A 72,089-nucleotide genomic window follows, 5' to 3' on the forward strand; every position below is an offset into this window, starting at 1 on the left:
ATATACAGCACAATATTACATCCCTTTGATTGCACAGTTGAAGAAAAAGGACTTTCATTAAATACATTAAGAGTTTTGGTCATTGAGAACACTGAAAGACCTTAAGATATTTCAGTTTCTCTTGTCTTTTAGTTTACTGCTTACAGAGTTTAAAGATGTGTAACTATTACTTTAAAGATTATGTTATTAAATGATATTAAAATATTTTTAAAATTATATTAGTTAAAATGTCTTTTTATAGAAAATATTTTGGCCAACAGGAGTGCTTTCCATTTTTCTAGCTCTGCCAATGGCTTTTGTTATGACTGATTTTTTTTATTATTATTTTTTCAGTGTCTATTTTTCTTCCTGTATAACAGTATTTTTTTTTAACCACAGAACATAGGTAAGAGGGAGGAGGGAGAGCTGTGGAGTTGATTGTGCTGGTGGAAGAAGGGAACACAAAGGAGTAGCCAAGAAATACATCAAAATGGGATGCGACTACAGAAAAAGTGGCTATGGTTGGTGCTGGGGGAGACACACGAGGGTTCACACAGATTGATTATGTGATGGACCATGGACATTTGTGAGAAAAGTAAGAACATGAAGGAATGCCAGATGAAAGACAGAAAGGAGGCATGGAACAGGCAAGAGCAGAAAACTGCAAGAAAATAAGAAAAAGGGTTGGCAGAAAGCCAATATAACCTTGAGGAAGGGGAGGAATTTCAATGCAATGATTTGGGCATGGAGGAACATTTCTTGGAGTAGCTGAGGTTAAAGACATTTTGGGAAGGGAGAACTTTCTTTAAAAAAAAAATACAGCAGAAAATCAAAGGGCTTTCACAAAGAATACAGTAGAGAAAACAGTATTTTTTACTTTGCTTAGCTGACTGTCCTTGAACTTTTTAAGAATTAACTAACCAGAGCAAATCTCTATTAATACAGAGAAATTTCAATCCCTATGGCATTTTTCTTGGAGAAGGTGAATTTGACATCTTTAAAACCATTTTTATGACTTTTTGAAGATACAGAATACTGCATGGTAGGTTTGCAATAGGAAATATACCATGACACGGAAAGATCTCTGTACTGTCTCTCAAAGGGTGCCCTGAATCTGCTTCACGCCTAGCCTTGTTTCCCCTGAAGACAACAAATCTGCAGAGTCTCAGGGACAGCAACTAACCGCTTTCCACAGGCAGCACTATCCACCTGCACCTGAGCATGGTGTTACAGTAACAGTGGGCAGATCTCCACACCTCCAGGCAGGTTCAGAAGAGCTTTCTGTTATGGGCTTCCTTTTCTTGAGGTCACTTAGGACAAAGTCAAGACAATCTGATCTGGGATCATAGTAAGTCCTTGCCTACTGGAAGACTTCAAATATCAAATTAAAGATTTGATAAGACATCAAGATTTCAAACTCAATTTAAGGAAACATTAAAAAAAAAAAAGGATACTGCCAGAAATACATGCATATACATTTACTGCAGAATAACATCCATACATTTTCTTTTTCATTTTGTTACTTTTTATATATTTACACACAAATATATATAAATATATACACACAAATTACACACAAATATATATAATAGTCTGCAAATATATATGTATCTGTATGTGTGTGTGTTTATATAAACAGGCATAAAATACGATGTGTATGGTGCATTGTAGGGACAGATGAAGAGACATGCATTTTTAAAAAATCATGCCTATCTTGTATTTGGTAATGGGTATAGAGTTTTTGTAGATGTTGGCTAAAGACACGTATCTGAATATAGAATTTAGCTGTAATTTCCATAACAGCTTATAGTCCCATATTTTGTATTAATACAATTCTTCTAAATATTACTATACATTCTAAACATTTTGTGTGTGTGTGTGTGTGTGTTTTGTTTTGTTTTTACTCTGTATATAAATGCTGCAAAAAATAGCATCTGAAATGTTTACATTTATTTGGGAATGTTTTTCACACTACAGTAACCATAGGGTCCCAATTATATATTCTCACTGCATTTCTAGACTATTGGGATTTTCTAATTCTGTACATGTAATTTCTATATCGTACTGAACACTAAGCAGAATTGGACTCAAAAAATCACAATTTTGGCTCCATCACAGTGGGCTCCTTGGGATTTTTTCCTTGATAGTTCAATTCTTGTTCATTCCATGAACATCCTGGTCATGAAAAAAAAAAAAAAATGTTTTAAGCATGATAATTGGAGCTGTTTCCATTAAAGGTTTTTGCTTAGGGAATGGGAAAAGAAAAGAAACTGGGGGAACGGCTTGGTGGGCCACAAGCCTACATCCTGAAGTTATGGGTATAAAGAATAACTTATTTTACTGAATTGTAAATATTCTTTTCTAAGACCTTATCTGCAGTCATTTCCACTAAGTAACTTTTATCTTTTTTTTTTAAATAGTCACTCTCTATTAAAAGACTTGAAAATCTTTTGATAACGTACCCCAAGGAACAAATATCTCTAAAGTGGGTTTTTAAATATACCCATGCATGTGAGACTGTAGCAAGGAATTTTTGTCCTATTTTTATATGACAGCAAGCTACAAATTTTAAAGTGAAAATCTGAAGTGAAGCAGGATTGTGTGTAGGCATTAGGCCAAAACTGAACTGTGAAATTTAAATTTGTGTAGGTTGCAAGATTACTTGCTTCTCTTGATGGTGTAATTTTAGGACTTTATGTTTACCCCTCACTGTTATCATAATCTTTACTTCAAAACACAGCTAATTTATTAAGATAGTAGTTGCTCTAACATTCTTATCATTACAAAGAATTTATTGTGTTAATAGAATACCACATAACAATATTGATCTGTTGAGAGTTCAGATTTACCTTTGTCTTTTCATGTGTTTTTTAATATCATTTACTTTCTTTCTGTTCAGGGAGACTTATTCAGGTCAACTGTCAGTCACATGCAGGTCATCACCAGAAAACAGATAAAAATTTAAACACAATGACTGTGCTAGAAACCTGAAAAGCTAGAAAACTTTAATAATATTGATCTGGAAGTAATTATGTCTTGCCGTGTGAGATTGATGAATAAAGGCTGGTGGTCCAGTATTATTTCTGACATTAATGCTAAAGCCCTCTGAAAGCAATTACTAAAAATAAGCAGGGACTGAGTGATAAGAATGTAAACACAGGTTTACAAGCTTATTATTTATACTTTCTCTATGATGGTGTTACCATAACATTTACCAATAACCTTTTATATAGGTTACCAATAACTAATAACCAATAACCAATTACCTTACCAATAACCTTTGTTATTCCTATGTACAATCCTATTCACTTAACTGCATATGTAGATAAGGCTCTATCTATGTCTAAAACTGCCATCAGTTCAAAAGTTACCATCTCTTTTGAAGGTGTTACTTAAATAAATAAAATGAGCATAAGAACATTATTGTAGAGTATTGTATATTTTAAAAACTTAGAATTCACTAAGACATTAAAATAGCAAAATAAAGACTGAATTGCATTCAGTACAATATTATACAAACTAGTTACATCATTCACTGCGTGTGAAATAGAAGAAGCTACTGTTAAAAGAAAATCTTTCTAGTCAAGACAACACATGCAGAATTCATTAAGGACTCACACGGGTTTCCAGTAGGTAATGTCCATGCCTATCTAAACTTATTTTTTCACTGACAGCAAAAATACATAAATTGACTTTGAGACAATCTTTTGACCATCCCTCACATCTGATTTGAGGCTTGACCTCCCTATCATCATTATATGAGTCGGAATACCTGGATTTGCATTCAAATTCTTTTTTTTTTTTTTTTTTTAAACAAGAAGTTCTATTTACCTCTAAAGCTTTTTATTAAAGAAGCTATTTGGGTTCTTATATATGGTCTCATTAGGCACCACACTGTTTCTTTTCTTATTTTATTGCTGATAAGCTTAATTGAAAAACAGTGGGACAGTGCTGTGTGCAAAGTAAAGACACCATTGCTTCTACATCTCTATGGCATGAACAAAGGGGAACTATTTAGAAACTTGTATTCATTCCTACTCAACAGAAAGTGAGTATTCATGGGAAAGTGCAGCCATTTTTCAGCGAGTGAGTGAAGGGAAACCCCACAGGCAAAGAATACATTCCTTGGCTGGCTGAGTACAGAGATCTTAGAGTGGCAGGTGTTACAAAAAGGTGTTATGACTGACAAACAGAACAAACCAGAACTATTACAGAGAAAATAATTGCAAAATATTCATGAGTAGTTATTTCCTTTTACAGTGCCTAGTTGCTGTGTAGACACTTAAGGCTATTCACCGTTTATTGAACATCTTCAAAATGCAGAAACCTTCACTGAACAGCAGGATTTTTCTGATTGCCTACGAGGGCTTACCCTTTTCTTTCCTGCAATCAATCTCCTTAGCTCTTTGTTTCAAAAAACAAAAGGCTCAGTTGGAACTGGAGCTACTCTAAAGACCATGAGCAATTATAGATGTAGAAGAGGACTTCATCTCATGTGCATAATACTTCTAATTTTTTTCACAGTTTATCTTCATTTCTGCTGTTTATCAGTTCCCCATTTCACAAACTGACTGATCATGATCACATTTCACAAAGAGACTGAGGCTTCAAAGGTATTACGTTTTCACAGTTTTCATAAAAATCTGCAGCTGGGAGTCCTGAAGGGTACAAAATGAACAAGTCCTCTATTAGTCTGCAGTATGATTTCAAAATTACAGTATAGACATAGCAGTCACCTTTGCTGTTTGAGTGCCCTGCCAACTAATCAGTACATGTATTGTCTCAGTGCATGTTGCCTCTTGTTCAGGTGGCAGTGGGAGGACATAAGGAGAAATTTAGATTTCTGTAAGATGAATCAAAGAATATGCTGGCTGAAAAAAAAAAAAAATAAAATAAAATTGTAACAATAATAAATACAAGGAATGTTAGAGAAAGAGAGAGGTTTAACGAGTAAAGGACCAGACCCATCATGATGAGCACACCTGAGGGACCTGAGAAGACTGGTCTGTACAATCTAAGCTTTTTTATTGAAGCTGTTTGCAAAATATTTTCTTCATAAATCTCAAGAAAAATGTTGTTAATAAATTCCACAAGAGAGAAGAGAGTGGAGAACTTGAAAATTTGAATCTTTGGCACTGTGCAATGAAATGACTGCAAATGCTTCCAAATATATGTATTTATTTGGAAGTTATCATAGAAAACCTATGGGAGAATTTGCATCTTTCCAAAGAACTTTCACTCATTGACTGAGGTTATGTATATTTGCTGTCTCCTTTAGGTGTCAGACTGATAAACTAACTAACAAGATACACAGATCTAGCAGAGCAATGCCTAAATGCTCATAGAAGTGCTCAGTTTGTGAAGAGATTAAGAGCTACAGCAAAAGAGGAGAAAGAGACAATATCTTTCAGGAAAGTCTTCAGCAAGCAAATAGCAAAAGCTGTTGCTGAAAGAGGAACCAGAGGAACAAGAGAACCAGAGGAACCAGAGGAGCAAGAGGAATCAGAGTTCCATTTGTTTCATGACACCACGTACCCAGAACCTGCACTCTGAACTTTCCAGTCTGCCTGTAAAATCACCAATAAAGGGCATCAACCAGATAAATGAAAAAAAGTAAAATCAATGCAGTATGTTAAGATGATGAATACCACTGTGAAGGCTTACAATGAAAAACAATTCAATAAAGACATTCCATCAAGAACTTCTATTTTAAAAAGGTCTTCTGTGGTACAAAATAAATATATATATATATATGAAATAAAATAAAAATAAAATAAAAGTTCTTCAGACATTTTAAAACTCAAATATGTTCTGACTGATGGGAATATCAGTTTCCTCCACTTTACAGTCCCCTAAGTATGTTAGTCAGTTTATCTTTAATTACACTGATTAAGTTCACTGTGCAGATCCATTCCTACTCACCTCAGCACCCACTCCTCTTTACAAATACTCCACACTGCCAATGTAGGTATAAACAGGAGGGAAGAGCATGATGTCTGCCTCCACCTTAATTATCTATAGAGGTGGCAAGAGGAGGAGAGAGCAGGGCTGTTTTCCAGAAAGGTACTGCTTTTCAATTACTGCAATGTGGCCTACAGCCTGCTGTGAGATGGCTTTTGTCAGAGACTGAATTCTTCAGTCACACACAGGTACAGTGCAACTAATTAGATGGGGTCCAGTCCTACTAGCCCTGCTGGCAGGCTCTACTTAGGAGGCTTTTCACTGTAACACCCCAAATCACCAGTTGATACATGTACAGGTTGTTTTAACTCATATACAGCATCATGGTGCTGCTTAGGCATAAAGGCATACATGAGCAAGTAATTCTTCCTGGAAGTGGGAGTGTGGAGGTAACCAGAAGCAAATTATTCAGCTCAACTCCAAAAGCAGTTTCATCTGCTTTATAAGGATTCTATATTAAGATATAACACTACTTATTAGCGCAGAGAGAAAAAAAAAAAAAAATGATTTTAATTACTGTTGCCTTAGTAAAACACAGATAGTTGTGTTATTCTACAGATGTGTTTAAATGACTTCACTGAACTCATCAAGACAATGCTCTAGCATTCCACAATAAATAAATAAATAAATAAATAAATAAATAAATAAATAAATAAATAAATAAATTGTTTGACTGGTCCACACTATATAACTTTATTTTACACCCCTAATGTTTCATATTGAGAGTCTGTTAGGAAAAAAATGGAAGCCTTATATCTCAAAAAGTAAGGGAAAGAGATGAGGACATACCAATATAAAGCAAAATGGGATTATTAAGCTCTTCTTTACCTATGATTATTGATTTGCTGTGGCTTTCATACTGCCATTCATGATGGATAAAATTCATTTTTGCTGTTTTGTATTTATACTGCATGTTGTCTTTACTATCATTAATCATAAACATAATTGTCATAAGAACAGAAATGTCTTTTCATTCTAAAATAAAATTATACAGATTTCCTGCTGTTAATGGCGTAGCATTCTAATTACTTCAGAATGAAGTTATTCATAAACTTCAGGCTTGTAACACATGTTTACAGTAGATGGATATTACAGAATTTATAATTTATTTGCCAAAATATTTAACTACTCTGCTTCTTAGTATTTATTTTGGCCTCTCCCACTAAGAAATGATGAAGTACTCAAGTCCCTGTTTACTCAGAAACATTTGAGTAGAAATCCTCCTTCAATGACAATGGGCATTTAGATTTTCTGCCTGTAAATAGACTACAGCTCTGCTGTCTGTAGGGAGTCCCCCAAAGTTGAAAACAGCATAAATTTAGTTAGCAGCAACTTAATTTTAACTGATTTTGAGTCAGACAGTTCTCACAGATGTTAATGTGTATGAAGAATAGAAATGCAAACAAGTCCATTGCAAACAGGTCCATGAGAAAAAAAGAGGAAAATATTTAGGTTGGATATTAGGAAAATTTCTTTACCAAAAGGGTTGTTAGGCATTGGAATGGGCTGCCCAGGAAAGTGTTTGAGTCACCATCCCTGGAGGTCTTTAAGAGACATTTAGATATAGAGCTTAGTGATATGGTTTAGTGAAGGACTTATTAGTGTTACGTCAGAGGTTGGACTAGGTCTTAGGTCTTTTCCAACCTAGATGACTCTGTGATATGTTGAATTGAGTAATAATTTTCAAAATTTTCAAGGATAAATTGTAAAAGAAAAGTGTTGCATCCACAGTCTGTTTTCAGAGGAAAATACTTGAATTTGGAGAGAAAAAACAGTTATTAAAATGATATTTTTATTGTTATAGGCACTATTGTTATAGACACTTTACCACATCCATAAATCTTGAACTCGTATTTTTTTCAAAAATTGTGTCCAAGAAAGGGATATATGTGACATGAACTGAGTTCAGAAAAAAAGGAAATGGCCATTGGTTAAAAAGACACAAAGTAAAAATAAATAAATAAATAACATCAGTAACTCTCAAAAACAAATATGAAAAGACCGTAAGACTGAGGAAAAGAAAGGGAAATAACCATTTTATTTTATTTTATTTTATTTGCATTTCATTCTGTCCTTGTTCTCAGAACAATTAAAATAGAAGAACAGGACAGTTTTAGTCCTTTACTCTTTGTCTCTTGGAATCTAAGCCCCATATTAAAACTATCATCTGAGAAAGCAGATTACTATAACCAATTTCAAAGCTTTCAGGAATATCTTTGTAAGTAAGTTTTTAATAACTGTAAAGATGATAAATATTTTGAAGACATGGTAAGTCTTAGTTTATACAAAAGTAGCTTAATTGTCTATTCACAGTGAGCTTATACAGTGGGTATAAAAAATACACTGCTTAGTTTTATCATTCAGCTTAAGAAGAAAACAAATGGATTGATAAATGAATTAATAACTGAAGTTCTTTGTAAGTGTACAAGGATGAAAAACAGGAGGAATTCTGTCAAATAGTACAGAAAGGCATGTTTCCAGATAATTCTTAGATAAAAAAGGGGGAAGAAAATTGAAATGAAATGAAATGAAATGAAATGAAATGAAATGAAATAAAATAAAATAAAATAAAATAAAATAAAATAAAATAAAATAAAATAGGAAAAAAATACAAGATAAATATAATCTTGGTACACTGGATAGAAAATAGCAGCCTAATGTCTTCTGGCATTTTCTAAGATTTTACTGGGAAAAAATAATAAAATAAAATAAAAAAGTAAAAGATTTTAATTTTTTATTAGAAGATCTGTTATGAATTATTCTTTTCACTCTTTTCATTATTAAAACCTTCTCAAACAAGAAGACTCTTATTAGAGCACTATGGCTTTACATCGCAATTTATCTCCTTTCATGGACCTGGTAACCATAGGTACTGCATATTATTGCATAAGTATCAGCAGGGTTTTGAGCAGTCAGAATATGAGAATTAATGTCTGTGAAATTTTATGTGTTTAATGGTCTAAAATTAGTATTTTGTGTCTACAGATCTCCATGAGCAAAAGATTCAGCTGTTCTCTGTTTCAAAACTCTGTGTCCTACCTGCTATAATCTTGTCTTTGATTCTTGGTGCCCTAATGGGGGACAGGAAAGAAGGAATGGGAACAGAATGAAGGCTTCTCAAATGGTCTATTTTCTGTTTGTTACTTATTCAGAGCATAAGTGTAATGAATGCAAAGGACATAAGAAGGTAAAGGATATGTGAAAGGTAAGTAGATGTAGAAGTCACAGGAATGTACAGAAGACTTACAAGATACCTGGAATGTAAGGATTTTTATTTTATGAAGATGTCTAGTAAATGTCTAGCTTCCTTCAACATTAAAGAAGCAGGGGCAGGGTAGGGGGTAAGGTGGGAATAATAAATTCAACACCCACATGGATATATTCTAACAAAACAAAAGAGATCAGAGAAAAGACACTGATGGGTCAAGAAGGGATCACGCGAAGTCTTGTGGAAGTTCAGCCTTGCCTGATAAGAAGGGACAAACAAGGCTTCATGGGAAAGAACAAACTTATTTTGTGATATCTGAGGGGGACTTTTAGGATTATGGAAAGCTTAATATAAGGCATTTTAAAAAGTCTTATGGAATGTCCAAAATGTAGTATTAGATGCATCCATTAGGGGATGGATCATAAACAGGTAAAGGGAGGAATCCAGGTGGAACTGAATCTTTGGTGCTCACATTTAGCCCTAATGCTGTATGGCACTACAAGCTGGTAGTGCAGTGAACATAAAAGGGAGAAGAAATCCCTGTTTCTTGAAGTCCCTTAACATCATAGTAGAATGCTTGAGAGGCTAAGTTTTCTTTTTTTAAAACCTGATGGATTCCTTTAAAGAATGACAGGTGATGAAGGTGGACTCCTTTCAAGAATAATGAACAATATTCCAGACAATTATTTTCCATCAAATATATACATAAATACATACATAAAGTCAGATCACAATATTTAATGGATATTTTTATATTTTTTTAATATTTTCCTTCAATTTAAAGGAAATTAAAACTGTTATTCCTAATCTTAGGAAGGAAGGTCACAAAGTTGAGTGATTTTCTTTCACACTCCATAGTAGAACAAGTGGAACTCAGAGGCCCATTTTGGTGTCCACTGTGGAATGAAAGAGTATTCATATAGGGGCATAAGACCTAAAGTTTTTTCACTACTTCCCAACTTCTAGCCATCCTCGAGTTCTTCCTCAAATGCACCTTTTAAAAGACATACTTTCTTGATGAAAACAAGACCTCTGCACTTCTTTAACATGTAACTTTTTTAATTTTCCCAACTATTTGTAGAACTACAAATTATATTTTTCCAGTTTAATATTTATCCCACTTTATTATTTAACCAAAGTCCCCTAAGGAAGATGTACTTCTATAAATAGTCTACTAATGATCTTTTACCATTCATGACTTTTCTTTCACTAATAGTCATTTTATTTCTAGTATCTGTGAATTTTTCCTCTGTGCAGCTTCAAACTAATAACATATACCCAACTTCTAAGTTGACAGTTGACAAAAAAGTGCCTAACTGTCCATGATACTTCATTTTTGGTATCCTGGTCATGCTCTGCTTGTACCTTCATTCTCCTTCAGTAATTATTTTTTCCCCAGTGAAACTCTTTGTTCTTGCCTTCTTTTACATATGATGATTCTGTATGTGTTTACAACAGAATGATTGAGACTGTGACATGGTTTCATTAATATCCTTGCCTACTTGATTCAATGAAAATGTTACAATATTAAGTGTTTTAAAAATAGTTCCTATACTATATCATGCATCTCTCCATACACAGATGCCCAGTCTAACCTATTCATCTAGTCAGCAAAGACAGATAGATCCTTCCAGGGAATGGTTGAGCCCATTCTGACAAAGCCATCTAAGGCAGAAAGGATAAATCACCTTCTAAAAGTGTCAGTCATTCTCTAAGTCAATGCCATACACCTGTGTCTCTTAAAGGCATGACACCCAAACAGCCTAAGAGCTGTTTCCTCATTTTCTTACCTTCTTACTTCGTTTATCAGTGAGAAAGAACACCATTTTGACTGAAAAGTAACATGAATAACTGAAAGTTGCTGAGTATGTATGCATTGCTCTGGATGAGGAAGAATGGGTAAATATCAGCAAAAGGCTGTGAAGGTAGATACGGGATCTTCACTTTATAATTTGTTTTTAGATCTTCCCCTGTATATTCTGCAGAACTAGACTAACTTTAATCAAAAGATTGAGGTGAATTTATTGTTGCAGGACATTTGTGCTTGTTTTTCATTTTTGCATCTAACCATAAATTCCACCGCTACTTGTAATGAATGACCAGCACTCTCACAATGCTGCAAAGGAAGCTGAAAACAGTTCCAACCTCTCCTGGAAACCTGTGTGCAGTTTGATTTGGGAGGGTTGACTTAGATCTATTACATTAATGCCCATTTCCATTTGATTCCTGTTACTGGCAGCTTGATAAAATATGGATGAATCTTAAATAGGGAAAAAGAAGAAAAAAAAAAAAAAAAAAAAAAGGACTTATAACAGTTGAACCTTACCAAAACATGGAAATCCACAGCTATATCCTATTATACCGAAGAAGAACCTTCTCTTTCCCAAAATTATTGCTATGGGAAAACTTTACATGTTTAAAAGTACTGATTTATTGCAAAGTACAGAATTTGGAGAACAAAACCTGTCTTTGAGTGAGCTTTATCTACAACACTCTCTGGAATATTATTGTAGTAAATACCAGCTTCTCTTTAAGCTTTTGATTATAAAATAGGAGACATCTATAAACACAACAACATTGAGAGAGATATCATATCACTGAAACATTTGCTTTAAGTGGTTTTATATTAAAGATTTGAGTAGCTGTGCACTACGTGTCAGCTTTAGGAAGGCTTAGATAAATGGGACAGCTGGGAAGATACAAAATAGAACAGGAAAAAATCATATTCAGACCAAGCCTATAGCTTATGTTTGAACTTCAAGTTCGTTTATGTGTTCGTTTATTTGTGTAGAAGTCTATTCATGAACTTTTTATTTCCTCAGCTACCTTTTTCAATAATTCTTTTGTTCATACTTCAGATTTTAAAACCAGATTAGTAACATAAAGGGGTATCTATGGATTTTTTTTTTTTCCTTGATTGCATATTCGGAGCTCAGAATTACATAGCAGACTTCATTGAAAATATGACATAATCACAAGTTGCTCAGGAATTTATTTTAGTTAAGCACTTTATTTGAACATCCAAATGTGTTTGTAAAGAACCCAGTTTTGAGATCTTTATTTCTTTTACAGGAATACTACAAAACAATAGCTGAACCCAGTTCACTTTGATTACATGGCAGGGTCAACAGCATTTTGCCCTGTAAAAAGCTGTTAATTATGAAAATTCCTTTCCAATTGGCTTATCTTTCCAGAGGTTTTAATCATGTAGGCCAGTACTAAGGATAGGGGTCCTATTTGGATGCATTCAAAGCTGTGGTCTGATCATCTTTCATTTCCTAAGAGACTCTCTGCAATAATATCTCTAGGGCTAGAAGAGAAAATATGGCTGCAGGAGGGGTGGAGGCTGGAGATGTATATAAATATATACATCATGTATATAAATATATACATGAAGGTGTATATAAATATACAGTAGAAGCAGGTTATTTTTAATCTTTATGTACAGTTTTAATGAGAAAACAGACTCAGTCCTTCAGAGTCACCACATAAAAACAAAATGTAACTTCAATTTTTATAACTGATTTTTATCTTCCACTTAAGATATTTTTTTGTTTGTGTAACAGAATCCTAGACCTCAATTTCTGCATTTCAATGTCTGCAAACTAACTTAAGGAAGAGTGAACAGGAGGAAGACCTATCATCATATAAAGACAAAGTTAATTACCATGCATACAGAACATGGATGTCTCACAGATGGTGTGAATGGCCTAACATCCAAGCTACAAATGCATTTCTCATTGTCTGTCTCTACATTTTATTGAATATTTAAAGAGCCTGTGTTGAGCTGACTGGAAAACTGGTCGAGATCAATAACCTCCTCCCTGCAGTCAGAACATAACCTATTGCACTAGCAGGAGGTGGAGAAAACATAGGAGTGCCTTCAGTCTGCTATTGGGAAAAAGGAGGCCAACATCTCCTTCGGAGAGCTTTATGAAACTTCCATTTCTGAGTCTTCCCCACACAAAATTACACAGTGAAGGAATTCTTGAGTTCAAGAACAATTTTACAATTATCAAAGCTGCAATTCTGGCTAAGAAACTTATTTCTAAAAATATTCTCAAGCACGCTATTGTGCTCTACACAGTTAACTGTGTGTTGACCCTAGACAATTTTTTGTCTACATAATTTTCATTCAGTAGATTTATGATACTGTGTGTCATTCTTGATAGTATTTTAAGTAGTTGATAATGACCCTTTACATATTCCACTGATTTTTTTTACTTGTTCTTCTCTGATTCTTATTCAGTAAAAATCAGATGAATAGACACTTCCCAAAGTCAGTGTTTTGGTATGGATTTTTTAATCTATTTAGAAGGTACCTAAGAAGCACTTTGAAAATAAAGTTTTGGCAGCCTCATGATCCTATGATTCTATGATCAAGCTATCTGAATAATGGAGTATAGTTTTAATTCTTCTCCTTAAATGCAAAATAATATGGGAAAAGACTAAGTGCTTCTTAATGTCTCTTCTACTCCATGGATGTTTTATCCAATCACCCACTGTGCTTCTATACTCAAAGTTCATCAACAAAACCTTTCAGTTTCATGAGTTTGTGTATTTTGCTGTCTCTGTATAAAATATTCCCTCCCTGTGATATGGGCCAAGATCATTCTCTTTGCTGCACTGGAGCTTTGATGTTTTATCTCAGCTGAGGATCACTACTCAAATTTGTAACCTGAATCGAATATCGAATATGACCTGGTATGTGTGTCCACAAACATTTTTGGTCTTTTCTACTCTTGGTATAAATCCAAGCCCTTAAAAAAAAAAAAAAAAAAAAAAAAAAAAAAAAAAAAAAGGAATGCCATCCAGTTAGAATATAAGATACCCCAAATTAGTACCTCTGCTTTGCTTTTGCTTTTGTCAGAACAAAAATAATTATAAATTTTGGGAAAAATTTGGTCTATAAGCAACATTATACCTGTGCATAAGCAAAGATACATGAGCAAGCATAAGGAAAGTAATTTCTGAAATATTCATATTCTTCCTGTGAATAAAAAGGCTTAAGGGAACATTAATGCTACTTACATGAATATGGAGCTTAGATATTAAAATTCATGAGGACCCGTCAACTGAACTGGTGCAAACTTTGTTTGCCAGAAATACATGATGACATTGCAAGCTGGCAAAGATAAAAGCAGCTCAAGTAAGCTCTTCCTGGTACTATTTCATCCCTCAGAATGTCAAACAAGCTGTCTTTCACCAATCTGGAGCAACACACAAAGCATAATTCTACACTGTTTGGTGAAGGTGTTCTCCTGAGTGCAGAGGATGTGTCTCTTTCTCTACTTCCCAGACACCAGACGGACTAGGATTTGGAATGACAGTAAACTGCCAACCAAATTCTGTGTTTACTCAAACATAAGTTGTCTTCTCTTCCAGATGACTTGCAGTGAAATTTAACAGGCGTCATCCATATGTTCACATTCATATTCCATACAATACTTGCACAGAATATCAGCAAGCCCCTTTCAGAAAGATCTAAAAGGCTTCCCTAACAAAACAGGTATTATTAATGAGATATAGAAATTAACCAGAAGAGTCACCAACCCGATAACAGGACTTTGCCAGACAGAAATACAATGTAAAGACATAATCAAACACTGCTATCACAGTGAGTAATTGAAATTGTGGACCATGGAGAGACTGTACTTTACTAAGGAAGTTGATTCAAAAAATAACTTAAGGTCTACAACTTTGTTACTAACAATTTTCTTACAAAAAACAATAAATCTGTTCTCTTCTGCAGCAAATCCTGTGTATAACATGATATATTAAATGCAAACATCTGGTATATCTGAATCCACAGATGGTAAAGATAGTGGACTAGAAAACCTGAAATATTTTTAATATAACTTTTATTAAGTTAAAGTATTACCTCTCACATCTAGAGATTTTGCTCTTTTTTGTTATCCAGCAAACCACACTGAAATTACTTTCCCAAAGGCCTCAAGTAATTTCAGAAAATTCTTGGTAATGTTTTGCACTGAATACTAAATGGATGCTTGACTGTACCATTATTTGAAAGACTTATTTTGAGGCACAAATAAGAATCCTAACTTTTCTCTTTGGGCAGCTGAGCCCCCACACTACCACTCTCTAACTCCCCCTCCTCAAAGTAAGAGGGGGAGAAAATATGATACAAAAGGGCTCAAGGATCGAGATAAAGAAAGGGAGATCATGCAACAGTTATCATCATGGGCAAAACATACCCAGCATAGGGAGATTAATGTAATTTATTACCTATTACTAACAAGCTAGAGCAGTGAAAAAATAAAAACAAACTAAAACCACCTCCCCCCATCCATCCTCTTCTAACTCCAACCCCTGAGTGGCACAGGGAATGGGGAATGGGGGCTGCAGTCAGTCCCTGATGCTTCATCTCCACCACTCCTTCACGGTCACTCCGTGCTCCTGCTCCACATGGGGTCCCTCCCATGGAATGCCATCCTTCCCAAACTGATCCTGGGGAGGCTACCCACAGGCAGAGCCCTTCAAGAACTGATCCAACAAGGCTCTGTACCACGGGGTCCATCCTCTCCCCAGGAGCAAACTGCTCTAGCACGGGTCCCCCATGGGTGGCAGCTCCCCCCAGACCCCCTGCTCCTGTGTGGGCTCCTCTCCAGGGGCTGCAGCTCCAGCCTGGGTCCTGCTCCTGCAGGGGCTCTCCATCGGCTGCAGCCTCCTCCAGGCCACATCCACCTGCTCCACCAGGGGCTTCTCCATGGACTGCAGTGTGGAGATCTGCTCCATGTGGGACCCATGGGCTGCAGGGGGACAGCCTGCTCCACCAGGGGCCTCTCCACAGGACACAGAGGAACTTCTGTTGCGTGCCTGGAGCACCTCCTGCCCTCCTGCTGCAGACCTGGGTCTGCAGGGCTGTTTCTCACACCTTGCTCTCCCAGCTGCTGTGGCAGTTTGTTTGTTTGTTTGTTTGTTTGTTTCCCCTTACTTCAATCTGCTCTCCCACAGGCTCAAACAACATTGCTTATTGGCTGGGCTCTGGGCAGCGGTAGGTCCCTTTAGTGCCAGCTGAAACCGTCTCCTATCTAATATGGGGAAGCCTCTGAATTCTTCTCATAGAGGTCACCCCTGCAGCCCCCTACTACCAAGCCCTTTTCATGTAAGCCCAACACAAAGCATTCAGCTAACTACTTCAGACAGCCCATCTGGTAGCATCAACAGCCTAGACTATCACTGATCCTTGTGGTCAGTGATCACGGGATGGTTATGGCCAGTGGAATAGAGATCTGGAGCACTTCATCATAATGAGAGTCACTAAAATCATTCATTAAACTCGATGCCCTCTCAATTAAAGAGACTATTCTGAACATAAAAAAAGGGTATTTTTAAGTTCCAGAATAATGATTAAAAAAAAGAGACAATCCAAGGAAGGGGCAGGACTGAAGGTATGGCCTCCCCTTCTGTGTCATTTCTCTGGGACAGAATGTAGTTATAACAGACAATTTTCAGTGTTTCTAGCTCCCCTTTGACAAAAAATAACCATCTACATCTCAGAAGAGATAGTTGTCGTTGCCCATCTTTCATGTGCAAAGTTTAAAACTCCTTTTTGAAACTAATAATATGTAATCTATGTGGAAATTTCCTAAGTGGAAAAAACTTTAGTGGACAAAACCTCTTACCCCAAAAATGTCAGTTGTTAGTGTCACTTATAGAATAAGATAGGGACAGATGTTCTCAGTTTATCCTCGTTCTGAGTTTAAATTTAAACATCTGCAACCGTTTGTGAAAGTATGCTTCCTAACTTATAACAATGATAGTGTAGACAGCCAAAATCCTCTTCTCAAACCAAATCACATGGCATTAAATGGAAAATAAATATGCCAGTGCTAGCATTCCATAATTATCTTTCAGGTTCTGCTGTGAATGAGGTAAGCCAATGTGAAACAATAAGTAGCAGAACAAAATTATTTGGCTTGTACCTGAGAGGTTGTAAATAAATGAATAAACATGGTCAGTATTTCAAAACTCATTATAGTTTGTGTTCTGTGACATTTGGTGATGTAGGGAGGACTGAGATGGATATAGCTGCCATACAAACAGTCATAGTGCTGAAATGTTCACAGGGTGCAGTGCAGAAAACTTGAAAGGATCAGAAAAACTTGAAACTTGATCAGCAAAGACAGAAGCGGGAGACAAACTGGGGAGACAAAAGCTATGGCATCCCATTGCTCACGTTACCTTGTCACATCCAGATCATTTGTATAGACAAAGACACGCACATGATATAACTGTTGTTAAAATATATATTTTACCTACATCCCATTCCTATGGTCAGAGCTTTAATTTTCTATATTTTCCTGTATTTTCTATCTGCAAATGCCAAATAATACAGCACTTAACAAAGTACATCTCTGTTCCCCTACTTATAGCTTATGCCATGTAACTTCTCAACAACTTCAAACACTTTCTTTTAATGTAGAAGCTGATTTTTAGGCTGCTGGGATAGCCCAGGCTGTGAGCTGCTACAGTCCAAAAGTAACTACTATAGCAGCATTGGCGTATGCAGGGTAATAAATAGAAAGGAATCTCGGAGCTAAATCAGAAGCTTCTTGATCAGGAGCATGAATATATCAATCAAGTTCCCAAACTGTTTGTTTGTTTTCTGGATTGTTTTACATGAGAGGAAGCATATTAGGAATAGTTAGTTCTTCAGTAGTTAATGTGTCTTAAATTGCAGTATGTAAATAACTGCTTTTTCCCAGAAATAGCAAATTTGGATAGCAGTTCAAATTTCATTTTAGTGTTCAGGACAGGAAGATGATAAATTAAGAATAAGAGGGAGAAAAGGCAGGAAAGAAAAGAGGAAGAAGGTGATCTGACTAATCACAAGTTACTGTGTCATATTTTGATATATTATCTATGAAATTATATAAATATGTATGTCTAAAAATGCAGACATATACATATATATATGTCAACTGACCTTTCTTTCATAAACAAGTAGTCCTGTCCTTCAATATCTTAGATATCTATTTGATTCAGAGAAAAATGACATCCATTTTATGTTTAAAAAAATATGAATGATAATTTCTAAATATGAGTATTTACGTGCCTTTCTTTTTCGTACATTAGTGCTTGAGAGCAGCATGCACAACCATGGTAGCTGCACTTCTGTCCATCTGTGGGCTTTTAAGCATTTGAACATTAAGTTTCAGAATTTAATTAGAAATTTCCATAAATATGGAAAAATAGTCTCAAATACCAGGTTTCACAGTTAGCATTTTAGAGATGAATAGAGAAATAGCAAAGGTGTTCTTTTTCAGGCCAATTTCTTTCAAAGAAGTGTTTGTGTCCCAGAAGATTTTCTTATAAAATCAACTGATAAGGCATCTTAAAAACATGCTATCTCTGAAGCCTGCTGCACATTTACCTGGATTATTATCCTCACTTGACTGTTGCACTCTTAACAGTGTCTTCAGGAAAGAAAAAATATTATCTGAATGCTTAGAGTAATACATGTCTGTCTCTTTCTTGTGACATAGAAAGTCAACTGACCTTTCTTTCATAAACAAGTAGTCCTTCAATGTCATGTTACCAAAACTCATCATCCTGCACTGGAGAAAGGTCTTGATTATAATTTTATACCTGTGCAACCAAACTGGTCAGCTATTAACTGTCAAGCATTTCTATTAAATCTATACAATTTGGAAGTAGGTTTCAGTGTATGTGTGCATACAGATATACACAAACTATTATTCAGGTTTCTGCAGGAAATGCATTACCATCCTTTTGCACAGCAGAAGAAAAAGTCACATTTTTCTACATGGGAAATGGCTATTAGTCTTAAATGCAGTAAACATTAATACTACTAAATTCGTTTTCATTAAAAAGGTGGTGTTTCTCACAGGTTGGACCCAGTCTGGTTTGTGCTATACCAAGCATAATATAAATATGTAATTCAAAATTGTCTCAGCACCAAGATTTTATCATTTACTATGTATTATCTGTCTTACTAGTCATTTCTAGCTTTACAACTAAATCTATTAATGCAACTCACTTCCAGGAAAATAAAAATAATTATAATAATAATTTTAAATAAGAAAATATACATTCCTTTGGCAAAATTCATCTTGCCATGGGCACTGATAAGAACTGATAAAAATTGTAGAGAATACATGTAATCTACATATAAATGCTAGTAAGATTCAACATTTGCCAGTTTTCCAACCATCTGTTGCTATTTTCTGTGTAAGAAATAACTGTTGAATGAAGGTTTGGTAAGCATGTTAATTGTTTAAATAATTGTTTAAATAATTATAGGATCATATAGAATCCTAGAATCATTTAGGTTGGGAAAGGCCTTTAAGATCATCAAGTCCAACCATTAATTTAGCACTACCAAGTCTACCAGTAAACTATGTCCCTTTTTTCCTTTTTTCTTATTACACCCCTATAATTCCCGTTGTTATTGTTTGCTATTAGAATGTCATTCTTTTTTCTCTTGTCATGAAAATTCTCTCAGTTAATGTAGAGCTATCATATCCCTACAGAAATCTGATTTTATAAAAACACTTATTTGTCAAATGCTGGTTTAAAAAATGTATCGAGACATTGAAATAGATACCTTTTAAAAATCAAAACAAAAGAGACATTGCCATCCATAATTGTTTGAATTTTGGTATTAATATTCTTCCTGATAATGTAAAATTTAATGTCATGGATTTGGAATATGAAAGTTAACGGTTTTGCTTATCAGTACCTTCACATGACTCATAATTTCTGTGTGATACCATTCAGCAAAGAATTTTCTCAAACTCCAGTCATAGATTTATTCTTAAAAAAAAATTAAACTAAACTGCTTTACTTTTGTGAAAGACTAATTCAGTACTGAGAGGATTTATGCATGTAATTACAATTAATGTTGTTTGGGGGTCATCCCTTTCAAACTCCTGCAAAGGAGTAGAAGAAATGCATTATTAGTTTTAATCAGTCTTCAGTATAACAAAATATTTGTTCAATTAAATATTCTCCAACAAATTATCACTCCTTGGCATTATTTGTGCTGAGCATGAATCCAGCAATCACACTGTTTCCATGTAGACATGTAACATTATAAAACATTATTTTCTTATTTTTCTTTTCATATTTTATTTTTATTGTACATAAACAGAATGAATGCTTCCCAGACAAAACCATGGTAAACAGAAAAGGCATTGTTTATTTGTCTTAACAACTGACAGCAATCCAGAAACCCTTGACAATGTTTCCTTCAGGAATTTCCACCATCACCTGACTGGGCAATGCTAGGGTCAAGAAGAGGCACAGAACAAAGGAATATATGATTTTGGTATATGAAAGATATGGGTATTCTGTACTGCCTTCCAGCTCTCTTGCAATGACATAGCAATCACAGTTATGGAAATGTTAATGTTCTAAGTAGATCTTAATATGGAGATCTTAAGATCTCTATCTCGGGTTCTTTGTGAACCCAAGAAATACCAAGAGGTTAGGAAAGTGAAAAAGACAACTCATTTCAGACACTATAAAACAGATAGTAGGTACAAACAGTGAGTATTCAGAAGGTAATGCCAGAATCTATTTACAATAAGGGGAAAGAGATTCCATGGTCTTGTGAGGAGAATGAAAGAAAATTGTGTAGTCAGAGTGATTATCAGCATGATAAGTTTGAACACCAAAAGAGCATCAGTAATGGGACTGTCAGATGTGTGGTGGTATTTGTATCAATCCACTTTTCTGAGTATTCTCTTCTAACACACCTCTTCATTAGTAATTAGTCATAAATTATCACAAAACTTGCAGATAAGGAATCACATATTCTTACATAATAAAACAGATAGTAAAACTTTCTGTGTACAACCTTAAGAAAAATGTAAGACAGGATAATAAAGTGAATATGAAGAGATAGAATGCTGAGAGGTGACATATCTAGCCATAACTGACATGCTGTTTTCCAGAACATTATTGAAGAACAATAATAACACTGACTACAGAAAATTAGGCCAGCTATGAGCTCAGTTTGGAAAATAAATGTTTTCAAAAAGCAGTCACATTTTCCAAATGGCTTTCCTGTGGACACCTAAATCAAAGATCCAGCCTTTTGTGATGTCTTCAGTAAGGTAGATATTGCAGTCATCAAAATCAGCATAGGATCACCAATTTTCAAAAAACAAAATAAACAAAAAAAAAAAACAGCTAGTTTGTTTTAGTGCCTAAAAGGTCAAAATTCCTGGTAAGAAACTGTAAGTGAGAAAATCTGTATGGAGGGTATCTTTACTTAATTTTGCTGTATATTACAAATTCTAATATGTATAATATGTATATTACATATTCTAATGCAAGATCAAGTCACTCTTACTGTACCTTAAGAATCTTTTTACCAGTGGCATAAGACTTAGTTCTGTGTTCACAGGGTAGTAAAACATAGTGGTATTACCAATTGAGTGCATATAAACAGTATAAGAATAATCTAATGGGATAAAATTAGGAAAGAAAAAAAAAAAAGTCGGATATATAGTGAGATACCACACACAGGTTTCTACACTGCCTTTCTGTTATGTAGAGAGAATAACCATCCAGCTATTGCCTTATAATCTATAGTAGAGCTTAAGCCCACACAAGAAAACAAAATAGTAAAAGGGAAATTAACCATCTGCTTACTATTACACAGAAAAGAAATGGCTTTCAAATAACATAAAGTTATGAATCAGCCTCTAGTTACCTATTCTTCTTCTATAAAATTCCTGCATTTAAAAGTATCACAAACTGTGAGCTACTTTAATAGTCAAGTAGCTAGAAGAAAGTTCATATGTCATAATGGAAATTATGGGCAAAATAAACAGGGAAAAAAATAAAAAAAGTAAATGGAGAATAAAAGGTTATTTTATTAAAAATACAAGAGGAACTTTTTTGTCTCTGACTATGTCATACTATGTCAGAGTATGTCATTGGTCAAAGAAATCCAGCCATCACTAAGGCAGTCTACCCAATACTTCAGGAATATACTGTACATAAGGAGAGAAATGTGAAGCTAATGATACATTTTAGAGATTTCAGAGCAAAATTACCCTCAGAGGGCATGACAAAATCTTTTGTGTCACCAAAAATGGATGAAAATCCTTAGCTTGGCAAAGTAGGCAGTGAGTCCCTGTCACACCACCAATTTCCTACAGACTGAGATAGAACCAGGATACTTCTGAAGTCTGGGTGTTTAAAAACTTTTGATTGTAAGCAACATTTCTTTCTTCCTGGGAAGCAGAGAATAGCAGTTTTTGTAGGGCACTAGCAAAAGTATGGCATTTTGAGGAACCAAACCCCACAACCGTACTTTTTCCACAGTTGTTTCCTATTCATTTCTCAAGATAACATAGGAGCATAAATTTTTCTGAATTCTTTTTGTCACAGCACAAGCATATCCCACTCAGGTTTTTTTTCCTAACCATTGAAAAATGCCAGGGAGGATAATGAAAGGACTCCAAAACTGGTTCTGTAAAAACTTTTGTGGTGCCTTCTTGGCAGAGTTTATTAACCTGTACACAAAGCCATGGGCAAAATAGGAAATTGCCTAGAGCAACTGTCTGTTGGAGCAATAAAGATGCAATGGTCCTACTTTTCCAAAGTCCAGAAAAGGTAGGATTTTAGATCTTCTGGTTGCTCTTTCAATAGTCTTAGAAGGTTAGGGAAGAGGAAAGAGCAAACATAGGTGGGGGGAAGAGGATGGCAGACTAAGCTAAAGTGGCAGGAACATCTAGTGTAATACACTGTATGGATTTATTAGCTTATTTAGTTTATGGTAGCGTGAGGACATCTTTCCTATGCTTCACTGTGTGCTGTAGATGTCTCTGTACTCAGCTCCACCACCACTACCTCAAGAAGTTCTGTAGAGCTTACTAAATGGATTTTGTGAGTAATCACTAAATGACATCCTAATGACACTGGAGGGTAGGCACTTTATCTGTGATAATTTTGCAGTTGACAGAGTATTAGCAAAGACAATTTCCAAACATATTTAAATATTATGATATACGGCATTTCTTTATTGCAAAATAAGTAAGCACAGCTACCATTTTTCAAAAGTAAGAATCCACGTGAGTAAAATATAAAGCCTCATCTCTCATGCATGCCAGCTTAACTATTTTCTGGGTGCACAATTTCTATATAGTGGATAGAAAGAGTTTGAATTTTATATCTCAGTGGGATGTTCAGTAGAACTAGCAATTAGGAAAAGGGGAACAGATCTCCGGTGAGATAACTGAGAGTCTTTGAACATGGATCCCCATGGTGCAGTTCTTACTGTCACTTTTCCAAGCTGAACTGCAGTTTAATGAGACCAAGTTTAATTTTAAGACATGGAGTCTGAATCATCTAACTGATAAAGGGGTCTATGTCATATCTTTCCCATGTCCCATTTGGGAGGCCAATCAATCAACTATTATTACACTGCACTTATTGTAAAGACTTTGAGATCATTCTTTAGTCTCTTAAACTTACTGAAGCAACATCTAACAATGCTTCATGTATTTATCAGCATTGAGCCTCTTGTCTGCTTGATCTTCTGTTTAAGTCAGACTTGTACAAAAACCATACATTTTTAATAATTCAGTTAATGTGAATGGAAATGGGAGCTAAATACATATCTGTAGCTATGCTTAAAACCTACAATGAGCAAGGTATTCTAGCTGACTATGTGGTTACAGCCTAGTATCTGTTTCTGCTCAATGGAGAAAGATGATCTTTTCCATGACACATCTCCTATTAAAATTTCCAAACATTTTGTTAAGCTGCAGTAAAAGCCCAGCAGTTTAAGACATGGAGTAGATTGATGAAGTCTTCCTTCCTATTTTGTATTTTAGCTGTTTTTCATATAGCTAAATGTGACGGAAATGTGCTTCTGATAACAGGAAAGAGTAAGAAGGGTTGAATCTTCACCAGAACTTCAGAAATTTTTTAGATGATGTGTCTCTCACAAAGACCATGGAGATTAACATGGTCTTTGTAAAGAAAAGAGTCATGCTCAGAAATGAAAATAGCTCATTCATTATTCAAAATGAATAACACATTTTTTCTGAACTTCTCTGTATGTAGGCTTCTTTGTGTACATGGGCAGGAATGCTCTTAACGAGACAAACTGAGGGATGCTCTGGAAGTAGAATTACCCTCGTAACTCATTGGAACTGTCCTCATCTCAGAGCCTGTAAAGCATTTTATATGAAGAAACATTTACTTTGCAATAGCAAAGACTTTCTGTCATATTTATTACACTAGTGAGAAAGGAAAATCCTATTTGTCATTAGAGAAGGTTGATAAGGTCTGTTGTGTTGTTAAACACATGAAAAACAAGCATATCTTTCACCTTAAAACAAATATTAAAACACTATTCTCAAAGCTAGATGAGATCTTTCTTTAGAGTTCAAATACAGAGGATGAATCCCCTATAAACAATGAGTCTGACCGCGGTAGCAGAGTCAACAGTAGCTTCTTTGAAAAAATTGAGTAATTCTGGTAAAATAACACTTATTAATGAACCACAGTACTGTTATGTACTGTGATTGCTGCATGCCAGAAATTCTTCACAAAGTCAGTCTTGCAGCTTCTAACTGACAATTTAAGACCTTTTGCGTAGAAAGACATGCTGAAATTTTGATATAGGAACAGGTAAGGAAATGCATATTCATGATGTTTTTTCCTCACACTTAAATTCAGAGACATAAATTCAGAGAAAGTCAGGTTGCAAGGTGAAATATAAAGGCAGTTTCTTGGGTTTTCAGAAAGTTAGACAGAAGTGTAAGTCACCCTGAAGCCTTTATCTCCAGACTGAACAGTATCTCAACAACTGTTTTTATTAATTCTATTAAATTTCTCAATATTCCTGCCTCCAGCAGGAGGTACAGAATGGTTTACATTTACAGTATCAGACTTTTTAACCCTGCAATGGGTGGTGGTCATAGACAGTTTATTGATAATGGTCTCTGAACTATGCTAATTCCATAATGCTGTGCAGGATTTTTTTTTTTTTTTTTTTTTTTTTTTTTTTTTTGCATGAGTGCTAGCTGCTGAAGCCAAAAATGTACCATAGATAACTCTAACAACTTAGAAGATCATTTTAGTGACTGTGAACACTCCCCAGCACTATTCCTTTTGCTAGTACAGAAACAGCCTACATCAAGCATCAGGTTTGCCTAGAAACTATGCTGTTAAAAGGATGAGGGTGAGGTTAAAATCTGACTCTCATAATGAGATTCAAACCAATTTGCTACAAATATAGAGGTATCAAATATGCCTTGGAGGTTTGTGCATGCCAAAGGATTTATTACTCCGTGGCTCCTTGATCTGTTCTGTTTTCTGTGTATTTGGATCCTGGCAAATACAGATCTAGGTTCTCATTGCAGTCAAACACTAAAGGAAGAAATCTGTATCTGAATATAGAATGAACACCCTAAAATACCTTAACTAAAGACAACAGGATAAGGAACCAGATGTGATAGTGAATTGACCACTAACATTGATATGTTTATATTTCACATTCCATGGGAATGACACAGTAAGTTTACTTCTATACCAACTCTGTTTTTCATCATTCTCCAGAAAAGCAAGTACATGGTACATGCAGAAAAGAAAAACAGAACAAAAAAAAAAATTATAAATGTAAACATTAAAATGTAGTACTGGAATTATCTTGCCAGCCTGCAATACCTCTTTAGCAAGTAAGAATCCACATTACTCTCTCTCCTTTCCTTTCCTCACCAGCTGGAATGTTTTCATTTTCTTGAGCTTATGAAATGTGATGAAAATTAAAAGCAAACAAGCAAAGTTCAGATGGATTGCTTCCCATCTGAAACACAACAGGGGAAAAAAAAATCTTTAAAAGTGTCATGGGTCTCCTTGTCAAAGAAAGCATTTCTGCAGTTCTCCCATCTTTACACTGTGAAGACTTTCAGATGCTTTTGTATTAGTCCTGGTTCAACAACAGTGTCCTTTACTGTGAAGGAGTTTTTCCACATTTTTCCAGACCCGATATTTTAAAACTAAAAGAGAATGAAAAATAGTTAATATACCATAGCTACAGTGTCCTTATAAGCCTTGACACTTTATCATTACTGTTAGAGTCCTCATTAAATCTAATTCATTAACACTGTCAATTAAGCAGTCCTCTCTTGAGACGCAAGCATGTAAAAAGCATTTTACAAAATACTTGTGCTGTAGAAGCAAACAAAAACAACAACAAAAATGGAGATGGAAGAATTACACTGAAGCTAGAGTAAGAACAAGAAGTTTGTGTGAGATTCAAACTGATGAGCAAAGCTCTGTGGGTTAACAGGCTTACCAGTTTTAACTCTTCAACTGTCAATGAATGAATCTACAAATTATTGTTGACCCATTGGACACCAGCAAGTCAGCTGTGATGTAAGAGAACACCACAAACCAAAGGAACATAAATCAGTTAGAAATTAGAAACATCTCTGATACTTGCTATGTTATATCTACCAAATAAATAAATAAATAAATAAATAAAAAGTGAGAACAATGAATTCACCATCTGCAAAGCACACAATTACCCAAAGTATAATGAAGAAAGTCTTGCAGATGTCAAGTAGGTGCACAGTGGGATTTAAGTTGAAATTACAACATTTTATGTATCATATGTGGTCTCTTTTCTCCAGTATACAGTGCACGAAGAATGAATGTCACAGAATAGTGATTTTCCAGGCTGGGAAATGTAATTAATCCTTAGAAGCTAATAAAAGTTCTTTATCTTCTCCTCAAACTGCTCATAATACAGAGGTATTTTGTTGCATCTGGACAAGCTGACTTGTAAATGATAACAACAACAACAACAAAAAAAAGGCAACACAGCAAAATATTCATTTTTAGTGATTATTTTTATACCAAGAAATTACAAAGTTAAGCTAACATTCCCTCTTATGGATTCCTGATTTTAGTCTCCCATTACTTTGCCAAGCTTGATTGATTAGATGTAACTTTCCAAGCCATGTATCTTTCAATGTTGTTTTTGTCTTCCTAGTGTTTTTATTTCCCTTTCTGGATGGCTTAGTGTTGTGATGTTGTTACTGAAAGATATAAGTTGGTTTGGGTTTTTATTTATAATTTGTATGGTTTGGCCATTTAAAGAATTAGATTAAAGAAAAGAAAGGTAGCCAACTCCTACTACTATCAATTTAAAGAAGAAAAGGGGGAAATAAAAATAAATCTGTGATTCTGTGAAATGCCATCCTTCTCATTTTCTGGTGGTCTTCAGGATATAATCGGAGAATCAGAGAACGATAGAATGGTTTGGGTTGTGAAAGGGACCTTAAAGATCATCTAATTCCAATGCCCCTGATGGTCACATAAGTCATATAATTTGCTCAGCAAGAAAGTCACAACCCAGATGTTTCAGGAAGAGCATATAAAATTAGCAGCTGTCTTGAACTGTTCTATTTCTGCCTAGGAATTCTTCTCCATAGAATCAATATGGATGGATCTTTTTAGTCTGTCATGAAAATACATCCCTTATTGTCTAAGAAAGACTAAGATATTCTGTTTTGTTAAAAGCACAATTAATCCATTCAGGGAGAATGTAATATTCTATACTTAACAAATATGAATCAACATGAATAACTTTATGCTACATAAATAAATTAGAACTTATTGATTTCACTTGTTAATTAATTTAGTCTTATTAAAAAAGCAGCATCAATATAAAAGTATTGCAACAGGCAATTACTATTACTATTACTACAAATTACTATTTCAGGAGGAAAGAATAAATTTATCACATTCTAAGTTTTGAGGATTTAACACTGCATCCTTAATAAAAATCACAAATATTTATATCTAGACAGAGATACACAATAACGACTTCTTTAGATGTCTGTCAAAGCATCCTGCATAAAGATGACTGGAGCTATTGGTGTTTTATTCAGCAGACAGAGTGAAAAGAAAAAAAAAAAAAAAAAAAAAAAAGAAAGAAATTTATCAGACTGTGCTGAAAGAGCAAGTGGAAATGTATCAGTGGGGAGTGGAAAGAAGAAACCATGCAATGTGGGTGGAAATGTCCATTATATTAAGATGACCAAAAATAAATAGACAAGCAAGCAGGGAAATCTAAATACTATCTCTATAGACTGCAAATAAACTTATGTCAAAGATGCTTTCCAGACTATACATCAAGATATCATTTCCACCTATCATTTGGATTCCTTTCCACTTTTGGTGTTAAGGTGCGAAGAAAGTTTCCAGAAACTACACACCTCTGAGACAGAAGATGCTGATCCAACCACGACACCCATTAAAGTCTAGTTTTGTATTTTGGACTCTCAAATACTTTCAGTGTCAATAATATAATGTTTACTCTAGTTATTCAAGGAGTTTTGAGAGCTTTGCCTCTGGAAAACAGATGTGGGCACTCCTTCTCACATTCTCTGATTGACAAGACGTTTTAAAGTTCAAGCTATGATCAGCTAGTCATACTGTCTTTTGATATTCAGAATTAGTTTACCAGGTAAAAAGAAAAAATAAAATAAAGGCAAACAAACAAGAATCCCTTTTCTTTTCTCTTTCCCCTCTTGCCTCCACAGGTGCCAAACACTACCTGAAATTTGTTAGTCTGTCAGTTGTGCAGACCTGGCACAGCACTACCAGCACTGAGGATGCAGCAAGATGCAAATTCCATGGGCAATTGCACTTGTGGTTGCTAATTTCCCTTAGAGTTGGTTATACAACCAACACATCTTTAAACATCTTTAAAGGGTTTGCAAGGTGAATTTAACAACCTTGGGTGAGTGCAGCTGGCCTTACAATACAAAACTAGTGGAGATGATGAAGCACATCTCTTTTCTCAATCAAATCTAAAAATATGACAAAAAAAAAAAAAAAAAAAAAAAAAAAAAAGGACATCTCTGTGGGGTCAAAACTTCCAAATTTTGTTCAATTCACTTTCTTTTCAGTTACTGATTGCTGACAGACTCATACAATACAGAGAATAATAGAAAGGGCCCACGGAGACTGTGAAGTCTCAACTCTGCCTGAGTTTCTAGCATGTGAATTCACTAAACTGAAGTGATTCTCTTTCCTTAACTGCAGGTAACTGTGAGATTTCTTGCCCTGATGTCACTGATAAACCATGGAGAAAAGTTGTTTTTTTGTAGTGCTTCCAGCCTGCTCTGTTGTAGAAGAATCCCAAAGAGCAATAACTATAAAACACAAGCAAGAGCTTTTCTGGAAACATTTTATGAAATTAAAAAGAACTACTGTAGAACACTTAAAGCTTGCTCTTTCACTACCATTTCTTTGGTGTTATCAACCAAGGGGAGAGAAAATTCCTTGATCAGTGGGGTGGTCTGAATAATTATCATGTGGAAACTCTCAGAAAACATCACATTTTGTAGTGCTAGATGTGTTGATGTAGTATCTGAATGTTGACAGCTGACTACTGGTGTCACATCAGTTGAAGATGAGAAACTACAACAGAGTATGTGCACGGTATATTCACTGGCATACTATTCTTACTTAAAATTTATCTTGGTATTTGGATACACCTGAAAGAAGATGATAGATATGGTACTTATTTTTAGAGAAATAACCAATAAAAGCTTTGCATCTGTTCTGTAAATTAGACATAGTATTTTCATTGTGTTATATTTTCATGTCTCAAAAAATATATATTCCAGACTGAATCATAAGGAAGATAGTTTAAGTGCATGTGATTCATACCTGGTAGTATGTATGTTCTTAAGTTTGTAGTAGAAGTGTCTATGTCTGTGATATATGTGTATGAATATGTACACGTGTATAAAGAGGTATGTATGTATACACTTACAGATGACAGGTAATTCCTGGATCTTGTATGTCCACATAACTGTTATTTCTTTTGCTAGCTTTCTGAAGATGCTGAAGGAATGAAGTTTAATATTTCTTTCAAAAGCAGTAAATAAACTACCAAATAGCTGGTAACTATAGTATTGTGAATTTAGATATAAAATAACCAGAAAATTTCTCACTCACACTGATCATACCCCAATGGGAACTGATACCAAGAGATTACAGATGTATGCAAACTGTAATATAACATACAGAATTTGTCCCACTCATAGTGTGAAAGAGAAAGGTCCTTATGAATATAGTGTAAGCCTAAGACGTCATTTTTTATAAACTTTCAAAAAGCATTGTGATGTGAGTGAGAGACTCCTGACTTGGGCCTTCATTTTTTTCAGAGTGCAAATAGTATCACTTAAAATATGAAACAGAGATTCTCTTCAACAGCACCAAGAGAAAACCTGAATCATCTATACAAATAGTAGTAAAAAAAAAAAAAAAAAAAGAGGTAGCTTTCTAGAAGAAAAAGAAATGGAGAAACCTCTTAATTTCAATTTCCATTTTCATTCTCCAGAAGAAACGGCTAAATCACCTGAAATCTCCATTGGCTTAGAACTGCCATGGAATTAAGCTACTCTTATGAGACCAAAAAAAAAAAAGTTAGTTACACAAGCAAGATTCCTCAGCTTATCGCAATTCCACTTAATGAAAGTCTTGCCGAAGAAGCAGTATATCACCATGTAATTAAAAACAGTATGATAACACATTTGCACAAAGAAGAGTTTGGATGCAAATTAGGTGCAGACATTTTTAATCTTGATGTTATTTAATTCTTGGGTACTTATCATTATAAGCTCAAAAATAGCTTTTATGTTTATTTTTATTGTTGTATAGTACATTTATGTGAGTGATTGGCACAGTAATGGTTTTTGGATAATAGCTCTTGAATGCTTAGTCCATTGATGACTAACAACACAGAGGGTGGTAGCTGAGTTTATCTGTCCTCCATTTTTACCACTAGGATTTAAGGTGGAACCACTTCAGAAGTGTTATCGAAGCATTCTTAGCTATTATTTGCAAGGATGGCTGCTCGGTGTTGCACTTCTCTCCGGAGAAGCACAATGCCAAGAGATGCAGCCACAGTGAATGCAGAGTCTTGTGACTTGGTTAAAGACAATCACATAATTCTGTGAAGGAACTTCTTGTGGCATGAGACCAAAGTATAAATCACTGAAGTTCCAGGAGTTGGAACAGAACTGTAGTCAACTCATACAATTTGATATCAGAATCAGAAAGACCTCCTTCTAGTGTGGGTTGGATTGGATTTGACAAGCTCAGAATGAATGGTAAATAGTATATTGCCAATCTTCAGGGACCCAGCACATCTTTTATATCTTCTATTGAAATGGTCCTGTAGGATATTGATAACACATTTATAAAACCCCTAGAAAGTCTTTAACCAGGCTTCTAAGGTACTCCAGGTTGACCTTGAGCTTCCTAATTTTGGTTTTCTCTCTTACTATCATTCTAAAATATCACACAGCACTTGCAGGGCAAGCAGGCGATCAGGCCCAGTCAGAATGGGTTTATGAAAGGCAGATCCTGCTTGACGAACCAGATCTCCTTCTATGACAAAGCGATGCGCTGGGTGGATGAGGGAAAGGCTGTGGATGTGGTCTACCTTGACTTCAGCAAGGCTTTTGACACCGTCTCCCACAGCATTCTCCTCAAGAAACTGGCTGCTCTTGACTTGGACTGGCGCACGCTTCGTTGGGTTAGAAACTGGCTGGATAGCCGGGCCCAAAGAGTCGTGGTGAATGGAGTCAAGTCCAGTTGGAGGCCAGTGGCGTTCCCCAGGGCTCGGTGCTGGGGCCGGTCCTCTTTAATATCTTCATCAATGATCTGGACGAGGGCATTGAGTGCACCCTCAGTAAGTTTGCAGATGACACCAAGCTATGCGCGTGTGTCGATCTGCTTGAGGGTAGGAAGGCTCTGCAGGAGGATCTGGATAGGCTGCACCGATGGGCTGAGGTCAACTGCATGAAGTTCAACAAGGCCAAGTGCCGGGTCTTGCACCTGGGGTGCAATAACCCCAAGCAGAGCTACAGGCTGGGAAATGAGTGGTTGGAGAGCTGCCAGACAGAGAAGGACCTGGGAGTGATGGTTGATAGTTGGCTGAATATGAGCCAGCAGTGTGCTGAGGTGGCCAAGAAGGCCAACACCATCCTGGCTTGTATCAGAAACAGTGTGACCAGCAGGGCTAGGGAGGTGATCGTCCCCCTGTACTCAGCTCTGGTGAGGCCGCACCTCGAGTACTGTGTTCAGTTTTGGGCCCCTCGCTACAAGAAGGACATCGAGGTGCTTGAGCGGGTGCAGAGAAGGGCGACAAAGCTGGTGAGGGGCCTGGAGAACAAGTCCTACGAGGAGCGGCTGAGGGAGCTGGGCTTGTTCAGCCTGGAGAAGAGGAGGCTCAGGGGCGACCTTATCGCTCTCTATAGGTACCTCAAGGGAGGCTGTAGCGAGGCGGGGGTTGGCCTGTTCTCCCACGTGCCTGGTGACAGAACGAGGGGGAATGGGCTTAAGTTGCACCAGGGGAGTTTTAGGCTGGATGTTAGGAAGAACTTCTTTACCGAAAGGGTTGTTAGGCATTGGAACAGGCTGCCCAGGGAAGTGGTGGAGTCACCATCTCTGGAAGTCTTTAAAAGACGTTTAGATGTAGAACTTAGGGATATGGTTTAGTGGAGGACTTGTTAGTGTTAGGTCAGAGGTTGGACTCGATGATCTTGAGGTCTCTTCCAACCTAGAAATTCTGTGATCTGTGATCTGTAAAATATGTTTCTTAATATGAAAAGATACAAAAATATTTCTAGATAAAGTTTTAACCTGTTCTAACAATTCTGTAACAGTGAATTAAACCACTATCCGAAATGCCTAGTAGCAGCAGTACGTTTCAAGGAACTTTACTGCCACCTCATTTCAGCTTCACTTTTGAATTTCTTTCCCCTGATGTGATAAATTTAATAAAGTGTATTAAGTTTAATTTCAGGTCACAGACTTTATATATGTTTGTGACACATTAACCTTTTTCTCTTTAGCTACTGAGTTTAATTCCATATCCTTCAGAAAAACAATGTGAATTGTTAGGAAATACTTGTGTTTACTGACACTGAAATAATACTTGATTCTTTCAGGTGAATACTTCCAGACATCTCTTCTCTGGTCTGACCTGGACCCTATTTGAACTGGTCAGAGTAATCATCTGTGGTCCCAAGAAGTCCTTGTAGTCAGGCTGATTACTCTTTTGGAATGAGGTAAAATTTGTTAAGACTCAGCATAAATTGCAGGCTTGGTTTTCGTTGTAGTACAAATTTAGCTGTTTTACTGTTGGATTCCAAGATGTTTCTGGCTCCACTTTTGTGCTGGTTCTTCATTGTACCAATAAGGGTGAAAAGAGATGCAATGTGTGTGTATTAGAGCTAAAAGAAAAAGAGATAAAAGGGGAATATGAAGTTAGTGTTTCTTCTTATCTGACATGAGAGAACCAGGGTTCCTTTTTTCCTGATTTGTGTGGTTAATACATACATACATACATAAATATATAAAAATAAATACATACAAAAGCCTTGAGCAAGATCATCTGCCCTGGCCAGCTACAGATCACAAAACTAGAACAGCTGAATGTGAAATTGAACAGCTGAATGTGGAATGTGAAATGTGAATTGTAACAACCACTCTAGACTGCTCTGTCAGTGCTTTTGCTCTTTGGAAGGAGATTTCTCATCTAACAGGTTTGTCATTTCAAGAATTAGAGAAAGAGAACGGCCTTTCTTTCCACTGAAAAGCTTTCCTCAGGAAATGAGATGATAAAAGACAGTGTAGTGAAGATTCACCCTTCGGCTTAGGTGATCATGTTTTATGATTTAGGTGATCATGATTTTATGTTTCAGACCCTGCTGAGAAGCAATGGTGAAGATACTTTTGTATCGCTCCCTCCTCTGCTTTAAGAAAAGTACATCTGTTCCTGTCAGGCAGATAGCTCAAAATTCGCTGGACATATGCACATGAATGTGTCTTGCTTACTCTGTACTTAAGAGGGGTTTCTTTTTCCATACTTCCTGTTATTCTACTAAGTATTTTCCTAATCAGTAGGAGAAAAGTTGAAATACGTTACTCTTCCTTTTTTATTCTCATCTTTGTCAGAATCTGCCTCAGGAAATTTTATACGGTATTATAGCATCATGTTTTGAGCTGTTTCTTGTAAGACTGATAGCTAGGATTATTCCCCAAAGTTCCTAAATAATCAATAAAAATAACCATAAAAATTTCACTGACATGCACAGAGAATCATCCAAAAGAAATGTAGTGTTGACATGTTATTAAAAGTTCATAGTCAGGAATTACAAAATTAATTTAATACTTGTTTGGAGCTAATTCTGTTGGAAAAAATAAATCTGCTGGAATTAAGATTCCACCTTAGAAATGCTTGCTGTCAAATAAACACACCATTGTGACAGCAAATGTGATTGCAATATTAAAACTTTCATAATATCAATAAAACTATTTTGAGTTCTTCTGTAGTCTCCTCATTCTGGTATCTGTCAATCTATTACCAACTGCTGTGATTTAACCCAGCAGGCAGCTAAGAACCACATAGCCAATTGCTCATTGTCCCCTTTCCCACCTCCCCACAGTTGAATGGGGGACAGAATTGGGAGGAAAAAAAGTAAAACTTTTGAGAGTTTATCTTGGTTGAGATACAGACAGTTTAATGGGAAAGACAATGGAGAAGAAAAACAAACAAACAAATCAACAACAACAACAACAAAAACCACCACCAACAACAAAGGAAAGAAAAACAGAACAAGTGACACAGAACGCAATTGCTCAACACCAGCCAACTGATTCTCAACAAGTTCCCAAGCCATTGCAGCCCCCCTGTCCAAATTTTCTCAGCTTTTCTTGTTCAGCATGATGCCACATGGTATGGGATATGTCTTTGGTCAGTCTGGGCCAGCTGCCCTGGCCGTATCCCCTCCCAGCTCCTGGTGCACCCTACGCCCCCTCACTGCCTGGGCAGCACCAGGAGCAGGAAAGCCCTTGACTCAGTGTAAGCACTGCTCAGCAACAGCTAAAACTTGTTACGTGTTACCTACATTATTTTCTTCCTAAACCTAAAACACAGCACTATATTAGTTACAAGGAAGAAAATTAACTCTATCCCAGTTGAAACCAGGACAACTACTTTTCTGCAATGTCCACAAATCCAGGCAGTCAGTTAAATTAAGTGCTAATCATAGATTTATGGATACACAAACTAATTTGGGACTAATTTAGGAGGTCACTTGGTCCAATGCTCTTCTCAAAGTGGGATTTAGTCCGGTGAAGTTTCAAGAACTTTCAGGGAAGGAGATTGCAGATTCCACAGCATCTCTGGACAATCTTTTCCAGTATCTGACCGCCCCTACGTTTAAAATATTTTTCTTATATGTCACAGAATGTTCATGTTGCAACTTGTGTCCATTGCTTTTCATCCTATCAGTGTACTCTCTGGTGCTGTGCCCATGGACCTGTGTGTTCAACTTGAAGTGTTTTAGAAGGATTTTCAATATCTGTGGATAAAAAAATAAGTCAAACCAAACTGCCAAAACAAAACCAAACAGACATTAAACAAAAAAAAAAAAAAACCAAAAAACTCTATGATGAGTTAATTTAGCAACTTTAGAAATATACTAATATTATTAGCAATCATTTCTGGATTTACTGAGCTATAATATTATTTATTTATTTATTTATTTATTTCATGAAAAGAGACAGTTCTCAGAATTGGAACTTGCCAGGAGAACAAAAGAGCAAGAAAAAGTACCCTGACAAGTACAAAACACAATGAGTAGTTTTAATATTTTTTGTTTCCTCACTCTTTCCAAAGATGCCTTTTAGGACTTATTGGGCAATTTATCTATTTGATTTTTTTTTTCAAAAATGTTTTAGAAGTTTTAATTCTGTAAAATATTATTTTACTACTGTTCTCAAAAAGAGAACAAAAGGTCCTGTGATCTGATTTATGAAAAGGATCTAAGTAAAGAGGAATACTCTGTAAACAGGAACCCAGCATATAAATAATAAACTATGTATATGAAGGTACTGTTAAAACATCCTTGGAAAATAAGTAAATAAATAAATAAATAAATAAAGTTCCTAGAAAGAGTTTGGCTTCTGGAATTATCTAGGATCATTTTGATAATTATTATTTAATTCTGGGCAAATCCTATGATATTACAAATAGACTTCACTATAGTATTGTAAGTATTAATTCCCAATAACAGTACAGAATAAGGTTTTGAATCTTCCAAACAAGGAATAACATCTTCCTAGTTTTCCCATCAGTGTGTCTGCTGTGGTATAGTTCCTGAGATTAAAGTACCACATACAGCTTAATATGCCATGTTCATTTTCACTGCAAATCTACATTAATATTCAAAACTATTTAAGATGCATTTTCCAACACTGTTGTTACAATTTTAATAAAAATATATCAAATTATTTATTGTTTCCATTTTCCTGTGAACAACTCTGCATTCCAGAATGCTGTATTTGTTTCCAGACCATTAAAATCTTACACATGTATCTTTATAATGACCAAAATTAAAAAGGCAATACCAAAAATTAGGATTGACTTTTCAATTGAGATTTCACTAAAAGCAAGAGAAATGTTCTACAAGAAAAAAAAAAAAAAAGGTGAAATAGGTGTGAAATAGGCGGCATTTTCCTAGAAGGTTATAGAAGTCATATTTTTGAAAAGGAAAAAAATGTGATAACTGTAATGTGTGTGTTTTCAGGATGTCACTTGGAATTTTTTTCCAATATGCCCTATTTTTCCTGACTGTTCTGCTTGCAGCCAATAAAAAAGTGAAAATGCAATGTTGACAACTCAGTGGCGACTGTTAAAATCTATTGGTCTGCTTTGGATTACTTCTCTAAAGTGAAGTAAGAAATAGAATAATGGTGGTGATAATGAAATTTAATGAAAGCAACATTTTTCCTTCTGATTGGTACCTGAGAGATAATATATGGGTCAAATTGACTGTGGTGAATAGTAAAGGCACAAGTTAAATTATTCACAGTATTCACTGAGGAGTGACTAACCTACTATTTATATTCTTTCTGAAGAGATCATTATGTCTCAGCCTCAATTTACAAGGTACTATTTGAAGTCAGTGGACTCCAGAGTATACATTCTGTTCATCTAAAAAGTCTGATAACTGAAATTATTGGGTTATGGCATAGCACAGGGTGGGGAATAACCAAAGATGATTTAACTATTATCAAGGTTACCTTAGACACAAGTAAATATATTTATATGACATATTTGTTTTCAACAAGTACACGCAAAACATCCAGACCTGTCTATATTCAATAAGTGAAGGGAGTTGCTTGTACTGATGTATTCACTTTAGATAACATGAAGAAAACAGAAAATATGGACACCAGATCTGAATAACTAGATATCCTTTACCTAATTATTTTAAATACAATATCTATTCAAGTACCTTAACCAGAAACAAGACTGCTGTGAACTCGTATTAAGACCGTGATAACAGAGTAAGCACCATGCCCAGCTTCTGGATCAGTCAGTCCATTGTCTGTGTCACCCCCTCCCACAGTCCTTGAGCTCTGAACATAGTGGGACCAAGCCTGTTGACTGCTGGGAAGAACAGTAAGCCAGTCAAACATCCATAAGCACAGACTACCTCCAACGAGTTCTTCTCCTTTAATCCTGCGTGATGTCTTCAGATCAGAAGAAGACAAAGAACGTATTGTTAAAACAAAAAGTCTTAGGCAGTGTATCAGACAACTGTGCATTTCTAAGTATGCAACTACAGAAATGTTTAATTCAATACTTATGATATTCTTGAAAATTCTAATGTTAACAGCAGTTTAGGGAATGGCATTAGGCAAATACATTGGGTACCTTTTGGTAAAAGTTACATAAAATTCTTTTTTTTTTCCTTTTTTTTTTTTTTTTTTTTTTGTACATTCACTTCTACTTTTGCTTTATTTGTAACTTAAAAACAAGTTATGTTGGGTATAAATTAGATTCTTATGCAAAAATACATTTTTCTAAGTGCATTAAATGAATAATTCATTTATTATCTGATGACACCCCTTTTAATCCTAAATAAATATGCCAGAAGCTAAATTACAAGGAACTGGAAATATTCTACCCTCGCCTGCCTGCTTTTTCATCTTAATATGAAATTTATGCTCTCCATAACCAGACAATATCCTATATGTTTTTCATGAAGTAACCTTAAAATTACAGTTAAATTCCTAAATAGCAGCTGGTTTTAATCTTATTGCTGTCAAGGACTGGTTTCCATGTAGTCCTTAATCCTTCATTACCACCAGTCAGTGCTGTGCATAGTGTTGCTTTGTGAAATGTAAGAGGCTTCCCAGAACTCCTGTCCCTGGCCTAGCTTACACAAATTTTATTCCTCCACCAAAGCTAGATTACGCATCCCTAGTTGCAATAGCTGCCAGTAGCCATCTCATCCTTACAAATGGAACATGTCCTAATATCAACCTGGTATTTTATTTCTGTTTAAGAGTATTGTCCAAAGTCTCCCATGAAACTCAACTGATTTCAGCAAAAAAGCACATATTTGACCTACAAGTTACTCACTTATTTTATAAGGTTTGAAGGTACAGAAATGCATTTAATTCTAATTGTACAGTTCATGACACTGTATGTTCATGTGTTTGAGCAGGCTCCTTGTACGCTATTATTGCAGACATAATGAATGTAATAAATATGCAGGCACATGTGCAAGCATATACAGAGAGAGAGAGAGAGAAATAACCAGTTGCCTTTAGGAAAAAAAAAAAGAAAAAAAAAAAAAGAAAAAAAAAAAAAAAACAATAAGCATATCTTATGACAAAGTTCATGATTGAAAGGGATAAAATTTTAGTATATAATTTAAATAGTGTGGAAAGAGTTCTTCATGGAAGCTAAAATTTTCAATAGTAATGGTGCACTTTAGCTCTTATTTTGGCTCCCATATGGAGTTGTGTCCTTTAGCATTCTCCATAAATGACTACAATTAAGTTCCCATGAAAAAGGTAGCTCTTTAAAGGTGGAGTATTCTGTTTATACTCATTCTTTTGTCATTTTTCCTTGGTTGCTGTTTCATATTGGAAACAAATAGACTCTGTCTAAGAAATACACAAACAAACAAACCAAATTGGACAGAATGAAATAGTAGGCAGTTTAACTGCAAGGCAGAGAGCAGAAAGGTATCATTTTTTGTGCCTTTTCCGTTTCTTTGAAATGGTTTTCCAAAATGGCTTTCCCAAAGTAATTTTTTTTTTCTTTAGAGCTATAACTGAGGGCATTTTGTCAGCTTCCCATTTCCTTTGTGCAAGTTTATAGTTTTCCATAAGCAGAATGCTAAAAGCAGATACAGCAAAATGTCAGAGCTGCAGTCACTGCATGACTTTGGCAAGGGGCCAGGTTATTTACAAGTAACTGTGATTATTCGCCCATGTGGAAAAATTAATCATTTCATGCCTTTAAAATTGTGCATAGTTGCAATACACGGATACAAATGGATAGAAACAATATTAGCCAGTAATTATACTTCTTTTAAAATTAGACATACTACTGATTTTTCCAGATTTTTTTTTTTTTTTGTAAGACTTTCAATATATATTCAAAATATAACATTAAAATGCCATAATTGGGTTGTGTTTTTTCTTATAGATAACAAATGAAAGATTATCCCTGCACATTAGAACATGCTGTTTTAATTTATGTAACTAATGCTGTGGACCTAAGCATTGCAGAGTGATGTAATAACATCACTTGCCTGTGACACCAGATAAATATCACATACACCTCATGAGCCAGTATGAGAGCACAGAGCTGTCATATTCAGAACCATACACTTCTTAGCTCACGCACTGGTTTACTGGCATGTCTGTGATAGCTAAAAAAAGTTTAGAAGTGGCAACACACATCACAGGGACAGTATTTACCTGCACAATAGTCCTTCTGAGGTCAAAAGGACTTAAGCAAGAAGCCTGGGTAAATTGGTATGTAGATAAAGTACAAGTAGCTAACTGGAAACTCCTTTTAGTAGAAAAAATAAATTAGATATCATTCAAGCAGGTAACAAATATTCCAAGATCGTTGGATACCACATTAATGAATGATTAAATGCTCAGGTGGTAAACAAATTTCTCCGTCTAAACAGGGAGAAAATGAATCCAAGCCAAAGCCTCTCTCTGAAAACACCTTGTTCTCAGCACATAAAATTTAATGTGTAGGTTGTACACACAAATATCTCAACAAGCTAAGGTATGGAATAAGCGTCTTGGAAATTCTTAAATGAAATCATAGGTTAAAAGCCATTATAAAAATGATGCCATTACAGTAATGTAATTGTACATTACTAATGTCATAGTCACATCTTAAGGTCCAAAATAAGCTTGTGCTTCATTGTAGAAGCACTGCACAAAATAGTGTTGAGCAAAGGCAGACCTGTGTTTAAACAATCTTTTTCTCAGCACATTTCCTCCTATTTACATCCCCTAGTAACACCTACCTGAGATAATTACCGAACATTTGAGGAACATTTGAGCAATTACAGCCATAAACTAGTGCACACCTGAACATCAGCCTGAAGAAAATGTATGATTCTTCAAGTTCAGGCCAGCACAATTGGAAAGAAAAAGACAAATGAATAAAACAGATACCCTGTTATTAGGAGTTCCTTCATTTGAGCAGCAAACCTGCATATGAGCTGACATGGCTGCACTGCTGTTTTGGTGAGGAAATGACTTGGGAAGGAACAGCCCAAGCCCCTGCAAGAAGACTGATCCAGAGCCAGTTCCAGGCCTGCACTGTACCTGCCCCGGCTCAGATCATTTTCTCAGGCCCATTTTTACTCTGCCTTCACTCTAAAGAGCAGGACTGATGTGTCCCTACCCATCTCTCATGCTCACTCCCAGCACTGCAGCTAGAAAACTCTCCAGTCAGAGCTGTCACATACTGAAGCTTAAATTTTACTGATTACCAAAAGTGCTGAGATTTATACGATTAACAAAAATGCTGAGAACTAAGAGTTCTTACTGTAATCAGGTCAATCCGTTCTGCTTCATGCTGCTAAATCACAGTCAACATCCCTTTTGCCAAAACTTTTTTGCTGACAGCAGATAACAAGGAGAAGGGATATATTTGTTTGTATTCCACCTTCTCCCCCAACACGTATGCAATGCACACAAAGAGCAGTCCATTATTTCCCTGGTAATCCTTCACTGGGAGTTAAACAGGGCCAACCCACAAGCAGTTAGATGCCTATAGAATGGAGTTTTCCTTCTGCTTGGATGAAAATTTGCTTTTCCTCTTATGTTATGCCACCTTTTGAGGCTCTACAAGTTATTGAAGCATAAGGCTCTGTGTACATTGCTCATCTTCATTATCTGTTCTTTGGGCCAACCTTTTATTTCAGCTAGAACTAACTGCAACACATTGAAATATTGTCATTACTTTGTACCTGTTTGTACCTGATTGTTTCTTGACCAGTAAAGCATATTATTACATCTACATACAGCATTTTTCTGCCAGAATAACCATGAGTTCATTTTTCTTCAAAACAGGTTCTATATTTATGCACAAAAAGTACAATAAATACTTCAACTTTTATTGAACAAATAACTGGAATCAAAGTAACAGCAGCATGCTACTTTAAGTAGATCAGCTCTCCTTAGAAAAATAATTCTTAGAAAGGTTTGTCATTATGTTAAACAACTGTACCTAGGGGACTGTAATGAAAGTATAAAAGCTCAAGTAGGGGGAAAAAAAATCTTGAAAGTGTTTAGGTTTTCTCAAAACCTGTTAGGCAATCACACAGTTCCCACAGCATGTCAAGAAAGAGACTATTGTACATTGTGAATGCAATTGCTATAACAAGGAAAAAATAAAAAATAAATAAAAAATAAGTATATTGACAACTTCACAATGAATGATATCCTGTTCTTTTTTTCTTCTGACAATTTGAGAAATTATAATATTTAATTTAAAGTCTTGGAAGAAAATTGACTCTCACACGTTCAGAGAAATAACAGGATTCCAACTGTTTCAGTCTTAATGGTGTTTCTTTAGTTCTACATTTATAAATGGAATAGACCAGGGAAAATTTCTGTCTTTCCTTTTCATATATTACATTATCAGCTCAAGATACCAGCTGAGTTACTTTTTTTTTTTTTTTTTTGGGGGGGGGGGGGGGGGGGGGGGGATAAATAAATAAATAAAAAGAACAGTCAATGCTTCACAAGATTTTTTTTTATTTTTATTTTTTACTGGCAATACTACGAATAGCACCTTACTTGCCTCACTCAAATATGTCTAATTCAAGCCAAGGGGGATCTGATGCACCAGTACAGCCCCATTTGGCACCACTGATGTTGTCAAGGTCAAGATACTATTGGAACATGTTCCTTACCTGACAGAAACAAACATGTATTTTCTTTTTGAAATTGAATTTAGTGCTGCTGAATAGAGCCTACATGTCATTCTGGAGACGAAAAGCTTGATCTACAAGCCTGTCCATCAAGCTTGGTGTGTTTTGTTTGGATCGGGCCCCAAGAGTTTTGTTTACTGCCAGCCAAAGGCAGAGTACTACTAGGCAGCCTAATCAATTTACAACAGATTTGTCCTCTAGAGATCACCTCTAGGGAATGGGCGTTGTTTTCTGACTTTGTGCTGAGGGTGACAATTATCATGTCCTTTTCAGGGACAATGCACAAATCCATAGGGCATTTAATATCCCTTGGAAGCCCCTTCTTCTCTGCCTAGTGATAAGTTTAATTTGTCTACATCCAAGAAAAAAGCCGACAATGCTCCCATTATGAGGAGAAAAAAAAAAAAAAAAAAAAAAAGTGTTTTCAAAACAAGAAGAGATTTGTTAATTGGATATATCTTTATGCTCTCTTGTCTGTGCATCCTTCACCTCTGAATATATCACACAGGATAATTTTTCATTACCCGCAACTAAAGTATTAAATACCAGATAGTCATAAAAAAATAATAAATTAATGTCTTCTTAATGTTTCCCCAAGAAACTACAATTCAGACATTCAAAATAACTGAGAGGCTATATGACCTGTACTTGTACCTGTCATATAGTAATTTTCTGTCCCAAGACAGTCATAAATGTCTATCCAATGGATAAAAACACAATTAAGGACACTGAACACAGTTTTAAGCAGTTATGAATAAATAAATAAATAGATAGATAGATAAATAAGTCCCTCTATAGGGACTGGTGATCTCTAAATTTACACCTATGTTTTTAAATAAGCATAATATCTGGGGTGTGTGTGGGGGGTTAATTTATCCGTTCCACTCTACCAAACACAGAGAGGTAGGCAGAGTAACATTATAGGCTTAGGAGACACACTTTGTTGCTAGGAGTGCAGTTCAGCACCAAGAGTTTTGCAGCACTGTTTTTTCCAACTCTGCCTATCTGATGTGATCTATGAGGGAGAGCATGTACCTTGTAGTGACGGTACCAGGTGCTCCACAAGACAGAAAGATCATCAAATACAGGAGCAATTGGTAATGCTACAGAGAAAGCATCATCTGAGCCATAACAGATACAAATAGAGCTTTGTTAGATAATCTCTCTTTTGGATTGATGAGCTCACTGTTATATACCAACCCCAAAAGATAAAAGATTACTACTGAAAATGTAATCAGTAAAAATATACACCATAAATGCTAGAAATTTCAGGATTTGTACATATATAACTAAAATACAGAAAAAGTGAAAGATATGTATATCAATTAGGATTTTTCCATCTTTTTATTTTCCATCAGAAATAGCTCTGGAAATGCCATCTGTGGAAAGGAAAGCTTTCTTAAACAGATAATGTAGATAAATTTAACACCTGATTATTGAGGACATAGAATATTATGGTCATGCTTGTGGTAGTTAATCTCACCAATCAAAGTCATTCTGCATAAAATGGAGGAAATATGCCTTGTGCTGACAAAATTTGTTTAAAGTTATAAATTTGTTGGAAACATTATGTGTTGTCTAAATGAAAGAGGAAAAACATAAATTCAATTTTTAACAAGCATATAGCAACAGATGTAAAGAATGAAAATGAAAATCTTAGCAGCTACATCCTAACCAAAAGTACTACTAATTCTTTTTATATTGCTTTATTCCCCACTATAATTTTATTGAGCACATTTGTTATGGTTCTCTTCTATTTGCAATAAAAGTTGTGTTTTCTTTCTTTCTTCCTTTCTTTTTACATATTCTTAAAATGATCTTCTATGCTTCTTTTTGCCAATGCCATGATTACCAGTGATGTTCAACCAAAAAATTTACTGTCAGTATAGATCACCTTGAACATCTAACATACCTTTCCTAATGTACAGCCAATGTAGTCCCCTCATGGAATATTTAGTCTGGCATGTCATGGATCTTGTTTTGGGGTACTTCTATGCCATGCATTCCCACTACAGAGAAAAGGACTTGAGAAGAGAAGAGGAGAGAAGAGGAGAGAAGAGAAAAAGCAACATACATGCATTCTTTCTTGTGGAAAATATGTTTTGTATGGACATATCAAGACAGCTGTAGTACAAGTTATTTTTCAGCTATGTGGAAAATTAAGAAAACGAAAGAAGAATTGTATCAAACCACCAAGCTATTCAGTGAAGTTTGAGAAGCAGACCCCACAGAACTCTCATCCTTATTTGTAAGCTCATTGCTATTCACTCAGTAGGGGCACTTTTTATAGCAGTCAAGGCCTCGTGAACAATGTGGTACATTAGAGCTAAATTATGCACCACCACCCTGATTTATGGGTAAGAGTTGCACTAAATTAGGGAGAAATTCTAAATTAAGGAGAAAATTGGAAATTAAAAGGCAAGGCTAATTTATTAGGAAACCATTTGCTAACCTCCAGTATTATGGAAATGATTCTAAAAATAAAGCCCCAATGGAAAAATATATAAATAATGCACAGAATTTTTGAAATACATGAGCTCCTAGAAAGTTTAAGGACTCTCCAGAGCAGCTGTGTTTTCCCACCCCCACACAGTAAGTAATACATTTAAACATTTCCAGCTAAGAGTTTTAAAGAGCTGAGAAAGGAAATATTTGAAAGCTAATGTTAATTCTCAATAAATCTTGGAATTCTGGGGAAATTCCAGAGTGGAAGGATGCTAATTTTTTTCCAATATTTTAAAAGGCTACATAGTGACTTAAGTAATTATGATCCTGTCATCATAGCATCAGTTATAGGCAGAAGGATGGAACAATTAGTATGAAGCTCATTTAATTAAAAAGCTAAAGTAGGATTATAATTTAATTGATATCAATCAGATATTGTCAAAATAACATAGTAAGGATTTTTTATATATTTTTTTAGATTTGGAAGTGGCTGATAAAAGCAATAGTTTTGATTTAATATGCCACAGAAACAGTGTGATTTTACTTACTACACAAAATTAATATAATATAAAATTAATGGAGCGAGCATGGTTTAAATGGCAAATGAATTAAAAGCAGGCCATCTCATCTCTAAAAATAAATGTAAAGGAAAGAAAGTTTATAACTTTTAAGGAAAGATAAATTTTTAGTCATACTTTTTTTTTTTTTTTTTGGTAATCATCGAGTAACTATACAACCTTTTGTGTTCGAGTTGACAGCTAATATTAATATTTATGGTGGTAAATAATAAAGCCCGACCAGTGATATTGAACAACATAAATTTCTTGATAAATTTCTAATTAAGTTATGTATCAATATAACCAAACGGAGGATCATACACTTAAGACTAAGACTGCTCACTGTATATGTAAATTTTTGAAAAGCTATGTCTGGAAAATTTCAGTGTTTCTTATCAACTGACAAACAAGCAAACAAAAAAAAGACAACACTCCCAGAGTATAATCTGAAACATTAATGCAACACTTGAACACATAAATAGAATTATAAATCAGAGTATTGAAGTTATACAACTTCCATTTCTGATTTTGTGTCTTGGGTTGTGTAACTGACTTTCCATATACAGATAAGGAAAAAAAAGGTCACTGTCTACTTCCTCACCCACTTAATATATCTGCTATACAAACATTCATGTCCACAAATTCAAACAAGACAAATCTAGGCAGGAAGCAAAAGACTTTATTATTATTATTATTATTATTATTATTATTATTATTATTTCTTCTAAAAAGTAAACAATTTATAAGCGTTGCAAGGAATGAAGTGAGAAACGAAGTATTTTCATTAATGTCAATTTTAACATTCATATTTTTTAATAAAATATGTGAAGCATTTCAGAGGGATTATTTCAAGGAACTTCAGTGATCTAATTGATATTAAGGAAATCATGGTCAGGCAACTTAATGGTTCACCATTATTACTCTATAAAAATCTCAGGAAGGTAGCCACTGAAAGATCATTAAAGATCATTCATATTGATCTTTAATTGCCTGGCACTTTTAGTACTTCTCATGTGATTTAAGTGGTTTTCTTATGCATAAGCAGTTCTAGATATCACTAAACCTCACTAGACCTAAGACTGTTCCTTATAGTCAACAATATTTTCTATCAAAAGTCTTTTTTTTTTTATTTTTCTTCTTCTTAGAGAAGGATGATATGATCTAACCATCTGGAAAATTGAAATATCTTCTTTTGTTTTCATGGCTAATTCTAGGGCTCTTTAGATCTCATTTTTGTAATGCGAATTCTCAATAAACTCTCCATGTGCAAGCAGTAGCTATATCTTTCAATTCAAATGATTCTTAGTTGCATATTTTCTTGTTTCTGAGACTTTCTCTTGTATTTAATGTGTTCCACAAAACACAGAAGACAACAAACTTACAGAAATGAAAAGCTGCAATACACAGAAAATAACATCATAGCTATTATATTGTCATATCAATAAAGTTTGCTAGTCTAGATAATCGTGGCTAATAACAAGCTAAATCCATGATCCGTAACACAACCCATACATAACACAACATGTAACATAACACAATCATGCATCACATAAACTATAAGCAAAAACATGACACAGTTGTATGTGGCCCTGGGAACACTGTCCAGATGGCTGGATAGTCAGCATAAAAGTAGTTTGACTACCGAGGATAAGGAAAAGGCTGAGGTTCTTAATGCCTTCTTTACATCTGTCTTTACTAGCCAGGCCACTTATCCTTGGGGTACTCAGCTTCCTGATCTGGAAGTCTGGGATGAAGAGTAGAAGAAACCCCCCATGGTTCAGGTAGAAAGAGTTAGAGACCTGATGCTCCACCTGGACTGACACAAGTTCATGGGGCCAGATGGGATCCACCCAAGGATGCTGAGGGAGTTGGCAGATGTGATTGCTGGGCTGTTTTCCATCATCTATCAGCAGACTTGCTAATGTGATGCCCATCTATAAGAAGGGTTGTAAGCAGGACCCAGGGAACTACAGACCTGTCAGCCTGACTTCAGTGCCAGGAAATGTGATGGAACAGGTCATCTTGAACGCAGTATTGCAGCATATGCAGGACAACCGTGGAATCAGGCCCAGTCAGCATGGGTTCATGAAAAGCAAGTCCTGCCTGAAACCTCATCTTCTTCTACGACTAGGTGACCCACCTGGTAGATGAGGGAAAGTCTGCTGACGCAGTCTACCTAGACTTCAGCAGAGCCTCTGACATGGTCTCCTACAGAACTCTGGAGAAGCTGTCAGCCCATGGCTTGGAGAGGTATTGGATAGGTACACACTTTGCTGGGTTAAAACCCAGTGGTGTTCCTGAGGAGTCAGTGCTGGGTCCCATCCTCTTTGATGTATTTACTGATGATTTTGAAGAGGGAATTAAGTGCACCCTCAATAAGTCTGCAGACGACACCAAGCTGGGGGGAAGTATCAGTCTGCTGGAGGATAGGAAGGTCCTGCAGAGGGATCGGGACAGGATGGATCAATGGGAAGAGGCCAATGGGATGAGGTTCAACTTGGCTAAGTGCCAGGTCCCGCACTTTGCCCACAACAACCCCATGCAGTGCTACAGGCTTGGGGCAGATTGTCTGAAAAGCTGTGCAGAGGAAAGGATCTGGGGGTGTTGGTTGATGTTAGCCTGAACATGAGTCAGCAGTGTGCCCAGGTGGTCAAGAAGGCAAACAGCATCCTGGCTTGTATGAGGAATAGTGTAGCCACCAGGACCAGCGAAGTAATCATCCCCTTGTACTCTGCTCTAGCAAGGCTGCACCTCAAGTACTGTGTTCAGTTTTGGGCCCCTTGCTACAAGAAGGACATCGAGGTGCTAGAGCAAGTCCAGAGAAGGGCTACGAAGCTGGTGAAGGGCCTGGAACACAAGTCCTGCGAGGAGTGGCTGAGGGAACTGGTGTTGTTTAGTCTGGAGAAAAGGAAGCCAAGGGGAGACCCTACTGCTCTCTACAACTGCCAGAAAGGAAGTTGTGGGGAGCTGGGGGTTGGCTTCTTCTCACAGGTAACTAGTGATAGGAGTAGAGGGGATGGCCTCAAGTTGTGCCAGGGAAGGTTCAGGTTGGAAATCAGGAGAACTTTCTTCTCAGAAAGAGCAGTCAGGCATTGGAATGGGTTGCCCAGGGAGGTGGTGGAGTCACCATCCCTGGGGGTGTTTAAGGAAAGGTTGGACATGGTGCTTAGAGACTTGGTTTAGTGGGTGATATTGGTGGTAGGGTGATGGTTGGACCACATGATCTTGGAGGTCTTTTCCAACCTTAATGATTCTACGAGGTTCATTGCATGTGGCCACAGATTTGAGGACCTCTCTGATAATTGCACCACCTGAAGATGATGTGCTCATTCACTCTAGAGCAATATGCTGGGAGGCTCCTCAGGACAAAAGGCTAAAAGTAAGATCGTGGCTTGAGGTACCTTGAACAGAAAGGCTGTGATTGAGTAGCTTATTCTTATACTGGAAACTCCCAGTAGGGAGTTAAGAGCTGAATATGGGTGTATTACAACATTTTTTCCTCTATAGGGGATGTATTGTTGAGCTAGAAAGATGATGTAGGTTGTATTTGCCATACAGGCAGCATCCTAAAAGAAGGTATTTTGAGGACACTTGTCAGGATGTAAAAGCATTATTTTGGGAATGAGTGTAATCATGAGTTTGAGGAACAATAAAGCACATGGAAAAACACGCTGAGGAAGTGAGCTCGCAGGTCACCTGCAGGAGCTTGGGGAGATGTCCATGTTACCTTAAGGGCAGAGTTTCTAAAACAGAGGAAAACTTTAACACAGTCATAGAGCCTGCTCAGGTTTTGTAGAGATAACAAGTGCAGGTAGACCAAGGTGACATGTATACAGTGTGTCATTCTTTTCACTTCCATTTTATCCAGACTCTCAATTGCCTCAAGTAAACCATTCCCCCACAATGAAAAACTGTCTCTCATGTTTATGTTATGCCAGCTAAAAATTCTGTCTGTGATAAAAATGTCTCCTTAGAAGAGGACATTTCTTGGACTGATATGATAAATAAATAAATTGCATACACTAGAATAATTACAAACAGATTTATCATGTTGATGCATTTCTTAGAAATAAGAATCATAAAATTCACTGGGAATTGAGAAACATTGGGAACAGGCCAGCAGAGTATTTATTGATATGTATTTGTGTTGGAAATGGGAAAGGTATTTCTCAGCCTGCTAAATATGCTCTTTGCCTTTACTGAGGGAAATACAAGTTTAACATTTTGATGTACATTTTACCACATTACAAAATAGGAGATGAATTAGGTTGGCAGCACTACAGAGTAAAGGTGACTTGCATTATTTTTTAATTTCTGTGAAATAAGTCCACATTGGTTCATAGATCTGCAAGCAGAAGCAGTACTCCAAGAATGAATTCATCCATTCTGAAGAAAGAAAAAAGTTTTACAAAGACACCATACAGTGCAAGCAAAGCACTTTATACTGCAGCATCTAACAAGTCTAAGGAGTTATCAGAATGCCTTTAGCATTTTCTAGTAGCGGTGAAAAAGCTCATTTGAGCAGTGATTCAGCTTCAACATGGAACAAGGGGGCAAACTCAGACAAAAGATGTGAAATCAATTTATAATAAATTTCCTAGAGGAATGGGCAATTTACTAAAGGGCACAAAACACTAACTTGTTAAGAGGTGAGTTGAAAAACGTGAAGAGGGATCCCATTCTATGTGAAATTGCATGTAGTACAAGAACACTGGGAGGCAGGGGAATAGCAGGCAACTGGCATTTTGGAGTAGTTTGGCTGTTCTGAGTAAAAGGAAACAAAATCTAAAGTTGACAAAAGATGGTCAAGAATAGGCATTTTTCAAGATAGTGGGCGTGGTCACTGTCAGATGAGATCTTTGTCCTCTGATGTCTGGCCTATAGATAGTCAATTAAATCAGAGGACTGGATAGACTGCATTTAACCCAGTTATTACTCATAAGTTCCTTCTCTACATTCCCTGATGTACAAACCACATAATTCAGTAATATCCACAAATTTCAGCAGAATATTTCTTAATCACTTTAGAATTTGACTTGCTATGTGGGAAGTTCCCTTCTGTTTGATCGCGAGAGAAAACACAGTATTTTTGTTTCTGGATTGACAGTGGTCACCAGTCAACTACCACTCAGAAAGGCAATCAATGAGTTTTTCAGGGAGTACGAAGCAATGGTGCCACTGAAATATAAGGTTTGTGTAACATCTATATACAACCCTTTAAATAACCACATATGAAATTTATCTTTCCAAGGGAATCAAAGTGACAGTTGAAATAAGAGTCAGTTCCAAAGTTTTCAGCTGTTCTCCAAAAAAAATTAGTTATTTTGATAATGCAGTTTCTCATATAAGAATAAGTACTAGGTAGTCTGACATATATTATATTATTAGGAAACAGGAGCAAGAGTACTTCCTAAATAGACTTTACAAAATGAGCTATATGTTCCAATGTAAATGTAAAGCAAAGTTTATATCGCATGTAGAAACATTCTCTGTTTCCTGTACTGGAAGATGGGCATGTTTTTACTGCCTCATTCAAAAAATAAATAAATAAATAAAATAGGGGGGGGGGGGGAAATCTGCTTTATATCTTGACTGAAATTCCACTAACTTTTCCTTTAAGTGTAGGCTATGGCTATTTATGAACAGGCAATATGCTTACTGCCTTGGTTTATTTTAAGTTATGTGTTTGCTGAATTCTGAGACAGAATACAACATGCAGACCACTGTAACATTTTTCACCTAAGTCTTCCCACAAAACTTTTATTTCAGTGAAAAGACATAGAAAATTACACCCCTTTATGATTTCTGTTTCAAAAATTCTAATTGCAGTTCAAGAATGGCTTTAATATTCTCTCTGAATAATGAAGAATATTACTCCTTAATCATGGCTTGATGGATTATAATCAGCTAGTCTAGACAAAGGAAGTTCATGTTTATGTCCTAGGAAAACTAGCAAGCAACAATTATGCAGCTTGTCCATTTTTATAAGTACTTCTTCGTTTATTTAACAATGAATGCTTTGAAAGCTCAAAGCTCACAAAATTCAACTTTCTTAGATTATAGATAGATCAATAATATTATACATTAAATTGATTTGAGGTACCCAGGAGAGGAAAAAAATCAAGCAATGAGGCAATTAATAAGAATTTTTCTTGTTTTGATTGCATTTGATTCTCTTACATAAAATTCTATTCCGTGTACAGAGAATGGAAGTATTTCCATATTTCTTGTATTTATTAAATTTATTATCTATGACGCCCCAATGCTTTTCTATAAAGGCATAGGGCAAGGCCTAGCATAAATTCCAGTTATATTTTATTGATTGCTCTTCACACAACAGCCTTGCACAGAGAAATAAAATGAGTCCAATCTTATGTAATCTAATACAAAGTTTATTTCTGAAGTCAGATGGGTTCTTTCACTGGTTATGACAAAGAATCAGAAGTAAAACTTCTAGCAGTTATTCATACATCCAGATTTTACTGATTGTTCTATTTTGTACAACTTAGATCATTTACTCCTTATTGAACTCCATAAACACCACAATGTTGAGGAAAAAAAAGAAAAAAAAAAAAAAAAAGACTTGTAAATGTCTATAGCTCAAATTTTGTACTTGACTTTTGGGGTAAAATCAAGGGTATTCATTTTCACTTTTCACCTGCTATGGGCTAAGTTCTTCTCTCCTAATTTGAGATTATGCAGCAGGTGAATAGACATAACTTTAAAAAAAATAAATTCAGGAAGCATCAGCATACATTGAGTGTTGTTTACATTAAGACTAATTGAATGAGTTGTTCTGTTGGGAAATGAAATCCACTCCCTTCCATCTACTGAAATTGAGATAACAACTGCAGTGTGAGGAGTGTGGTATGCCCTTGTTATAGGCCCTTGTTATATGTACAACCTGTATAATCATCAGTTCGCTGATAATTCCACCTTCCTCATTCAACTAATGAGTTTCTCCATCTTCATGCTCTGCTGATATACTGCCTCAGAACTAACATGATCTGACCCTTTATTAAATTATATATCAGTTCAGTTCTGAAACAATATTTGAATAGCCATGATGGTATACCCCACTCTCCAGTCCCTGCCTTCAGTCTGGAAATTCCCTTGCTCAGACACTGTCCCTTGCACCTGAGGCCTTGCAGATAATGACCAGTGTACAAGCTACACCTAATAGTGACCACAGTATTAGCTCAAACTGGGTGCTGAACAAACTGGCAGACATATTGCTCAGTAGCTGAGGGCCAGTGGTGCATGTGCCAAAAAAAAAAAAAAAAAAAAAAAAAAAAAACCACACAACAGGATTACTGTTAGTCCATCATCTTATCCCATAAATAGTGCACAGGCCAAGAGCCCTTTGAGCTCTTCTACATGGCAGCAGGCTGCAGGACAGGATCTCCCCTTAAGTATGGACACCTCAAAGTCACACCTGTTGGAGAGATTTCTTATTCCTTGCGAGAGATTCCTTGTCACAACCGATCCTCGGTAAGCAATTAACAGCTCGCTGAACTTTGTGAACTCCCCACCCCTCCCCTCCTCTCCCCTCCTCTCCCCTCACCTCTCTTTACCACAGACAACAGCCAAACACCCACCCAGCCTCTTGCTTGTCCTCTTTTCCCACAAGATAGAAGGAAGATGTGAAGACTTCTGGATCAAGATAATGACAATTTACTAAAGGAAGCAAAGCAAAAAGAGGAATCCATTCACTGCCTCCCATCAGCAGGCAAATGCCCAGCCACTTCATGGGAAGCAAGGCCTCAGCACATGTAACAGTTGCTTGGGAAGGCAAACACCATGACCATGAATGTCCTGCCTTACTTCTTTCCCTGAACTTTTATCTCTGAGTGTGATGACACATGATATGAAATATTCCTTTGGTCAGTTTAAGCCAGTTGTCCCAGCTGAGTCCCCTCCCAAATTCTTGACTACCCCAATCCTACTAAGTTTGGGGACCCAGGGGTAAGATGACAGCCTTGATGTTGTGCAAGCCCTGTTCAGCAACATCCAAAGCATTGGTGTATTATCTTGGAGTTCCAGCACAAGGACCTGCTGGTCTAAGGGAAAAAATATCCTTCAGTAGAGAAAAAAACAAGTAATTAGGTAGTGTAACAACATCAGTAAAGAGCAGCATGAGTATCTCTTGGCATCCGGCCTGACTATATTTCTCATCCTAGTAAAGGATCTAGTACCCATCCTAGCAAAAGGATCTAGTACCCATCCTAGCAAAGGATCTAGTACCCATCTAGTACTTCCTGCCTTGATTGGCTTTGCCCTGAGGCTTGCACAACCAATGTCATGTGAATCTATATATAATTATGTGTGTTTATTTGTATCACACCAATAGGCAGAAGCATTTTACAAGGTAAATGAAAGATTGCCTGTGATGTCTGCAGCCCAAGTATATACCTATGGAGTAGTCACAACAGCTTTTGTTACGAAAACAGAGATAACCGATCTAATATCTCAGGTACTGGCAGCAATTTCACAGCAATAGCAGGAATGTGGTGTGCTCATAAATCCCATTATAACCTGAGTGTTCTTCCTGCTACAAGAAAGCTGCCTCCTTAGGCTATGTGAGATGGGTATAATTTTTGCTTCCATAGGGAAAAACTGTACCTGAACTTCTGCCTCTCACAGAATCTGCTCCTATTCTTCCATATCACTCATAAAACTCTATGAAGCCATGAATCACTAGATGACAAAACTGTGCTTGGAAAAGACTTGAGATCATTTAGTACAACCCTATCTGCTCAGACAGGATCAGCTAGACAACATTGTTTGGTTCTATGTTAAGTCAAGTTTTGAGCATTGCCACAGATGAAGATTCCACAACATCGCTGGGCAACCACCTATGTTTGACCACCCTCATAGTAAAGAAGTGTCTTCTTCCATTCAATTTATTTTTTTGTTTGTGTTGTGTTTCCTGTTTTGTTTTTTAATTTGTGCTCAGTGCTTCCTGTTTTGTCAGTGGGCACTACTGAGAATCTGACTCCCTCTTCTTCATTCCTTCCCATCAGGTACTTATACACTTCCCCCTAAGCCTTCTTCTCACCAGATTGTACAGTTCCATCTCTCTCTGCCTCTGCCTTTCAAATGAAAGACAGAGAGAAATGAAAGATGGCATCTCAATATTAGTTGTACAAGAGCTGGATGTTGTCTATTTTTATTTGTTTTGAGAGACTGATTGAAAAGCCTTTTTCTTTCCACTACTATAGAATAAGAAAACCAAATGAAACTCTTACTGTTTGTGAATGCTGCTCTATGTACTGTATTCTAACCAACACTTTTCCTCTGCCCATGTTCATGCTCCTAGTAAGTGATTAAATGTTTTCAACAAAATATAAAGAGCGTATTTGTGTGTGCGTATTTTTTTAGGAGATCTGAATCACTTTAGCTGTATTTTTGGCAAACTTCATTCACTTCATCTTCTTGGCATTTCATTATATTTTACGATCACAAAGTCAACTCTCCAGCAACAAAGCGAAACATGGCTCTTTGAAATAAATGTTGTCATTAACAAGCCATGCCAGGCACAGTGACAGATTTGCAGCTGTAATGAATAACATTTCCCGCAAAGTTCTCCTGTCTGACAGAAAAGCTGTGACATTACTGCAGGCAACAGTGTTGAAAACTAAAAGATTGATTGATGCAAGAAGATAATTGAAACCTCAGTACTGTCACATGCATGTCAACTTAACAACCAAGCTACTACTCTAAGAAAACATTTATCATGCAACAGCCTTTCCATGAGTAATAGCCACCCCCCTTCCCCAAACACACACACACACTGAAAACATTAAATGTTTCTCAGTGAACATGAGTTACTTAATGGTAATTTATCCTAACTGATAAATTAAGTCTGGGTCTCTAAAACAAAAATTATTTCGTTTGCTTCCAGTATCTTGAGTTCCTGGATTCAGTTCAAAGGTGTTGGCAAGAGCAAAGAATGCTTAACAGGAGGTAGAGATGAGTTGCAGTGGACCTTTGCACAGTAAGTGATAGCATCGTTGTCATGTCTGAGTCCCTGAAGTTAGACATGGTAATCCATATTTATTTCAGTCTAGGTAAGTGAACTGACTTTCAGAGGCTCTGGGATTCCAAAAGCCATGAGTAATTAGTATGTGTGCAAAAATGCTTAGGTATCTAAATGATTGGATGACAGTTTTATTATTGATTTCAATATTAACTTCAGATCACCCTTAAATTTGTTGTCATATCCAGAATTAATTTAGATTAAAAAACAAAAATAAAAAAATTAGATTTCAGCTGCCTATGTGAACCTGCCTGTAAAGATACTTAGAAGTTTTTAACTGTTTGTTGGTTTTTGTTTTTGTTTTTGTTTTTTTTTTCGTAGTCCAAGTTCAGTTCACAACAGATACTTTCTAATTTAAAATTTCCAGAAAACACAGAAATGGACTATTAATACAAACCTATCTTTGGAAAGATAGCCGTAAAATAGGTCCACGTGGATTCATTGATACAGTAGAATCATACTGGTTTACATAACTAAACTGTAATGTATATATATGTACCTAATCCTACTAAATGACTAATGAAAATTACACTGATGTATACAGAAAGAACACTAGTATATATGGGGTTAGAAAATGATCACATGGCAAAAGAACTAATGTGGGAAAAATCACTGTCTCAGAATCACAGAATGGCTGAAGTTGGAAGGGACCTCTGGAGATCATCTACTGCAAACCCCCTGCCAAGCAGGCCCACCTAGAGCATGCTGCACAGGATCACATCCAGGCAGGTTTTGAAATCTCCAGAGAAGGAGACACCACAGCCTCTCTGGGCAATCTGTGCCAGGGCTCTCACCCTCACAGTAAAGTGCCCCCTTATATTCAGCCACAACTTCCTGTGCTTCAGTTTGTGCCCATTGCTTCTTGTACTGTCACTGAGCACAACTGAAAAGAGACCAGCTCCATCATCTCAACACTCAGATATTTGTATACATTAATGAGATCTCCCCTCAGTCTTCTCTTTTCCAGGCTAAACTGTCACAGCTCTCTCAGCCTGTCCTCATACAACAGGTGCTCCAGTCCTCTAGTCATTTTCACAGCCCTCTGCTGGACTCACTCCAGCAGTCCTATGTCCCTCTTGTACTGGGGAGCCCAACATTGGACACAATACTCCAGGTGTGGCCTCACCAGAGCTGAGCAGAGGGGGAGGATCACCTCCTTTGGTCTAGTGGCAGCACTCTTCCGAGTGCACCCCAGGATACCATTGGCCTTCTAGGCCATGCGGGCACATTGCTAGCTCATGATTAATCTGCTGTCCACAAGGACCCCCCATGTCCTTCTCTGCAAAGCTGCTCTCCACCAGGTCAGCCCCCACCTGTACTGCTGCTTGGGGTTATTCCTCTCTAGGTGAAGGATCCTGCACTTGCCTTTGTTGAACTTCATAAGGTTCCCCTCCACCCAGCTCTCCAGACTGTCCAGGTCCCTCTGAATGGCATCACAACCCTCTGGTGTCTCAGCCACTCCTCCCAGCTTTGTGACATTGGCAAACCTGCTGAGGGTGCTCTCTGTTCCATCATCATACAGGTCATTGATGACTAAATTGAATGAGTACTGACCCCTGTGGGACACCACTAGCTACAGGCCTCCAACTAGACTGTGCCACTGAGTGCAATTCTCTGAGCTCTGCCTTCCAGCCAGTTCTCAGTCCACCTCACTGTCCACCCATTTATTCTGCACTTCTTGAGCTTGCCTGTGAGGAGGTTATGGGAGACAGTCGAAAGCCTTGCTGAAGTGAAGGTAGAAAACATCCACTGCACTGCACTCATCTACCCAGCCAGTAATCCCATCATAGTAGGCTATCAGATTGCTTAAGCTTAATTTCTCTTTGGAGAATCCATGCTGACTACTACTGATCACTTTCATATCCTCAACGACCTTGGAGATGACCTCCAGGTAACCTTCCACCAGCTTTCCAGTGATGGAGGTGACACTGACTGGCCTGCAGTTTCCTGGGTCCTCCTTCTTGCCCGTTTTGAAGACTGCAGTGACATTGGCTTTCTTCCAGTCTTCACATGCACCTCTCCTGTTCTCCATTACCTTACAAAGATGATGGAATGGCCTAGCAATAACATCAGCCAGCTCACCCAGCAGTCGTGGTTGCATCCCATTGGGGCCCATAGATTTGTGTGCGTGAAGTTTGCCTAAATGATCTCTAACCTGATAGGTCCTCGACCAAGATGTGTTGGAAAAGGGTTCAAGGATTGAATCTGATGGAAAAGGGTTCACAGGTTGAGACAAGGAAAGGGAAATTATGCAACAATTATTGTCACGGGCAAAATAGACTCGGAATAAGGAGATTAATGTCATTTATTACTTATTGCTACCAAGCTACAGCAACGAGAAACTAAAAGCAAACTGAAAACACCTTCTCCCTGTCCACCTTATTTGACAATGTCTCCCCAAGAGGTGCAGGGGAACAGGAAATGGGGGATGTTGTCAGTCCATGATCCATTATCTCTGCCACTTCTTCATGGTCACTCTCTGCCCCTGCTCCACACGGGGCCCTTCCCACGGGATGCCATCCTTCCCAAACTGATCCTGGGGGGCTGCCCACAGGCAGCAGCTCTTCAAGAACTGCTGGAGCAAACTGCTCCACAGCAGGTCCCCCATGGGTGGCAGCTCCCCCCAGACCCCCTGCTCCTGTGTGGGCTCCTCTCCACGGGCTGTAGCTCAGGCCTGGGGCCTCCTCCTGCAGGGGCTCTCCATGGGCCACAGCCTCCTCCAGGCCACATCCACCTGCTCCACCAGGGGCTCCTCCATGGGCTGCAGTGTGGAGATCTGCTCCATGTGGGACCCATGGGCTGCAGGGGGACAGCCTGCTCCACCAAGGGCCTCTCCACAGGACACAGGGGAACTGCTGCTGCGTTCCTGGAGCACCTCCAGCCTTCCTGCTGCACTGACCTGGGGGGTCTGCAGGGCTGCTTCTCTCACACTTTCTCACTCCTCTCTCCCCAGCTGCTGTTGTGCAGCAGGGTTTGTTTGTTTGTTTCCCCTTTCTTTAATCTGCTCTCCCAGAGGCCCAACTAGTATCACTCACTGGCTCAGTGAAGCTGGCTGGAGCTGACTCTGATCTGACATGGGGCAGCTGCTGAGTTGTGCTCATAGAGGCCACCCCTGCAGTCCCCAGCTACCAAAACATTGCCACATGAACCCAATACAGAAAGGAATGTCCTCCTTTCTCCATACTTCCTCGCTTTTTTCTAGGGTCTGAGGGCTTGTCTTAGCAGTGAAGACTGAGGCAAAGAAGGCATTCAGTAACTCTGCCATCTCTGTATCACCACAGCACCAGGGCACCCACCCCATTCAGCAGTGGGCCTACATTTTCTGCAGTCTTCTTTTTGTTACTGATGTATTTGAAGAAGCCCATTTTGTTGTCCTTGACATCCTTTGCCAGATTTAATTCCAAATGTGCATCAACTTTCCTTGTCATACCACTGCATATTCTTGACAGTATCCTTATACTCTTCCCAAGTAGCTTGTCCCTTCTTCACATGCTATGCTTCTTCACAGTATGCTATGTCCCTTCTTCTGTGTGAGTTTTGCCAGGATCACCTTGCTCATCCATGTAGGTTTCTCACTAATAGAAATTCCAAGTAAAAAGAACTGGCATCATAAATGTACATCAGAAATAAATGTAATAAATAGGTAAATAAACACTCATTTTTTCTGACACTTTTCCAGCAAACCTTATTTAATATTGAGTGTATGTGTGTGCATGTGTGAGTGTGTGTGTACCAACCTGGTATTTTTTATACCAGAAATTAAAAGTAATTCTCTTAATAAAACATCACATCAAATAATACTCCAGATCACTTGTACAGATTTTACCATGCTCCTGATGCTAAATTTTATATATTTTACCATTTATCATCATTCCGTCATTTACCGTTATTCTACATACAACTCTGACAGGAACAGGCCATACAATGGGTTGAACTATCAGCCTCTATTGAGAATATTGCCTGCCTCTTCCTATTTTTGTCTCTTACTGATTCTCTCTCCAGATATATCTTTCCTCAAGTTCCTTTCAGGTCTTTTTCAATAACTGTAAGTTTTTTTCTTTCTCTTCTCTCCATGAGCTTTGTTTCAATTGTTCTTACAGTCTGTGGACTGATTCCTGCAGTTCCTAAGCATTCATCATGTTCTCAGAAACAGCTTTGGTTGACTTCACCAGGGGCAGCACAATTTCACCCAGTGGTTATACACTTTTCCTTACATCTCTTTTCCATTTTAGTTCGTTGACTGGAAATTTGATATTTTTTTTTTTTTTCCTGTACTGGACTTGCTTCTTTCATTCCTGTAATTTTTTTCTTCAAACTTTACTCTTTGCTGTTTTTCTGTCTCTCTTCTCTCCTACTGACAGAGTAAAAGAAGGGTGAATTAAGATTATCATAGAATCATAGAAAGGCTCAGGTTGGAAGGGACCTTAAAGATCATCTAGTTTCAACCACCCTGCCTTAGGCAGGGAAGAAGCAGACCTTTGTTTGGGTAGGATCTCTGTACTCTGTACTCATGAAAGTATTAAGAGCCATAGAGAAATTTATTTCAATGCAATTTTCTTACTTCCTAACATTAAAAGTAGATCAGTCATTAAAATATGCAGTATTTTAATATTTTATTTTAATATATTTCAATATTTGATTATTATTATTATTTTAATGTTAATATATTTTAAAAGCTTGGTGGGCTTTTTTTTTTAAGGATTTTTAAATTTCTTTTCAAGTTTTTGCTCAATATCTTATATTAAAAGATTGATATCTGTATTCACTTTGACTGTCTAGATTTAATTTCATTCAGTACATTTTAAGTCATATTCAGGTAAAACCTACCTAAACTTAAATCAAAGTTTAATTAAATTTAAAGATAAGTATTGAAATTTTTAAATAAAAACTTTCTTTTTGGATCACATATTCCTTTAGTAGTTTTATATACCTATGATTTTTTTTTCTGGAGTTTTTTATATGTTAGAAAAGTCTCAGAAAATTGCTTTTGAAAACAACCTATTTGAGTTAACTCACTTTAAGTCCTATAACATGATTAAGGTCTGCTTCATGGCTCAGTCTCATCTGCCTTGGAAACTTTGCTGGACATGGCTCCCAGACTCTCCCTGAACCTGTTCTGCAATTGCAAATCTACAGGTAGAGCAGGAGCCATTCTTCTGGGGCCACCATCTACCAGCCTTCACGATCCTGGAAGTCTCTATTTCCCAACGTAGGAAGCACAGACTATTTTCTTCTCCTTCTGTATAGATGGGGGTTCAAACTCTTGAAGCTTCAGGGTCTCAGAGAAGATCCGGTGGGTCGTTTTCTTGCCATCTCTGATGCTACTCATTGTGCTGAGGTCCTCACGCAATGCCTTTGCTTGGTGACACAGATATCCACCACTGGTAGTACTCAGCCACATAACTCTGAAGGGAATGTAAAGCAGATAGTAACAGGTGAGGCAACACAAGAAATGCAACATGTGTTTTTTAGCAGAGGGTGGAAAACTTGAGCTCTTCTCTCTAGAGACTCATTGTATGGACCATCAGTATGCTGTGGAATATCCTATTCCTGTAATTGTACTTCAATTCCTTAATTATGCAAAATGATATCCAGATTGTGATAATACACAAACTGAAGCTCAGGAAGTTCCATCTGAATATGAGAAGACACTTCTTTACTGTGAGGGTGACAGAGCCCTGGCACAGTTGCCCAGAGAGGCCGTGGAGTCTTCTTCTCTGGAGATATTCAAAACCTGCCTGGATCTGATCCTGTGTAGCATGCTTTAGGTGGCCCTGCTTGGCAGGGGGTTTGCAGTAGATGACCTTCAGAGGTTCCTTCCAGCCTTGGCTATTCTGTGGTTCTGTGAAAGTTGCTTGATAATTCATAATTTTAAATAGGAGACTTCAAATGAAAAACTGTAATTCTACACAATTGGTATGAGAAAATATACATTCTGTACTTATAAATAATATCATTAACATATTAGAATTGTCATTAGTAAAGCTCATTTCATGTGTTCCTATCAAACAGGAAAAACTATGAAAAGGTGAAAGTAGAAATATCTGCCCTTAGCCTTCCTGCAAAAAGGCTGCTTTGACCTCATTCTTTGTATTCCCCTGACACTTAAGTGATTACCCAAACCTCCCACCATCTGCTCCTTTGGAGCAGGCACTCAAACTGGCAACAAAACATGCAGCTTTCCTAGAACTAAACCATAAAATGCTAAAAGCCATGAGAAACATGAAGTTCCCCTATGAAAACTGCAATGTTATATAAGAAGCAAAGTAACACAATAAATAAATAAATAAATAAATAAATACTGCCACAAATTAACTCTTAATGCCATTATTGTAATGAGGCATGAGGTCAAAGGAAAGGAAACGGGATTTTAAATTAGTATTTTTCACTGTGATGATGGAACCACTGCTGAGACCCCTAATCCGCTCATGCTGACAGACCCATTATCTGCAATTATTCTTTATTCAAGTGTAAACCACCATTATGTATGGAGCTGTTGTTACTGTAATAAAAATTTTAAAAGGCTCTGTACTGTAAGTAACAACTGACTTCACCAAGCTACAGGAATCTAGTGTAAAAATATTTCCTTCTATTTACCATCATAACTTGGCTTTTATTCTGTCCTTTTCAAGAAATGAAAATAAATCTTTTGAGGTCTCTTCTTGAATCAAATTTGCACCAATGTTTCTTTTTATTGGAATAATCCCAGAGTTAAAGTTTATTTACCTGTATCTATGTCTTCATCTATATCCTTTCATACATTTAACATTTCTTCTAAAATGTGTGGCCTCATGTGAAGCCCATTTATAAAAAGCAGTAAACAGCCAAGGTGAATGTTGTGTTTTGTAGCAGTCATAATGTTTTTAAGAGTTTTGTTGTTGTTGTTGTTGTTGAGAAGAGCTGGTCCTGTTTGCTTCTACCTCATGCAGAGAGGAGAAACAGTTACAGGTTGAGCTGCAGAACAACAATGAAGCTTCTTCATTTTTTTTCAATATTCTCATTAATTTATAGTCTGGACCTTAAACAGATAATCGTGTCAAAATTATCTGAAATCAAGGGGCATACTGTATGTGAAAATTATTGACTCTTTGATATGAAATATTATACAAACTTGGGAGAGACTGAAGAAATCTACTCTCAAACTAATAACTAATCATTGGCTTTCATATCTAGAAGAGTTGTCAAGCAAAAAAAAAAAAAGTGTATAATATCAAAAAAAAAAGAAAAGGAAAAAGAAAGAAAAAGAAAAAGAAAAAGAAAAAGAAAAAGAAAAAGAAAAAGAAAAAGAAAAAGAAAAAGAAAAAGAAAAAGAAAAAGAAAAATGAAAAAGAAAAAAGAAAATGGAAAAAGAAAAAAGAAAGAAATCAAGAAAAAAAGAAAAAGAAAAAGAAAAAGAAAAAGAAAAAGAAAAAGAAAAAGAAAAAGAAAAAGAAAAAGGAAGAAAAAAGAAAAAGAAGAAAAAGAGGAGAAACATTTAGCATACACCTTCTCATCACATTATGCATATGCTGCCTTGCTTTTAATATTTCTCATCTGTTAAAGTACCAGTATTGCATTGTTAAAATCTGAACCCAAAACCTATAATAATCTACATATAGACTTCCTCCCTGATACCAGAGCAATTCTGTCGGAGCAGAAATCTAGCTTACATTGTGGTCATTTTGATAACGTACATATTGTGTTAAAATTAATACAGGTAAAAGGTTTATAAGCAAAACATGGAAAATTAATAAATCAAAGAAGTGCCATTTGCCCTGTTCTAATTCCAGCTTTATGGAAACAGTTTTTAATTTCACAGACTGAAGAAAGTCACAGAAATTTGCCTGATTTTACCCTTACTAAATCTGCAGGAAGGGTGAGGATACCAAGCGCAAGCCCAACTCCCAGCCCAAACTCTTGGACCCCTTTCAACCACAAAGAGATCCTGAGGCACCACTGAAAGGAGGACAGCACTCAGACACATGCACATAGAGTTTGTATCTCAGGTGGAAGTAGTGGAGAGATGATGTGGGCTTCATGCAGATGTTGTCTCTAAAGAGTTTGATTTATCATTGCTGAGAAATCTCACCCAAGCAGCTTAAAACTAAAATACCAGCAAATTTTCACCAAATCAGCAGAAAACCCATCCAAAAACCCAAGGCACCCAGTTTCCTTTGCCAGATTCAAGTACGTTGGATTTTCAAGATTTTCAATGAAATAAAAATAAGAAAGATTTTACAAGTAAAACAACTCACTCTTTTCTAATCGTGCTTATAATAAAAAATAAAAAAGTGAGGTTTTGTGGGACTGCTTCCAAAAAGTACTTCTCTGAAATAACACTAGTCAATAGGAGGGTTTCAACACGGATTTAATTCCAAGTTTAGCAGAGTTTAAGTAAACTAAGCACAGCATTTTACACCAAAAAGAATCAGGTAGCCTAAAGGTGCTGAATCTGTGTTTCTTCAGTTAATAACATAGTATCTGGGTAAGAAAACAGATGCAGAAAACAAGGGAAATTAGGGATCTTAGTATTTTTATACTCTGGAATATAAGGCCCTGAATATGACAAGACACATTTGGACTTTAATGTAATGTACATCCTACAATTATTAATGTCATCTACTTTAATTTCTTCATCGTACAAGAGTAATAGACAGTGAAAATTAGCAGGCAATTGTTATGGCATTCAGTATGCTGGCCTTAAAATATCCACAAACACTATGTTAAACATTATTTCTATTTAATTAATGTACATCTAAATCTATCACACCCATCACCTGAGCATCTTTGCTTCTAAGCAATTTGCTCGTACTGCCTTCTCACTGGAAGTAAAGCTATTGCTGTAGTAGCCATGCTGACATGAGATATCATTTTAAAGGGAAATAGCCTGTACTGCAGGGACACTGAATTGTTCACTTTCACTTTTCGTACATTTTTAGATGATAAAGGCATTTCTGGGTGCATTAAATGTAAACCATTCACATAAAGGAATATGAAATTCAGTCCTCTTTTGGGATAATATGATATGATTTCACAGTTCTTTCAGCAATACCTAAAAGGTCAAGCAAGTGTGAAAATTGTAAAGGTAACTCATCAGAAATAGAAAGAACAGCAGTAGCCAAATAGAAAAACAGCAAAAAGATATAAAGGATGCATTGGGTAATTTTTATGATAGGTGTAATTTCTGGTAGATTAACTGAGTTTTTTATACAAACAGCTCTGTGAAAATCAAGAATAATCTTTCTGTGAACTTCAACATTATTTCTGAAATAATTATTGAAATACTTTTTTGCATACTCTCTTGTACGTTTCCCTCACTCTTAAAAAGATAAATTACACTGCCTTCTAGCTTTCAGTAATTTTCTGTATTAAAATGGATAACATAGAAATATATTTGTCATACTTAGGGTTATAGTGTAGAAACAAAGTATGGAATATTACTTTCTACAAGAATTGTTTCTAGTAGAAGTACTGTTACCCCCGTGAGCCGTGGCTGTGTTCTGGATCCCAGAGAAACTTCATATGAGGAATGCTACCAATGGTGGCAGAGACAGATTCCAAAGGAAGCCTAATGCAGTCATCACAGCTGTGTTCGTAAGACAGGAAGCATAGAACAAACAGGACAAAACTTGAACAATGACAGATTTGATGAAGTGTGTGACTTCCATATTTATTTATTTATCTTTAAGTATTTTCTCTCTTCCACCACACCTTTCATTCACCATAACCATTTGGCTATTTCCCTATCAATCAAATTGTTTGTATGGGCTTTGTTTTAGTCTCTTTCTCTCTCTCTCTCTCTTTTTTTTTTTTTTTTTTTTTAGTGTTTGTATATCTTCTACCATAAGAAATAGTCATGTTAACCTATGTCACCTGCTATTAAATTTTTCTCAAATATATTGTAGGGAAGAAGAAAACATAAGCTCATTCATCAAGGACTTAATATTTCATTGATTTTACCCTCTACATGTAAACTGGGAATTAAGATCTTAGAGAGCTGATTGCTCAGAATAGCAGTTTATTATCTATACATCTATGACTTGTAGTGCCTTCTTGTATCCACTGTACTTTTATTACCAGTCCTTTTCAGACAACAGTTTCTTAAAACAAACAAACAAACAAACTCTACAGAACAGGGATATTTTCTGAAACAATCAGCTACACAAGTCGAGAGATCAAACCTAGCTAAGATAATTTCCTAATTAACCAGAACTGAAGTAGATGCAATTTCAAAGCTGGAGGCTACTGGCAATGCTAAATGTCCAAAAAAAAAGTGTGATTAATCTGGGATATGAGATGAGTGAACTGAGTGAGGCCCTAGATAGCGTTTTGCTGCATAGTTAAAAAGGATGTAGTGGCTGGCTTTCTCTGTTCAATGGCTTCATCATCTAGAAGCCCTTGGGCTCTGAGTTCCCCAGCAGCCACAGCCACATGCCTGGATGCTGCAGGGCTGCCAAACTTCATCTTTGCCTGCAGCTGCCCCACAGCTCATCCATTTACTTTGCCATAGCCCAAACTCTTGAACAGCAGAAGCATGCTGCAAGCATCCTGCTAAACATCCTCTTTCACAGCTCATTCACAGGGCAACACAGAGTTTCCATAACCTGTATCAAGGGAGTTGGCATAAAGTGAACCATACCTTATCTTCCTCGGGAAAATGATAAAACTGCTGGAATTAAGAAACTTCTTTTCATGCCAATGGCCCAGAATGACTGACAGATACAGAAAAAGGTGAAGTGAGAGTCTTCAAGTAACCTAACAGAACCATTCCTGAATAGCTGAGAACTGCTTCTTTTCCAAACATGGAAAAGAAACATGAAAAATGTTTCTTTTTCAGACACTGTATGACAGAAAAAGAAAATCATTTAATATCACTGTTGTGTCTCAGGGGACTGCCTTGAAATCAATGGCTCTGGCAGCCGTCATACTCTGGGTGCTCATCCATCTTAACCTTAATTATACATTTTAGCTATGCAGCTTAGAGAGTGATGACTAAAAGTTATAAATCTTGTAGAACAGCACAAAAAAAGGGCATGATTATGTGAGCTAAATACTGCTTGGCAAGTATATGACTGACTGATATTCATCCTCCAGCTGGGATCTGATGGCTTCTTTGAAGGAAGACAGTCAGTCAGTCAGTTAGTCTGGCACCCTGTTTTATTCCCTTTCTCCACTTTCATGCCAGTTGTTTCCACCAGCTGAAGGACTGGAAGTTATAACACAGCTGCTTATTGCCTAGAACAAAAGGAGAAAAAAAATATCATTCATACTTTTTCTTTTTTCCTCTTTCCCCTGGAAGCCATGAGGAAAAAAGGGTTTTCTGCAAGCCCTACAGATAACTTCTTTTTGAACCAATAGTGACAGCGATATAGAATCTTGGTCAGCTTACAGTCTACACACACAGGCACATAGACACACACACACAAAACAAACAAACAAACAAACAAACAAAAACCTCTCCTCTTAGAAAGTAAGGATGTCCTACTGCATCTTAAGCAGTCCATCCTGGAGCAGCCCTTTAAGAGAATAATGTCTCCTGAGCTATTACTTTTTGAAACTATTCCAAGGCTCTTCATTAAGTTGGCTCTGTCTCTCTTCCTGCAATCCATGCATCTCCTTTGGAATCATGTTCTACCATAATTTGTGTTAGTTTCTGCAAGAAACTACTGTACTAAATTGCTGCTGTGACACAGTCCCTTTCTTATTAAATGAAGGTCAAGAACAGACTCGTTTATTATTTTTTTTATAAATGATTCTACTTAATTGCTCTTTCTTTCCATATCGATTCTGTGAAGGGAATCCAATTACATTATCTTGTTGTGTGATTTACTAAAATGGATAGCTGTCTCCAGCCTTGCAGGTATCCTCTGGATTAGTGGGTCCTCATCAATGTATCTAAGACATAGTTTTCTGTGGTATAGTTCAGATGTATTAGTCCATCCATTAATATTAAGAGAAATCATCTTCCTCACAAGTCATGCATCCTTCACATCCTTCAGTGTTTCTCTCTCTCTCTCTCTCTTTTTTTTTTTTTTTTTTTTTCAAACTATCCTTAGAATGGGGAAAAGGGGTCATGGACTGGTAAGAATGGTATTTTCTGAGCTGACATTAAAGATCTGGTCTCATACATATTAGACAGTTTTGTACCAAAAAGGTTTCAGACTTCAAAATAGTATAGTTTTTTTCTGATAAATGTCTTTAATTTACAGCAAGTTGAAATTGTTGTGATGCTAGTAGACTACTTAAGAATTTATCTATATTGCCATTAGCATTTAGATCAGGGACGGAACTTTTGAGGCAAATTTTGTTATTTGTAATCCCGTTTGTAAACTGGTTTACTTTTTGAAGCTAGCCTGGAAGATGACTCCTGGGAGACACAATGAAGTTAATATGAACTGTTACATTTAAAATCATAGACACTATTTGAACAAAACTTACTCTTACTGTACAATTACTGTAACATTTTTACATTTATACATCAGTATTCGGTAAGGAAATGAGGAATGCAAAGTAAATGGGGAAAGAGAGTAAATGCTTGCAGCTGAGTTCCACTTCTATGGGCTAGGCAGTTGTTTACCCCACACAGAACTCAGTTCACAGTACTCAAACTTTATATATCAAATAAAAATTAAATCCAATGTATGCAATATTCTATGTAAATGGGAAAGGAGTCTCAAGTCAGGCTCTGTGAAGAAAGGAGACCACAGGAGAAAAAGGAACTTCTGAACATGATACAAAAACATATTGTAAGGAGAGAAAAAACAATACATAGAGCAAGCAGTACATAGCTTTCATGAATTATACAGTCCAAAATTAAAACCTTGCAGTAACCTTTATTTTAAAATGTCATAAGCCTTTCTAGATCAGTGTTGCTCATTTACGCTTGAGAAAAAAACAGGAACAGAAAACTGAGAATGCAGATGGTGCAGAAAGATGGTTGGTGGTCCTTTATCAGCTGAAAAGTGAGGCTAAGCCTCTGCAACAAATAACTATTCAATCAAGCAAAACTCTTTTCATGGGGTAAAATTCTTATAATTGCAAATCCTAATCATAAAATCAGACAGCAGGAGTGACTGTCCCACAGAGGACTTTAAATACAGCTTTTAATAAATGCTGTATCCAAATTGTTAAAACCATAAGTCATTGTGTTTTCCCTACTGGCCTGGTAAAAAGAAATGGTCAACAACATGAATATTATAACAGAGATTTATTTCTAAATCTTTATGCTTTTGTTCACTTTTACTCTCCAAGGACTGACAAACAATACAATAAACAATTTTAATGCTGAAAGATTTCCTTGAGTAAATAAAGCAGTAAAGAATGAGGACTCCTAGCTACTTAAAAGTAGAGGTGGAATTTCTTAAGGCTTAAGGATTCATATGTAAGTCACAAAATTGATGTCATACAAGAAGGATGTGCAAAGGAAAGGCTTGCCATTATCACTGCCTTGTCCCTGGGATGGTTTGTGAGTTCTGGGAAAGGAGAGAGCCCAACAGAGCCTGGCAGAATAACCAGCCCCAGGTCTTCTCTTTTCCTTAAGTTAGACACAGCTTTGGTTATGATACAGCCTTGTATGACAGCTTTGGTATTTGACCCTTAGAACCACACCAAGACACAGGATGTGTTCCCTTAGGTGTGCTCATGGAATTTCCTACTCCCTCTTCCTCTGCAATTGCTCTTCATGCAATTAGAAACCTGGATGTTTGAACATCAAGCATGTGGCATATGCCGCTGAAGTCCAACAAGAAGCTCTCAGAGTGGGGCCTGTCAAGGGAGGCAACTTTGAGTTCATCGGTGATTAAGCCATTCAGATCATTAATTAAGAACAACATTATTTTTATATAGGTAAATTGACCCTGTATGTAATGTATTGTATCGAGGCATACAAATGTCATTGTTTCAGTTCCTCAGCAATGATAAAGTTTAATTCTTTGCAAGTGGTAGCATTCAGTTTTTGTGTATAGTACAATTTCAGTAATAACAGCTAGTATTTTCAGATTCAGAACTTGTCAGAAATTCTGAAGACAAAGCTCACCTTTATCAATGTTGTATTGGGCCACCCTCTGAGATGGCTTTTAATAAAATCTTTAGGTGACGCTACAGACTTTTAGGATTCCTCCCAACCACCATTTTTCAAGGTTAGAGGAACTCCATTGTAACATTAAAGGAATTTGACAAAGGCTTAATTTTTACTCTCTGCTTCAATGTAAAACAACAGTCTTCATTCCTCTCTCTTCACAGATGTTTCTATTAACATTTTATGACACATAGCAGTAGAAGGATGTAGATTCTGTTTTGTTGTGCTTTTTTTAAAAAAAAAAAAAAACAATACAATAAACAATTTTACTTTTTTTTTTTAAAAAAAAAGGCTTATTCCTCTGTCACTTACTCCATTTCAATACTGACTTTTTAAGCACTTCAAAAAATCTAGCTTAGGCATCATCTTTCCTTCTCTCTTTTGCTGAAATGCTCTGTTTGTTTGCTTTTACTGAAACCGAATACATGCTTCCAGCTGTTGCCACAAAAGAAAGAAGTGCAAGCCATATTCCTCTTTGTTAACACTAAAGCCAAAAACGTTTAAAAGTGCTGTTGAGCAAAGTTTTAAAATTAAAACATACATTGTATATTATCTTATCCTGTTAGGTTTGGTTTCTTTTTGTGTGTGTATGTGTTTTTGTTTTGTTTGTTTGTTTGTTTGTTTTGTGTGTCATTTTGTTTGTTTTTGTTTGCTTGTTTGTTTGTTTAATAATTTCTTTTTTATCTAATTAAACAACAGTTGAGAAACATCACAAAGCTTGCAGAAATTGCCTTCAGTTCTAAGGTCATTGAAATACAGGCTTCAAAGTTACTGTGGATATTTATAACTGTAAATTTTGTCTGTTCTTGCAAAATGTTTGCAATCTTTCTACATAGCCTTTCAAAGACACAGTATGATTATGTTTTAAATATCCTTCTAAACTCTTTTCAAGTTGTTTTATAATTTCTTTGAGGAACCCAAACTCATGCAAAATAAACAAAATAAACAAAAACACTTAGCACTCACACGAACACAAACTACCAGTGTCTTCATCCCATTATCCCATCTGGTGAATAATGATGAAATCCCATTAATGGAAAACATATAAGTATGTATTGCATATATGCAGTATGTGTCCCTGCCCTAGCTGGCCTTAGGCACTCTATCTAACCAGAATCTCCCCCTGGTTCCTCTGGTCTCTTGCATGCTGCCATCTGGGCATATAAGCCCCCAAGGCCATAGCTCCACTCTGGTTGGTGGTACTTAGTAACCCTCACACATGCACACATCCAGCCTACCTAACCAGTGTCCCCTAGTCTCCCTGTTGCCGCATGCACACACACTTACATGCAAATGGCTGTTTCAAGTAGCTGTCTTGGACTCATGAACTTACCAGTAGCTGACCCCCAAACTCCACGTTCTCTCCATTAGCCAGCTTCAGCCTCTTCATTCCTCTAGTAGCAATTGCACAGACCCTCTGATCTCCAAAGTATCTGGCACAGACTTATGGCTACTTGAATATTTGGCTCCCAAACTTCTTACCTTGCTCCCCAGCTAGTGTGATTTAACATTCATCAATAATCCCACACTGGCCCAATACCTCCGCAGTACGGAAGTGGACCCTGATCTTTGTCTCTTAGAATCACGGAATGGTTAAGGTTGTAATGGACCTCTAGAGGTCATCTGGTCCACCACCCCCTGCTCCTGCGTGGGCTCTTTACCAAAGAGAATGCATGCTTAACCAACTTGATAGCTTTCTACAGTGAGGTCAATAGCTTGGCAAATGCTGTTTACCTGTTTTTTAAGGTTTCAACACTATATCCCATAAAATACTCATAAACAAACAATGAAATATGTTTATATAAGTGGATAGTGTGTTGCATTGAAAATTGTTTTAGTGGCATATTGTCATTTAGTGGCAAAAACTCCAGCTAGAGGCTGGTGGTGTACCTCAGGGGAAAGTGCTGGAGCTAGTACATACAAATTCTTCATTAATGACCTGGATGATGGGACAGAGAACATTCACAAGAAGTTTGCAGATGACACAAACATAGGAAGAGTGACTGATAAACCAGATGGCTGTGCTAGCATTCAGAGGGACCTCAGTAGACTTGAAAATGAGCAGACAGGAACCTCATGAAGTCCAGCAAAGGGAAATACAAAGTCCTCACCTGGGAAGTAATAATCCCAGGCACCAATATGTATTCTGAACTGACTGACTAGAAAACAGCTCTGCAGAGAAGGACCTTGGGATCGTGATGGACACCAAGATATCAAGCTAGTAGTTCACCCTCATGGCAAAGTCCAAAATCAGCCTGGGCTGTGTGAGAAAGAGTGCTTCCTGCAGGTTTAGGGAGGTGATCCTTCACCTCTGCAAAGGTGAGGGGAAGTCATCACTCTTAAGAACCCTCTGCTTCTTCCTTACCTCATGAAGGTAATAATTTCCTGTGTCCTGCACTAATAATATCTTAATATTCTTCTTCAGTGCATCAACTCATCTTCTTTAAAAAGGAATTTGCACTATGTTATTTCAATCCCACCTATTATTCACCCACTTTTTTTTTTTTTTTTTTTTTTTTTTTTTTTT

The sequence above is a fragment of the Aythya fuligula genome, chromosome 3, assembly GCF_009819795.1.
Source record: "Aythya fuligula isolate bAytFul2 chromosome 3, bAytFul2.pri, whole genome shotgun sequence".
In the NCBI taxonomy this organism is placed as follows: domain Eukaryota; kingdom Metazoa; phylum Chordata; class Aves; order Anseriformes; family Anatidae; genus Aythya; species Aythya fuligula.